The following is a 62,886-nucleotide window of genomic DNA, read 5'->3' on the forward strand; positions in this document are numbered from 1 at the left end:
TTATGCCAGGAGATTCCACTACCAACCAGCTTACTTACTTGTATGATTTTATTGCTAACGAACTTAGTCTAGATAAAGGTAAAGAAGTTAGAGCGGTTTTTTTGTGATATAAGCAAGGCTTTTGACAAGGTATGGCATAAAGGCATTTTATGTAAACTCAATTCATTTGGTATTTGCGGTAAACTTTTACAATGGTTCCAAAGTTACTTAGAAAATAGATCCCAAAAAGTAGTTATAAATGGTTATAGTTCAGACTTAAGACCTGTTATGGCTGGTGTCCCTCAGGGGTCAGTATTAGGACCACTTTTATTTATTATCTATATAAATGATATTGTCGATGAAATTGGAAGTAATATTAGACTGTTTGCAGATGATACTTCTTTATATGTAGTTGTAGACGATCCCGATACAGCAGCTAATTGTTTAAACACTGACTTAGCCAAAATTTCTATATGGGCTGAAATGTGGCAGGTTAACTTAAACCTTAGCAAAACCATATCTGTCCAGTTCTCACGTAAAATACGTCCTACTCCTAAACCAAGTTTGAAACTTAATGATACTATAATCGAGGAAGTTAACTCACATAAACATTTAGGTTTAATACTTCAACATGATTGCCTGTGGGACTATCATACTGATAGTATACTTAAGAAGGTTAGTCCAATGATTAATTGTCTTAGAAGCTTTAAATACCGCCTAAGTAGAAAGACCTTAGAAACAATGTATAAATCCTTTATCTTGCTAATCTTTGATTACTGTTGTTACATCTGGGATAAATGTACAAAGGAGCAAGCATCACTGCTTGAAAAATTAAACCTAGATGCACTAAGAACTATTTGCGGAGCCGTCCGTGGCACCAGTCACAGTAAACTATATAAGGAAACTAACCTAACATCACTAGAAGAACGACGATACATGTCGAAACTAAGTACTTTTTTATAAAATTGTAAATAAATTAGTACCGGCTTATCTTTCTGATCTTATTCCTCAAAAAGTCTCAGAAACGAGTAGGTTCAATTTGAGAAATAGTTCTAATTTGCAAACTGTTAACTGTAAAACGGTAAATTATGCTAAATCATTTATTCCTGATACTGTCCAAATTTGGAATTCGCTATCGGACGAATATATAGATGCAGATACATTGAGTACTTTCAAAAAACATATAAAGAGGACTTCAAAAAATATGATAAGTTTTGATCTAAACTACGGGTCCAGATTTTGTCAAATTGTGCACGCCCGCCTTCGACTTGGATGCAGTGATCTTAATGCAGACCGGGTCGCACGATATTTATCAGAAAATCCCGCATGTAGCTGTGGCCATCACACTGAAGATGCACTTCACTTCTTTCTCATATGCCCAAATTACAATGTTTTAAGACAGAATATGTACTATTATGTTAAGGGATATGATCTAAATTCAATTCTTTTAGGTAATCCCGAAAGGACGTCAACAATAAACTTAGAAATTCTTAAATCAGTACAAGACTACATTCAGCTATCCAATAGGTTTTGTGATTTTACATAGCATCTTAAATTTATAAGACTATTCCTTGCCGTATATTACAGTACACTATTACTACTAAAAATGAGACCTAACAGCACCAACAACGTAGTTTCAACGTAGTTTCTATAATAAGAACATGTATACAATTGTATTCCTTGACCGTACTTTTGTCATATTATGTTGTATTCTAATTCTGGAGCGGTATTCAAATAAGTTTTTGCTTGTTTACCAATCCAGTTCACAAGTTGGGAAATAAATATGTTTAAAACATTTTGTATATACCAACTGATCTGATAAATATAGAATACTAAACGAGCTCCCGTGTAATACCAATTTTATGAAACAAGTGAATAGTTGTGGTATCTGACGAGCGAAAGCGAGTCAGATACCACAACTATTCACGAGTTTCATAAAATTGGTTTTACACGGGAGGTCGTTTTGTATTTTATTTATTACTTGCCATTTATAACGTTTTTAGAATTATACTGTTGAGTGTGAATAGACTGACGCCTCCACGATCCACGGCATAGTCCAAATGAGTTTAACACACTAATACTTCAAACACGTCAAAAGTTGAAACGTATGAATTTAATACCATACAACGGCCCACCTTTAGAATTCAGGCGTCCGTTCCACACAATTATAGTAGCGTTAAGGTTATCGCAACTCACATACTTTAACTTAGACCAACGACTGTCGTGCTACAGCACGATCCCCTTGTGGAACGGGGCCTTGCAGCTCAAAGTTTACAATGACCTCACAATACCCGATGACGTAAATTGTGGAATTTTGTTGCAAGATCCTTCAGCGAAACAATGCAATATGACGTCAGCCTAGCAACAAGGTTGCTGGGGTCATCGAGTGTGCATAAGCTCCTCTCAGTGATCTATCATCTCCACACGCAATGTCGTTGAATAAGCCAAGGGATGTTGAGAGCTTTCAATATTTGTTCTAGAAACGTGTTCGGAGAGTACATAAGCACGCGTTTTGGTATTACACAATGTGTAATACAGCTGTATGTTTATTAAACGGGTGATCTCTTCACGGGCAAGTAATAAATGCTCGATTCGATTCGGGTCTGGTGAGGCGACCAAGGCAGAGTCTCAACAGCGTTGTTCTGGAGATGGCCAGTCACAGTTCGTGCTCGGTGGGGCCGGGCATTGTCGCCCATGAAGACAGGGCGTTTGGCAAGTGCATGGTTATCAAAATGGACACAACAAAACCAATATGGTGTGTGTGCAGAGGAAGAGTACGCTGTACGGGGACCGTCTCCTCACTGGCACTGGTCTTCCATACACGCTCTGATCTCGGCAAGTCCCTCAACTTAGTAGTCCCTCAAAATTAATCGCAGTAAAGACACATGAACTTTCAATCATCAAACATGAATTTGTCTACAGAGACCCCTTACGTTTGGTAGTTAAGGTGGCCAGCATTCTACAGGCAGATGATGTGTCAACACTAAATGCAACTTTTAAAAATCTCTTTATTGAAAATGAATTCACAATTACTCCTTAAAATTTGGTGGTGCGATACTTTTGATGAGATGTATATCAAACTGATATCTGCTGTGTTTACTACAGGTCGAGTACTTGTACTCTTCCTTTGCGCGCACACACACACGTATACACACGCTCATACACATACGAGGGGCGTTCAATAAGTTTTGCAACTTCAATATAAGACCAAGTCGCAGAATATCCTTTGCACTTTTATTTTTCAATAAAATCTCAATTCACCTCAATACATTTATTCCATTTGTCCCTACACACACACGTATACACACACACATACACATATACGCACACACACACGTATACACATACACGCATATACACACATACATACACATACACGCACACACACACACACACACACACACACACACACACACACACACACACACACACACACACACACACACACACACACGCTCCCTAATCGCTTGGGAAAATATTTCTTATAAGATGCGTCATCCACAGAAATTAAGGGATTCCTGGTCGGTTACAATTTTATTTTTTCTGTTTTAAATAAAGTCCATTTAAATTGTACCATGTCGACACGGTAAACATCGGTATCGACGGCCATCGAGCTTACCATGCTGCTTGTTGCTTCATCGTGATTCAATGGCTGACGATCACGTGAATGAGTATGTGTTACTACCATTATCAGACTGATATCAATTATATCTCATTATTATCAGTGACATGTGCAGTCAGTGAACCCAACATCTCCCATCTCCAACGACGTCAAAACACGGCCTACTTTAATAACACTCTAACATTTGTGGATATATTGTCCATTTTATTCCATTCATAAGTAAAAGTTATCCTCAATCGGATAGATTGGAAATTAATGTCGTAATATTGAAGAATCGTGTAGAGTGGGTTTACTGATGTGGATCATTGATCTTGTCGAGTTGCGCATGGCTCCAAATGTATAAAACATTTGGCTTTAAATAAAAAAAGAAGAAAGTTTCTGCCCCTATATATTCATTAAATACACATTTATCCATATTTTACGTTATTTGAATAAGAACTTATAATCATGTTAATAATTACAATACTTAACTCTTACATATTGTAAATATATAATTGACCAATACAGATGTGTATGACGTTTATATGTGGACTATTACTAATGTACACACATAATTGTCGCAGCTGGTGGGAGAGGGTGTGAGCCACTGAAAGCACAGCTTCGTGTGCATAGATGGAATCAGTATACATATGGTACATCTATGTAAACAACATTCAATGGAAGTTTGAATAAAATAGATTACAGTCCAGATATACTCCAGACATACAATGAACACTTTTTACAACCAGATTGTGTACCACCATTAGCTTAACGCTGTGATCCGATGGTACCCGCTCCTTGTTGGGTGCCGGGGGCATGGCAAACAAACATCGCCAGCTGTGGTCGCTGTCCGGCAGGTTATGGTCCGGGAACGCCGCATTTCAATAGCAGATAGCCCAGGGACGCCAAACACAGAATTCAAGGGATTCCGTTCGTGGTACCGCGAGCGCCACAGGGTATATAGCTATAGAAATCTGAAATCTGTTGTTTTGTTATATATATAATAATATATATAGTCCATTCGCTCACACATAAATAAATAAATAAATAAATAAATAAATAAATAAATAAATAAATAAATAAATAAATAAATAAATAAATAAATAAATAAATAAATAAATAAATAAATAAATAAACTTACTATGAAATTCCCAATATTTAGTTTTGTTATAGTACCTTTTCGTTTCAATTTCATAATAAGTCAAAAGTTGTTTTTTTAAATGAATTATATCAGGAAACTTGTCAGGAATTTTACACTTCTGCATATGAAACTTGACATACAAGAGTGTCAAGTCAAAAGTTTCATCAAATTGAAAAGTAGAACCCACAAACAAGACTAAATTGCCAAAACATTCAACTTCTCTATATTCCAAGAAAAGATGGACAATAGATTCAGGATCTGCCTTACAGAATGTACAAAGATTCCTTTCAATAAATTTATTTTTTTCAAACATGTGTTCACCGGTAAAATTATGTGTAGTAACCGGAATAGTCCTGCACCATGACCGTGGAATATATTTTTTTTTATGAAAAAATAATAATCTAAAAATGCATACAAAAGCAAGTCTAGCCAGCTCAAGCTAGCTCTATTCCACATCTGAAGTCAGCATAGGGATTTTTTTTATTTTTAGAGTCAAGAAGGATATTGTGTAATATAAGATTTCAGAGACTAAATGTTAGTCTATAACCGGAACTGCATCCATCTCAATTAAGTATTCGTCCAAGTTACCATAACTGACATTTCTTCTTCCTAATTTTCAAGAATTATACAGACACACAGACACGTGCGGGTTACACAGACACGTATAGGGCACACAGACACGTGTGGGTTACACAGACAAGTATAGGACACACAGACAAGTATGGGTTACACAGACAAGTATAGGTTACACATGTATGGGTTAGACAAACAAGTATAGGGCACACAGACACGTGTGGGTTACACAGACAAGTATAGGGCACACAGACACGTGTGGATTACACAGACACGCATGGGTTAGACAGACATGTATAGGGTACACAGACACGTATGGGTTACACAGACACGTATGGGTTAGACAGACACGTATAGGTTACACAGACACGTATGGGTAAGACAGAGACGTATGGGTTAGATAAACAAGTATAGGGCACACAGACACGTGTGGGTTACACAGACAAGTATAGGGCACACAGACACGTGTGGATTACACAGACACGTATAGGTTAGACAGACATGTAAAGGGTACACAGACACGTATAGGTTACACAGACAAGTATAGGTGACACAGACACGTATGGGTTACACAGACAAGTGTAGGTGACACAGACACATATGTTTGAGAAGTATAGGTTACACAGACACGTATGGGGTACACAGGCAAGGATGGGTTAAATAGACACGTATAGGTTACACAGACAAGTATGGATTAGACAGACAAGTATGGGTTACGCAAACAAGTATAGGTGACACAGAGAAGTATAGGGTACACAGACACGTATGGGTTACACAGACACTGGGGCAAATGTCCAGTTTAATCTGTGGTGGATCATTGCCTTCAAAGTAATGGTCGGTTACTAATTATGAACTGAAGTTTACAGGAACAAATAAAGTACAATTGTTTAATGACATACGGCTTTTTCATTGGACGAGAGGTCGGTCACGAATCTAAATTTCACTAGCATATGAAGGGCACATTTAGACGTTCATGCGTTTTTCGGGAGGCTGTATTCTTAAAATGACTTAAACACTCATGGACAGCCCCAAGGAATTCCCTAATACGACAAAATATAGAAGAATTGTTTCATTTAGACCCTTTAATCTTGAACTCAGCCATTTAGGCATACATTGGGAAAGGTCAGAGAGTTTAACTGCATGCCCGTTCACGAATATTCTCGCTACGACGCATCCTATTGAACAAAACGAAGAAATTCACATTCAAACTATCGTATTATTTATCAACTTGTTCTGTGTCGGAAGTGACAGTGACGGTCTACAGCAAACTATGCATCTGCTTCAGTATCTATATGAATACTAATTTTTCAACATTAACAACTTCGGAAATCTCCCCGTCACGTCCATCGTGTTTTGACGTCCAGTAGTTGGTGTAAATGTAATTCGTCGCTGTGACTGTGATAGTGACTAGTGAGATAGTTCTTGTCAGGTCTTTCTCATGTAAAGATGATATAATGTGTATCTATTTGTTACAACTAAAGTACAAACAATGTTACTCTTGAACAATCTGAGCATATATGCGCGTCACGTGTCACCTCTCCTTTTAAGGAACTACTTTATTCCGCGATAGAGCTGGTTGTTGGGCGACTGTCCGTGTAAACAGGAGGACACACACACTACGTGGAATGGTGTCTAGATCTACAGCCGCCGAAGTATAAAATGAAGTTTGGCCCACATTCTATGACGGTTCCTACTCTAATGAACTGACACAAAGTGAAAGTCAGTTTTGAAATATAAACTTGAGATACACCACCTTATAATGAACGTGTTTCAGTAAGTAACATGGCAGGTAAACTGATACATCGTTATCACGCTAAAGGGGATATAATCATTTTCAGTCAGGGTTTAATCTAATCTAGATCTGATAAATCTAATCACGCGTTAATTACCCAGTACGCGAAGGTCTCTGATCAAGAAATAATGGCGACCACATAACCGTTCTGTGAATGCATGACGGTAGATTTAATTGCTTATCACAGGCACGTTTTGTGTACATAATCAGTAATCAGGGCAAGGTGTTCTGCGATGTCGATTATTCGTGATGTATCATGTGACACTCTGACACTGTTTATCTGCATCACACAAAGTTTGGCGTGTTTCATTTCAGCACAGCTGTCTCGAACAACCATATGTTTCGAAATCCCCCGAGCAGTGAGGATAAACTTTACATGGTTGAAAATCACAGTTGCTATTTCTCATTTCCCAAAACTCGTATTTTTTTATCATTATTTAAAAAAAATTAAAATTATTATTATTATTGTTGTTGTTGTTGTTGTTGTTGTTGTTATTATTTTCCGATTGAAATAGAAAATAATCCAGCAAAGAGGGTTATGGTGATCCTGGCAGTCAGGCTAGTTTGGCTCATCATCAACTCAGGGCCCTTGCCCCGTCTACACGCAGCCCAGACAGTGAATGTGACTTCTCCCAGGAAGCGCTGCCTAGTCAAACCCACCCAGAACTTTTTCCAGAAGGCCTGTATTCCTGGCAGCAAACCCGGGCACTCTCCCAATGTCAGTCAACAGAGAACAATTGGGAGTCAGACAACTTGGTACTTGGGATGCAAGCGAGACATTTCGAAAACGAGGTCAGCATATTGGCCATGTTTTTCCTGAATCTTGCCAATCACATTAGTGTCAAAAGGGACAGAAAATTCAATGATATAAATGATTTCATTGTATTTATAAAAAGGACAAGATCAGGTTTGTTGGCCTGGATAGGTCTGAGGCTGTATACAGGCCTATTCCAAAACAAATATTGTCATCATCATTATTACTATTGTCAGTCATATGATTGAACAACATATAAATGGATTTTTACAGTTAAATACAGCACTTTAAAGATAGAAGGCTATATTTTATTTTTTTAGGCACGTTCGCCTGACCTAAGGTTTCTATAGTGAATGCAGTTGGGAAGCATTCTTAAACTCACCATGGCATGCCCCTTGTCAAAGCATCATTAAGCCAAAGCCATCAATCACCGGAACATCAGCGTTCTCTCTATTCTTAGCCAGCTGTTTTGGAATGATTGATATACTGGATGACAAGAACAGACGTTCTTGACACATTGGTCAACCATGTGACTATGGTGATTGATATTTATCTGAAGAACAGTTACAGATACCCATATTGCAGTCATAGGAAGTGTTATTCGCTATAACGTAATTTTTCTTGTTAGTATGCATTTGAGATACGCAATAGGACCAACATATAACACACAGCCCACAAACCTCCACCACGTCGTACAAGTGATAACATCAACTTGCTCCCTTCAGCATGACGATCTTATACCATAAAGGGAAATATTACAATGTGTACTATAGAGAAGGCGACCTCTCCCTGGTGTAGCTGCTTCAATAAGTGTATACGTTTTGTGTGCGTGCGTGCGTGTTTGTGTGTGTTTGTGTGTGTTAGTGTGTGTGTGTGTGTGTTAGTGTGTTAGTGTGTTAGTGTTAGTGTTAGTGTGTGTGTGTGTGTGTGTGTGTGTGTGTGTGTGTGTGTGTGTGTGTGTGTGTGTGTGTGTGTGTGTGTGTGTGTGTGTGTGTGTGTGTGTGTGTGTGTGTGTTAGTGTGTGCGTGTGTGTGTGTGTGTGTGTGGGGGGGGGGGAGATGTACGCGCGTGTGTGTGTACAATGTTATAGTATGATTTCATTTTAAGTATTCATTTGTCAATTGATATTACCAAGGGAGGTTTTATGTGGAATGATATACATTTGAATAGTTCAGTTGTATGTATGCATTGCAATATCATCCCTGAACAAGATATGTACCCATCAACTACGAGAATATGAATGATGATGCTCGTTCTTGCTGACACAATCAAGGTGGAATGATGACAGTTCACAATATCATCATACAAATATCAATCTCACTTCCAGCATCAGATAATCAATAGTAATTCCAAACAACCTTGCCAAATAATAACCTTGCCCACCAACAGCGGTGATCAACAATACCTCTACATTGCCTGTCGGTTTCATCCAATAATAGACCCGCCCTGGACACGAGCGGTGTGGATCAACACCGTGTAGCTGCTCGGCAGTGTAGTCGAGAGGGGCAAGTGCGACGACGCTGATGCTACAACGCTGGTGATGCCCCGGATGTTGGTACAAGGGATTACCTGCCTGACACTTCTCACTCTAGGCAAGTACATATTGTGTTATGAAGTATCATCCTATCTGCATGCAGTTACATGTTTATGGAAAGATGCATTAGGCAAATAAAAGTGGTAACATTTATGCGTGCGTTAAATGGTTTTAGCGAACACAAAGAATGGGATTTGAAAATCCCGAAATGTCACTGTGTGGTACATGACGCCCCCTTATAAAGTATATTGGCACAATTGTGTCAGTTACCAACCATATCAACCAGAAGTATGTTGATATTGCCATTTAGCGCGTACAAATATCATATAAACATGCATGTGAGTGCGTCACACGTGTTTATGAAATATTTATAGCCACTAATCTCCGCTACCATATGTACTCGAATGTCCTCAAACCTAATCTGCTGTCCGTTTGCAGAAAGAAATTATTGCTTTGTGGTATCTTTAGTCGTCTTCAGAGCCTGGTATTAGGCTGTAAGTAAGGATGTTATGACAGCCCCCTGTGTCACGATGTACCCCATGCGAACACCTGGTGTTAAAATGTATCTCATGCGAATACCCGTTGTCATGATGTTTTCCAATAAAAAAAAACTGCCGTTATAGCATATTCAATGCGACAACTTATGTCACGATGAATCCCATGCAAACAACTGTTGTTACAACATATCCCATGCAAAAACATCGGTGTTACAACATATATAGTTTGAACAGTGTCACGATGTATCCCATGCAAACACCTTACAATATATGTCACAATATATTCCATGCGAATACTTGGTGACAGAAAGTTGTTGTGATGAATAGTATATGAAATATATATATATATATATATATATATATATATATATATATATATATATATATATATATATATATATCGATTCCTTATCATGCCTTACACTACATGTATAAGTAAAAAGAAAGTTGGATGTGAAGGAATATGAACTGACATTTATGCAATATACTGTTATGTTCATAAACATGTTTATGCAAATAATAATATTTGTGTACCATATCCATCTTTATTAACCAAACTGATCATACATCTTGCGTAACAACACATGGTGACGCGACTACATCTGAATTGGTTGTGAAGCCCATTTCTGGTGTCCCCCGGCCGCCGTAATAATTCTGGCCTATTCCTGAAGCGGCGTAAAACGATACTCACTCACTCTGTATTTGCAGGCAGTATCCTTCCGACCATGATGAAGCTTCAATTTACTCACAACAACTCACACATTCAATTACAATACAGCGCCGACAGAAGAATGATGCGACTCCAGTGTATTCATTGTTTACTGATGCTGCAACAGTTCCGTGTTACTAATATAACATAACCACACAGAATGTTGAGGTCAACTGATGAGGAAATTTGCTTTTGATGACGCCTGTTTCACATACACTTATTCCATGAGATTAATGCATTTTGTTTTTAAAATATGCAGATAAGTATGATTCCTTATGTCGTCAAAAATAGTCCCATAGAAATAAATATTGGTATTTATCACCTATAACTGTAGGTCAATGTCGTTTATCGATGTTATTCCATCTTTCCATCTTACTGTTTGAATGGGTAGTCGAAAGTCAAAATATTAACATTTTCGTGATAAGATGGAAACAGGCACGGATCTTAAAACAATTTATGAAATGATGCTTTCGATGACTCTGCATAGTATGTAAGTGGTAAAACTGTTAGAAAGTATAAAGAAGGTATGACAATTTGTGAGCCGTACCCGAGATAACGTTTTCCAGAATACTATGACCTCAGTGATGTCTTAAGGTTTCCTGTAACTGCTTCTTCAAGACTCATATAGAAGCAATATCAAGCATGGCCTCCGCTGTCTTTATCTACATTTCCGTTACAGTACAGAACTCATTCCGCCTTACTTAAAAGTTGTTCTGTATAAATATTTGGTGTGAACCCTGTTATTCAGGCGCCGGTCAAGTTCCGGATTTCCAAACTTCCCTTGTGATGTATAGATGTTCCCCGGCAATCCGGACTCGCGAGGTGTCACTGCACATGTCGTGTACTGTCTTGACGTTTGTCATTGGTTAGTTCGCGTCTGAAATTGCCCGTGCATACAGCTGTAAGAATACAATTCTATTGACCTATGAATCTCCTGTATTTGCTTGATGCTTATGAAAACCACATGTCCAGCGGTTGAACATCAATCCATAATCGTCATGTCGATTCGAGATCTACATATTATAAAATATTAAAACCCTCCTAATTCTACCGCGACTGTGGAGAGCCTGAGGTGTATTCATTTTACTGAATTATTACTGGAGGATGTGCGCATATTTAAAGTGAAATACAGTTTGATCTGCAAATTTTGAAAAATATTTTACCAAACTGATATTTACTTTTCTGTACCAATATAATTATGTCAGAAATGAATACACACTCAATTGATTTACGGCCAGTGATTGTTCAGTCTACAGTTGATTACATGTCGACTTTATATAATGTACAGAAACAGATAACACTTAAACGGTACCTAAATATATTTGAAATGTATAACCTAATGAGACTGATTACTGTAACAGAACGACACTATGACTGTTGTAGAATTCCCATGGTTACACTTACACTACCTCCTCGTGTTTCCTATATGTTTCACTGTGAATCTGGTAGAAGTGTTATGCACACAAATCCGTTTAAAACAATAATAAGATGTGATTATTTATTTTTCATTGTGATTTGACATTGTTGATTGTTGAGTGGTTAAGTGGTTTGAACAAACAGTTTCAACCGATTTCACTCCATTGAACTGAACGTATGTTTCAGCACGTTCAGATGAACACCGTATTTCATCACTAAACACATAATATAACACCAGTACCTGCTTATTTAAACAAAAGTGACATTTGTGTGTGACATTGATATTATGAACTGTTCTACACTGATGCTTCTGTTGTATTTACACCGATTAGACTGTTTGAATTAGATGAATTGATACTTTCAAGATTGCTCTTAATTAGCATGTTATGTTAGTCAATGTGAGTTACGTTTCTAAACCATCTCAATTTCCGAAAATATTGAAAAGAAATATTCTTTTAGAATAAGAAATGTCATGAGAGAACATGAAAATGCAATATTTATTAACAATCACAGGAATAGAAATATTATTACAATATTAATTTCGGGTTTTGAGAACACAATTAATACTCTACAGTCTACAGTGACCCTGTTTGGGTTGTTCGCGGAGAAGATGTATGCTGTGAAAACTGATGTTAGAACAACCAACTTTTATTAGGCTTTCAATTTGATGTCCTAAATAACATATCACCTTTCTTAACCACTTTCAGGGATTGATATGTACTGATTATTTTATATTTTATTTTGTCTCATTCCACTGACACAATTACAACATGTTTTTAGTCGTGGTTTGATTACCGATGATTGAAGTTGGTTCCTTTGCATTTTCTAAATCTATTTCTTATGCAGATATTTTCATACAGCTCAGGATAATGTTATAAGTAGTCTCCAGTTAATTATTAATTCCCTATCATCAAATGGTCAGGTCAGGGGTTCAAGAAGTTATTTTTGGTTTCAATTCTGATATTTGTTTTAAGTTCAAGTTATTTTAGCTTGTTTAAAAATATGTCAACAGGTTCTTTTTTTTAGCATGCACGATGCAATATTATTCGGTTAAGTAAATAATGTTGAAAGGACAAGTAAGGTTTCATCAGTGGTTGTACAACCAAACAAAAGTTATCGGCCCTTCTTGGTTTTTGTTTTGACACACTAGTTATATACTATTTTGAATTCATTCACATGGCAAGAGTGTCTTGTGCCTAACGGACGCGAAAGTGTTGCAAGAAATGCAGTTGATTAAGATACATTGAATTGATATCATTGAATATACCATCACATTGTGTAATCATAACCTCGACAGCATATGTACGATCTATTTAAAAATTATATATAGTCGAAATTCGTAGTGTCGAACCTGGATGTGTCGAATACCCGGCTGTTTCGAACTCATTTGGGACTCCCATGTATCCAAATTAAGCACAACATTCCCCTGATGTCTCAAACCTCGGATAACCCGAGCTTTCTTCCAGACACAATGAGGTTCGACTATATCTTGACCAAACGATTAACTTTCGGGGTCCTGACAGCAAAATTCTTATGCCAGTGCATAACAAGCACATTTTTGTTGGACCTCATCATTAAATATGCAATATCGTCTACATTCGACATACAGGATGGTGACATGTGATGGTTGACATTTCCATCAGTGAAACGCAATGTCACCTCCTAGACCTCACAGTCATCGTCAACGTATGCCATTATAATTACCATGTATGTTTTACTAATAACTAATCTTCCGAATGAATCTTCCTCTAAAGTTGGTTTGATACCCAATCTCTGCCCTGGAACACTGTAATGTATAGAGTCGTGCATGGTCTAAGGTACACCATGTCTCCTCTATTACGGTAACTTAAATTTGAATATATATAACATATCCATGAACGATATAGTTGTGAGAAAAAAAAGCCATTAACACTGTACTCAGTGTCAGGCAAAACAATACAGTAGCCTTATACGACATCAACTGATCCGATAATGACCGATCGTGTACGCCGCCCATTACACCAGTGTCAGTGACAGAAAGGTAATAACTAGTGCATTCATCTCCTTGGCATAGGATCTGTTAATACATTTCTGTATTGAACGATTCAGACTATATAATAAGCATGTGTTTATGAATCGCGAAAAGGCGTTCCTGCGTATGTATGACCTGAAAGATTTTCCAACAGCCTAGAAATAAACTCCTAAGTCAAGATAACACACATACAGTCAAGTCTCGTTAATCCGACACTCGTTAATCCGACAATCGGCTTTATCCGACACTAATGATGGGAACCAATTAAATCAGTGCTATTTAGACCCGTTAATCCGACGGTCTCGCACTCCGACTCCGACACACCTAATTTGCAACGAATTACCGAAATCACTGCTTAATCAGTCTCGTTAATCCAACACAGTGATCAGCGTACTCCATGGTCACCTGCCCGCGAGTACCCATGCAGCCCTTGTTTTGATGCGAGACGAATCGGCTGGTAGCTGCATATTACAACGGCTGCAGAGATAAACTTGCTTAACAATAAACAATTGATGCTTTAAATAAAAAATAAAAAAACATGTTAAATCACATGCTAAGATTACCTCAATGATGTTAAAATCCCATGATTTGCCCTACACTGTCACACACACATATACTCTATGACTCGCCCTACACTGCCACACACACACACATGTTCCCCATGACTTGCCCTACACTGCCAAACACACACATGTTCCCCATGACTTGCCCTACACTGCTACACACACACATGTTCCCCATGACTTGCCCTACACTCCCAGACACACGCACACACATGTATCCCATGCCTCGCCCTACACTGCCACACGCACATGTATCCCATGACTCGCCCCACACTGCCACACACACACACACATGTTCCCCATGACTTGCCCTAAACTGCCACACACACACACACACACACATGTATCCCATGACTCGCCCTACACTCCCAGACACACGCACACACATGTATCCCATGACTCGCCCTACACTGCCACACACACATGTATCCCATGACTCGCCCCACAATGCCACACACACACACACATGTATCCCATGACTTGCCCTAAATTGCCACACACACACACACACATGTATCCCATGACTCGCCCTACACTCCCAGACACACACACACATGTATCCCATGACTTGCCCTACACTGCCACACACACACATGTTCCCCATGACTTGCCCTACACTGCCACACACACGCACATACATGTATCCCATGACTCGCCCTACACTGCCACACACACACACACATGTATCCCATGACTCGCCCCACACTGCCACACACACACACACATGTTCCCCATGACTTGCCCTAAACTGCCACACTCACACATGTATCCCATGACTCGCCCTACTCTCCCAGACACACACACATGTATCCCATGACTTGCCCTACACTGCCACACACACACATGTTCCCCATGACTTGCCCTACACTGCCACACACACACACATATGTATCCCATGACTCGCCCTACACTCCCAGACACACGCACATACATGTATCCCATGACTCGCCCTACACTGCCACACACACACATGTATCCCATGACGTGCCCTACACTGCCACAGACACACATGTTCCCCATGACTTGCCCTACACTGCCACAGACACATGTATCCCATGACTCTCCCTACACTCCCAGACACACACACACACACATGTATCCCATGACTTGCCTTACACTGCCACACACACATGTATCCCATGACTCTCCCTACACTCCCAGACACACGCACACACATGTATCCCATGACTGGCCCCACACTGCCACAGACACATGTATCCCAAGACGCGCCTTACACTGCCAGACACACAGACACACACACGCACGCACGAACGCACGCACGCGCGCGCGCGAGTCATGGGATACATGGGATACATGTGTGTGTTTGAAAGTGTAGGGCAAGTCATTGGGAACATGTGTGTGTGTGGCAGTGTAGGGCGAGTCATTGGATACATGTGTGTGTGGCAGTGTAAGGCAAGTCATGGGAGTGTGTGTGTGTGTGTGTGTGTGTGTGTGTGTGTGTGTGTGTGTGTGTGTGTGTGTGTGTGTGTGTGTGTGTGTGTGTGTGTGTGTGTGTGTGTGTGTGTGTGTGTATGTGTGTGTGTGTGTGTGTGTGTGTGAGTGTAGGGTGTGTCATTGGATACACGTGTGTGTTTGTGGCAGTGTAGGGCAAGTCATAGGATACATGTGTGTGTGGCAGTGTAGGGCAAGTCATGGGGAACATGTATGCATGTGGCAGTGTAGGGCGAGGCATGGGATACATGTGTGTGTGTGGCAGTGTAGGGCAAGTCATGGGGAACATGTGTGTGTAGCAGTGTAGGGCAAGTCATGGGGAACATGTGTGTGTGTGGCATTGTGGGGCAAGTCATGGGATACATGTGTGTGTGTGGCAGTGTAGGGCAAGTCATGGGGAACATGTATGCGTGTGGCAGTGTAGGGCGAGTCATGGGATACATGTGTGTGTGTGGCAGTGTAGGGCAAGTCATGGGGAACATGTGTGTGTAGCAGTGTAAGGCAAGTCATGGGGAACATGTGTGTGTGTGGCAGTGTAAGGCAAGTCATGGGGAACATGTGTGTGTGTAGCAGTGTAGGGCAAGTCATGGGGAACATGTGTGTGTGTGTGTGTTTGGCAGTGTAGGGCAAGTCATGGGGAACATGTGTGTGTTTGGCAGTGTAGGGCAAGTCATGGGGAACATGTGTGTGTGTGGCAGTGTAGGGCAAGTCATGGGGAACATGTGTGTGTGTGGCAGTGTAGGGCAAGTCATGGGGAACATGTGTGTGTAGCAGTGTAGGGCAAGTCATGGGGAACATGTGTGTGTGTGGTAGTGTAAGGCAAGTCATGGGATACATGTGTGTGTGTGGCAGTGTAGGGTAAGTCATGGGGAACATGTGTGTGTGTCAGTGTAAGGCAAGTCATGGGGAACATGTGTGTGTGGCAGTGTAGGGCGAGTCATGGGGAACATGTGTGTGTGTGTGGCAGTGTAGGGCAAGTCATGGGGAACATCCGTCAGCGGCAGTGTGGTGCTTGGTACCAAAGCACTATGTTATGATATTCCCTCCCACGTTTAGATAACATCGGTATTACATCTTATTATTGATATTATCCAATTTAGTCCACCTTTGAAAATCTGAACTCTCACTCCTCCATGAAAGCGAATGTTTTTCACGATCATTGCATGTTGAAGAATCAGTGTTTGATCTTAACAATCTTCCATGCGAGAGGAGAGACTTCCTCTTGTGCTTTGTGGAATATTTACTGTGTGAACACAGAGCAGTGTGGATGTGAAACGAAACGCTACCTCATCAATAGAAGGTGGTTCCCACCGGAGTAATTTTATTATTACAATATAAAAACTTTCAAAGTAAAATACTCTAAGACAGTGTAAAAACAATAAATCACTAGTGTTCAAACTCGGGGAAACATTTTAATGACACCCATGTGGCAAATTAGTTGCCTAGCGCAGGAATATCATCAAATTATCGTCTCCAAGCTGTGGCCATACATATGTGCAGGGTTCCACCGTGTTTATTGCAGATTGGCACTAATTAGTCTCTGTATTGCCGTTCATATAATTCATGTCATACGCGTATGTGATACATTTGCTGCAGTATTGTACATTTAGCGTTTGGCAGCGTGTCTTGTTTTTGACGCCTCCTTAAACCTTGACTTAGATACCACGGACTCGTATCCGACATTGGTATCCGAATTGCAGACAGGAAATATTCGGAACATTCGATATACGGTCGTTCCCAGTACACAGACACGATCTAAGACACAGACACAATCTAACGCCGAGTAGTTTCCGTGGACATGACCAGATAATGAACTTTCTTAATTCAGTTATAAAGCACAGCTGGAGGATCAGCGGGAGATCGCCATTTCATCACATTGAATAAATTGATATCCCAAGAAATATACAGCTGACATTTTATTTTAAAAAACACATGCTGCACGTGCGGGCCATGCGAAACGTGATAATGAGATGTGCATAAAAGATGTGCATAAGATTGAATGAGCGTGTATGGTTTCATGCCGCTTTTAGCAATATTACAGCAATATCACGGCGGGGGACACCAGAAATTGGCTTCACAGAGGTGCATAAGAGAGAATGAGTGTCGTCAGTAGATATCGCGACGGAACTGCCTACTGAAAAAATGCGTGGCGAAATATCTTGTTTTGTATTTTAAAACTCAAGTTTCCACCCTTGCCGAATAAGGCTGGATTTTCTGGGCTCGGTCGTAGCGCCACCAGTGGCTATAATGAGTCCCTTCTATGTCCATCATACTGACCAATCAGATTCCACCTCTCATCATCATCATCATCATCATCATCATCATCATCATCATCATCATCATCATCATTATATTATTATTTTTATTATTACTATTATTATTGTTATTATTATTATTATTATTATTATTATTATTATTATTATTACCAGATTAAAATAATATGTGCAGCAAAGAGGGTTTGGGTGATCCTGGCACAGTCAGGCTGGTTAGGCTCATCATCACCTCAGGGCCCTTGCACCCCTCTTCACGCACCCAAGACAGCGAATGGGACTTCTCCCAGGAAGCGCTGCCTAGTCAACCCCCGAGAACTTTTCCGAGAATGTGAAGACTCCCCAACACTGCAGCCTTCTGCATTACCCAAATTGTCAGAAGGGCTGTATTCCTGGTAGAAAACCCGGGTACTCTCCCAAAGTCAGTCAACAGATTGGGAAGTACCAAACCTAAGGCACCGAGAACAATTGAGAGTCGGACGACTTGGTACTTGGTACTCGAAAGCGAGGATACGTCTGAGGCTGTATACGAACCTATACCAAAGAATTGTGTATTTATCATTTACCATGACGCCCTCTACATATTCCGGGTCGTACCATGGATGGGCCTCTGTGTCAAAACAACAAGCAAGGCGAGGACTTCGTCATGTCGCTTGATATACCTTGTTTATGGTAAAGCTTGGCATCCACTGACAATGTGTAAATACATTGCATAATCCACATTGTGACATTTTGATACAAAATCACACATTGACGGTTTCGAGTGGGAAGTGACTGGTCCTGAGCAGCAAACAGAAAACCTTCTGTTTCACTCTTCAGGCCAGCCGACTTCATCCAATCGAAGGACTCTGCGGGTTTGCTGATCTTCTCAAAACTGTGCACATAAACTCGATGCAGTGGTCGTTCAAAGGCCTCTCCCTGAATCTGAGCCGATTTGATATGGCACTTTGCTTGGTTGACACTCATTTATGTACCGTCCAGCAGTACAGAACCGTCAACAAAATCAACACCGACATTGAGATTATGTCCGACATCCTTGGCTCGTTTACGAAAACTGTGGAATGCCTTGTTTTCATCATGAAGCCATCTTCACAAGAGGGTCATCAGACAAATAAATGTGTGCAAAAGTGCACAATACAATTCTGTCATGTTTGTTTGTTTGTTTGTTGTTTAACGCCGCACTCAGCAATGTTCCAGCTATATGACGGCGGTCTGTATATAATCGCGTCTGGACCAGACAATCCAGTGATTGACAACATGAGCATTTATCCACGCAATTGGGATCAATACTATACATCATCCAAGTCAGCGAGCCTGATCCCGAAATTCTATCAATAGCCTCCCATATTAGTATTATTATTAGTAGTAGTACTAGTACCAGTACTAGTACCAGTACTAGTAGCAGCAGCAGTAGTAGTAGTAGTAGTAGTAGTAGTAGTAGTTGTGAACTTCATGTAAAATCATTTATCACAGTTGACAGATAAAATCGATCACACTTGTGAAGAATTTCAATGAGTGAGTAAGTGAGTTGGGTTTTACGCCGCTTTTAACAGTATTCCAGTTATATCACGGCGTGTCAGCTTAATGTGGGAGGAAAGCCCGAAGTGATGCAGGTCTCAGACGTTTACCACTTCGGTGAAACCCACGAGCACAGGTATGGTGCTGACAAACCTAGAAACATAATCGGGGCGAACCGGGATTCGAACCCACAATCATAGGTTTATGGCGTGCCCAAGGGACGCAACTCTGCACAGCGAATCGCGGCGCCTTAGACGACTGGGCCACCCGTGCCCCCGAAGAATAATTTCAATGACTATCAGGTTATACCTAAGGCAATCTGTCTGAGATTTAACATTTTGGCAGTAATTTATATTATCCTTAAAGGGATGTCATGTATCAAGAATTTATCAATTTCTCCTGATAATTTGGTTGAAGTTTAAGTATAACATATTTTGGAGGAAAAGGATCTTTTGAAACAGGACTAGGGCCTTGTTTCGACAGTCTTCTGTTGGCAGTATCTGAACAAAACTCACATATTTATTCGATCCGTGTTTAGGCTCCTCAGCTGGCATATTGAGATGAATTTAAATTTTCGTATCCTCCGTGGGAAAGTCAACAATTTACGTAAAGTAGATTCCGAAAAATTACGTTCATGATGTCATTAACATGAATAGTACACTGACGTGGTACACTAACGTCGTACTCTGACGTGGTGCACTGACGTGGTACTCTGACGTGGTACTCTGACGTGGTACACTCACGTGGTACACTGACGTGGTACACTAACGTGGTACTCTGACGTGGTATACTAAGGTGCTACTCTGACGTAATACTCTGACGTGGTACACTAACGTGTTACTCTGACGTATTACTCTGACGTGGTACACTTACGTGTTACTCTGACGTGGTACACTAACTTGTTACTCTGACGTGGTACAATAACTTGATACTCTGGCGTGGTACTCTGACGTGATACTCTGACGTGTTATTCTGACGTGGTACACTAACGTGGTACTCTGACGTGTTACTCTGACGTGGTACACTAACGTGGTACTCTGACGTGGTACACTAACGTGGTACAATGACTCGGTACACTGACGTGGTACACTAACATGTTACACTGACGTGGTACACTAACATGGTACACTAACGTGGTACACTAACGTGGTACTCTGACGTGGTACACAAACGTGTTACACTGACTAGGTACTCTGATGTGGTACACTGACTTGATACACTAACGTAAACAGACGTCAAAAAGCAGAAATATTGCAGAGTGCGGCGTTAAACAACAAACAAACAGAACACACAATGGCAACAGAATACAGAGATTTCCCTGGTTATACTAGTGTTGTTGACAGTCCTCGGACCAGGCTGGGTTGTGCAAGTACAACTGTAAAACATGGATTATATGCGAAAATGCGAGTGTCAATTGTTTGCATTAACAAAGTGGGAGACTAAACGTTTTGGGAGCATTGTCCATCGTCTGACTGGACAGTATTCTCTGAATAATCCCAATGGGTTTTAAGTGAGTGCGCTGTTTATTTCACATCTCTCTGCAATTATGATGTCATTTGTGAAGATAGTATTGATAACTAAACGAATGCAACTTTGAGGAAGTGACAACAGATGGTTTGGATTGCTCCATCATAAGAACTGACATATTGGACAGTAATATTTAGTTATATAAGTTAGTTATTTTTACTAACCTTTATGCATCAGGAATGTTTCCGGAAAATTGGTCTTCGGGGATATTGTTCCTCTAGCATAAAAAGGGTGAAGTCTCAGTTACAGATAATTAGAGGGCGATTACTTTGGTGAGTATCCTTAGTTAAGTATTTTTTTCAAATTAAAAATAAGAAGCTTGTATTTTAGACAGATGCTCTTCAGAATGTCAATCCGGCTTTCGAAAGGATTATTCCAGTGTGGATAATCATTTTGTTTTAAATGCTATTGTTGAACGTCATATTTCAAGCAAAGAGGGTAAGTTTTACCTGGCTTTTATTGACTTTCTGAGGGTTTTGACACTCCACATCGGCATCTTTTGTGGAATTTATTTTATAAACATGGATTAAGTTAAAATGGGGAAGATGTTGCAGTCAAGTTATCATAATGTCAAAGCTTGTACGAGATCAAATAATAATGTGTCCAGTATTTTTATTGCTCCTTGGGCGTAATACAAGGTTGCATGCTAAGCCCTTTCCTATTTCATTTTTTTATCACTCAGTTGGTTATAGAAATGGAGACAGAACGTTCGTTTGGTTTTCAGTTACATCCTATTTGCTGATGATTTAATACCTTTAAGTAATATGGTGTTTAGCCTTCAAAAGATGCAAAGCATACTACAACAGTACTTAAATACCTGTCACAAACATATATTTTATCACAAACATATATTGTTGCTTTTAAAAAATGTAAGTTCTTTCTCGCCCTGAAACGAGGTACTATAACGGTAAGGCTGTTGACTGTTGCTGCATGTTAAATTCAATTGGGTTCGTCCTTTAGCAACGGAGTTAGTTGGTTCAGACTTAAAGAATATTGCTATTAACACGAGAAACATACATACATTGGGGCCGTATTATTCACACTTGTGTCTTAAAATATCAGATTCTAAAATAATGCCTGTACTTTTGTATTCGTCGGAGATTTGGGGATTTGGAGAAACATAAAAATCGGTAAAGATTCAAAACTTGTGTTGTCGAAAGTTCATCGATCTAATTACAATTTAAACTGGGTAATCTTTTGTATCATCCATATTGAGGTCTATCAAACAGCTTTGCTTCCACAAGTCGTTATCGTCATCATGTTTGATTTGTGATTTGCGTGTAACGCGTCTCCTAAGCCCTCAGTGATGCCACACGATTCCGTCATATAGGTCGGGACTGATTACACTTGCAATAATGTATTGAACCACGGTGATGAAAAATGTGGTGCCATTGAGTGTGAGGGGCGTATTTAGATCATGTGTCAAATGAACTTTCTCAGGAACAGCAAGAAGGGATATCTCCATGATGTTAATGAGTAACATGACACATGGATCACGCGCACGGATACAGTCAGTGAACTGCTGTAAATCCCAACTGATATATTTCAACGAACAGTATTTCTCCACATAGTTCGAAATCACACTCATGTTTAGATTATATAGATGCTGGAGAATAACATTGACTTATTATGGAAATAAAGTAAGAGTGATAGGTTAGTGGTTTTAGTTTCTATGATGTTTTCGAACAAACTGCAGTAAGTTCATCATGAACTACTGAAATAACGAGTCAATTGGGTTTCACAACATGTCACGAAGTACGTTTTCAATGGTGAAGCGTAGGAGTATGATGTCACACCGGTTTTAGCAACAGTCCAGCCTTGCCACGGTGGGGAACACCGATAATCGCCTTACTCATTGTACGAACCAAGAGAGTGAATGCTGTAACCGCTGTAACCACTAGGCTGTAACCACCGCCGTGAAACAAAATAGCACAGGTACAGTGCAAGAAGGACAATAATCGGTGCGAATCCTGACACGACCAAGGGAGAGGACTCTGTAGACCGCATTGTGGAGCATGGCCACTCGCCCATTGAAGTGTTTCTTTATCATTTGAAAGAGTACCAGATTAATACCCCTGACCCTAGGATCAGCGCGATGTAACGTTTGCTGAAGTGCGTCATGCCTGATCGAGGGCAGCCAAGACGAGCTTCAAGCCATTATTATCCCCCGCCACGAAGTGGAAGGGGGATATAGGAATGGGTGCCGTCCGTCCGTCCTTCCGTCCGTCACATTTCGTTTCCTGAGCAGATCTTGAAAACCGTACCATATTTCTTCACCAAACTTGGCACATAGATAGATCTAGTGGTGAACTGGTGCCTTTTGATAGTTTGGGATTTTTAAAAAAGTTATTTTTTGAGTTTCCATGGCAACGACTTTGATTTAGACTGAAAATGGCGGTAGTCCTCGTTTCCGGAGCAGTTCTTGAAAACCGTACCATATTTCTTCACCAAACTTGGCACATAGATAGTTCTAGTGGTGAACTGGTGCCTTTTGATAGTTTGGGATTTTAAAAAAAGTTATTTTTCGAGTTTCCATGGCAACAACTTTGATTTAGACTGAAAATGGCGGTATTCCTCGTTTCCGGAGCAGATCTTGAAAACCGTACCATATTTCTTCGTCATACTTGGCACATAGATAGGTCTAGTGGTGAACTGGTGCCTTTTGATAGTTTGGGATTTAAAAAAAATATATTTTTCGAGTTTCCATGGCAACGACTTTGATTTAGACTGAAAATGTCAGTAGTCCTCGTTTCCGGAGCAGATCTTGAAAACCGTACCATATTTCTTCGTCATACTTGGCACATAGAAAGGTCTAGTGGTGAACTGGTGCCTTTGGATAGTTTTGGAATTTTTTTCAAAGTTATTTTTCGAGTTTCCATGGCGACGACTTTGATTTAGACTGAAAATGGAGGTAGTCCTCGTTGCCGGAGCAGATCTTGAAAAACGTACTATATTTCTTTACAAAAAGCCCAGTGAACATAGTTCACAGGAGCTAATGCATTGCACACACCCGACATGTCATATTGGCGGGGGATGTGAGTATTTCATGCTTGTACAAGTTGTAAGGCATGCGAATTTATTTTCTTACCAACCCGCTTATTTTACATTTCTTCGAACAATGATACTTATCCCAACAGGCTAGGCTAAGACGCACCGTTGAACAAACTTAATTTCACAATGAAACCGCGATGAGACTTTATTCCGATTTTGCTTTTCTGTTTTACACTCAATTCATTATTTGCCACCTCAACGATGCAACCACCGTATATGTTTGTCTGCCCGTACGAAAAAGCTTTTGGCGCCTTTTCCTATTTTCAGCGATTATTTAACGATGCAAATGCTTTGAGTGCACCATCAATAATGATACGATATAAATCAAATGTATTGTAGGAAGTTAAAATGTTTTTGTCTCCTTGACAAATATCAAAACAGAAAAAAATACGAGGTAAACAGCAAATCATTTCGTTAATTTGAATTATTTCAAGTTATTTTTGTGTCAATTAAGCAATCGCTGTTCTGTTATTGTGTTATTGTACGTCAATGCAAAAGCATGAAACACATTTTGTCTTTTATTGCCCACCCATAATGATTGAAATCATTTATTGGTCTTGATGAGGGACAGTTAGAGAAATGAATTTCGTTTAAAGGAATATGGTCCGTAAAGACGAACTTTCGCTGCTACTCGCAAAGCTGCCAACAAAATTCTGACGTCGTTTGTATTCCAAGGAATCTTTTGCTGACCACGCATGGATTTATGTTCAGGCGTTGTGGTGAAAAGTGAACTATCAGTTGCAAATTGTAAATAAATCATCACTACATATCAACCTTTGACAGCAATCAATATACACTCAATTCAATAAATGTCAGAATTAATTCCTGATTTCCTTTCCTTTGAGAAGTTTGTGCACATAAGTAGAGGATGTTTATGTTGACAATTTGATGCATTAAAGAAACGCCGTTTGTGGGGAAGGAAAAAACAGTTTATGGGTTACTCGTGGAGATGAAGTTGCAAAGATCACTGACGGTGTTTGCTTATAAATTGCAATAATTAAGTTGATAATGAAGGTTCACCTGGACTTGGGTTCCGTTAATCGGCCAGTACTTCAATGTGGTTCAATACACCGACAGCGTCAGTACTATGTGTGATGTAGGGAGCATCTGAAGGTGGTGGTGGTGAGCGTGTGTGTGGTGTGTGTGTGTATGTGGAGGGGGTACCTTCCCAGCTGAGCACAATCAAACAATCTATTCATTCATATTATCAACACAAAAATATTTTGACGTTTGGGTATTTTCAAGAAAACAAAGTATTCATGCTTGTCCACTTCAGCCAACAAACTATTCATTTTGGCGTATACCTCAACAAAGTTTTCATTTAACGGTTACAACGTGTTAAGTATCATGTTTAGCGTCATAGTACCCCTACAGCGTGGATCGTTTCTCGCGATATCAACCACTGTTTTGCGTAGATTAACATGAACAATAAAATAAGACTGACAAGAAATTCATGAAAAGAGATGGTGTGCAACCATAAGACAACGGTTGGAGTTTAAAGCAGTAAAGAAAAAGAGTATTTTAATTGCATTAGTTTAGTACATTTGTGTCTTTACTTTTCGCTGTATAAAAAAGACATTTAATTAATTATCTGCAGTTGTGACGAAGCCGAGTTTGCGCTGCTTCAGTCTGGTCATTGACATACGTGAAGTGCAGTCAGCTAATGGCAGACATTTAGTCCGCAAGTCTGAAAATGTGCTTGTTTAACATGAGAACGAAAAGCTCACACGTACCTCCGTTGTGTGCAAAACGTGCACAATTATCATAACAGTTATGAGGAAAGTGTGCTGTCCGTATATCAGTTAATACACTGTGTCCATTCCGAGTCCCTGCCAACCACAAGCAATGGAAACACGGAGCAGTGGTGACTTCAAGTTCTCCAGATGAGAACCACTTTTTGTGGAGCCGTTTCAAATTGTGCACTTTGTGATAAAAACATGAAACTTGGCACAGTTGTAGGTTATGACATTCCAAATATTTTCATATATTGGGCCACCCAAAACAATCCAATATGGGCGCCAAATCGAATATGGTCTCCACGAAGAAATGAAATTCTAGTATATCTCGTTTGAGCATGACCCATAATCTTAATAAATTTATATTATGAAAAATGAACATTTTGGGATGTATTTACCGACCACTACATCTTTAAAGTAAATAATTATAGACTTTTGTTTTGATTCAGCTAATCTAAAGTGTGAAAAAATAATAGAATAAGCATTTCTTTATTTTTCGGCATATCTTTAAGACACATAATTTCAGCCAATTAACTATACCTATATGACATACTCATATGGTAAATAACAGAATATTTTAGAACAAAATATGTAGCCATTGATATATGTTTGTACATGGCTTCTGTTTGGGTTGGCTCGTGTCACTTAAATATGCCGCGGGGAGCTCCTACTTTATATATGGCTGATCGATCAGTTTGCAGTGGATTTGAAACTTGAAATGTATATTACCCAAACCTCGAGATGTAAACGGAGGTCTTGTTGCAGTGACCTTTCGTCACTATGTTGACTGATACAGCGTATGATGCGCTTTTGTCATGGCGTGAAGCTGAAATAAGTGTTTTTTGACACAGGGTCGCAAGAAGAGCTAACACAATTTTAAACGTTGCAACGATTCTCTCTACTACAGATTGTTTTCCTGTGCGTCGGACATAGTGGTCAGACATAGTGGTCAGACATAGTGGTCGGATATAGTGGTCGGATATAGTGGTCGGATATAGTGGTCAGACATAGTGGTCGGATATAGTGGTCGGATATAGTGGTCGGATATAGTGGTCAGACATAGTGGTCGGATATAGTGGTCGGATATAGTGGTCAGACATAGTGGTCGGATATAGTGGCTAGATATAGCGGTCTGACTTATTAGGGACTGACTTCGATTTTCTTTTGTTGATAAATGATAAATCCTAATATAAAAAGTACAAACACTAATATAGAAGTAAAACCCGACGGCTCCCGGTAAATGTATGTGTCCTGTACGCATTAACAAATGATATATCTGACATGCCTTGAACACATGCATAGGGCTTCTCTTTGTAAACTTGATAGACTCAAGTTGCTGTAACTTATCTGATCACAACCAGCAGAACACTGTCCAATACAAGAAAGAACGAAAGCGGCAATTCTAACGAAAAATACATTCAATTGTTGCCATTATGAAGTTTTGAAGGGTTTTTTTCAGAAACATATTTACTGGTGGTTACGTTAAATCTATTTGGTTATTACAGAGGCTAGAATAGGTCCGTCAGTGCTCAGAACTACCCTCAAGATGAACAAGTCCAATGTTGCAGTAGTGTTGGATATGGTGGTTGCCTATCTTAGGACCGCATAACCCATTATAGCCATCTGTGCATTAAACACACTACGAATACTTGAACGTAGATAGACCACCCAGGGGAAGCGCTGGTCGCTGTGCCACTGCTGCGAGAAACATCATGTACATGCAGGTTACATGCACACCAGTAGACATAATGATTAATAACCTTCGTCGGCGTCGCACGTCAGTTTAAATCACATTTGATGGGCATACTTATAGATAAAGTAGAATCACAATTCTATCTAGCGCAGAACAAATTCAAAGTTTGGAATAAGTTCTTAAAAACTTATCAGTATTTGAGATATTTTCTAACCTAGTTACGTTGACATATCTTAAAGGAGAGGAGAATATTTTAAGATGGATGGCAATACAGATATATTATATATATTATGTCTGATTGAAACCTTAGGTTAACGAAACTTTCTAATAGCCCTACAATATATTGGTTGTGTAAAGAAAAACTAAAATCAAGTTTCCATGTACAGTGTTTCGCATATCAGTGAAAGTAGTCTTATTGGTATCACTCTCTCACCTGCTTCTTTCCTCCTGCTAACTCATCTACATTCTCACTCCCTCATTTGTTTTGTCTGCCTTACCTTGCCTTACTTTCTCCCTCTTTCACAGAATTTCTCAGTAATCAACTCATCCTCCCTCCTCATTTCCTACCACGCTCACTCATTCGCTGGCATATTTCCTCCTTTCCACAAATCATTCGCTTGCTTACTCCCTCCTTCCCAACGCAATCATTCGCTGGCTTACTCCCTCCTTCCCTCCCCATGCAATCATTCGTTGGCTTACTCCCTCCTTCCCTACCCATGCAATCAATCGTTGGCTTACTCCCTCCTTCCCTACCCATGCAATCAATCGTTGGCTTACTCCCTCCTTCCCTACCCATGCAATCAATCGTTGGCTTACTCCCTCCTTCCCTACCCATGCAATCAATCGTTGGCTTACTCCCTCCTTCCCTACCCATGCAATCAATCGCTGGCTTACTCCCTCCTTCCCTACCCATGCAATCAATCGTTGGCTTACTCCCTCCTTCCCTACCCATGCAATCATTCGCTGGCTTACTCCCTCCTTCCCTACCCATGCAATCAATCGTTGGCTTACTCCCTCCTTCCCTACCCATGCAATCAATCGTTGGCTTACTCCCTCCTTCCCTCCCCATGCAATCATTCGTTGGCTTACTCCCTCCTTCCCTACCCATGCAATCATTCGCTGGCTTACTCCCTCCTTCCCTCCCCATGCAATCATTCGCTGGCTTACTCCCTCCTTCCCTCCCCATGCAATCATTCGCTGGCTTACTCCCTCCTTCCCTCCCCATGCAATCATTCGCTGGCTTACTCCCTCCTTCACTCCCCATGCAATCAATCGCTGGCTTACTCCCTCCTTCCCTACCCATGCAATCAATCGCTGGCTTACTCCCTCCTTCCCTCCCCATGCAATCATTCGCTGGCTTACTCCCTCCTTCCCTACCCATGCAATCATTCGCTGGCTTACTCCCTCCTTCACTCCCCATGCAATCAATCGCTGGCTTACTCCCTCCTTCCCTACCCATGCAATCAATCGCTGGCTTACTCCCTCCTTCCCTACCCATGCAATCAATCGCTGGCTTACTCCCTCCTTCCCTCCCCATGCAATCATTCGCTGGCTTACTCCCTCCTTCCCTACCCATGCAATCAATCGCTGGCTTACTCCCTCCTTCCCTACCCATGCAATCAATCGCTGGCTTACTCCCTCCTTCCCTACCCATGCAATCAATCGCTGGCTTACTCCCTCCTTCCCTCCCCATGCAATCATTCGCTGGCTTACTCCCTCCTTCCATCCCCATGCAATCAATCGTTGGCTTACTCCCTCCTTCCCTACCCATGCAATCAATCGCTGGCTTACTCCCTCCTTCCCTACCCATGCAATCAATCGCTGGCTTACTCCCTCCTTCCCTACCCATGCAATCAATCGCTGGCTTACTCCCTCCTTCCCTCCCCATGCAATCATTCGCTGGCTTACTCCCTCCTTCCATCCCCATGCAATCAATCGTTGGCTTACTCCCTCCTTCCCTACCCATGCAATCAATCGCTGGCTTACTCCCTCCTTCCCAAAGCACTCATTCGCTGGCTTACTCCCTCCTTCCCTCCCCATGCAATCATTCGCTTGCTTACTCCCTCCTTCCCAAAGCAATCATTCGTTGGCTTACTCCCTCCTTCCATCCCCATGCAATCAATCGTTGGCTTACTCCCTCCTTCCCTCCCCATGCAATCATTCGCTGGCTTACTCCCTCCTTCCCTACCCATGCAATCATTCGTTGGCTTACTCCCTCCTTCCCTCCCCATGCAATCAATCGCTGGCTTACTCCCTCCTTCCCAAAGCAATCATTCGTTGGCTTACTCCCTCCTTCCCTCCCCATGCAATCATTCGCTTGCTTACTCCCTCCTTCCCAAAGCACTCATTCGCTGGCTTACTCCCTCCTTCCATCCCCATGCAATCAATCGTTGGCTTACTCCCTCCTTCCCTCCCCATGCAATCAATCGCTGGCTTACTCCCTCCTTCCCAAAGCACTCATTCGCTGGCTTACTCCCTCCTTCCCTCCCCATGCAATCATTCGCTTGCTTACTCCCTCCTTCCCAAAGCAATCATTCGTTGGCTTACTCCCTCCTTCCATCCCCATGCAATCAATCGTTGGCTTACTCCCTCCTTCCCTCCCCATGCAATCATTCGCTGGCTTACTCCCTCCTTCCCAAAGCACTCATTCGCTGGCTTACTCCCTCCTTCCCTCCCCATGCAATCATTCGCTGGCTTACTCCCTCCTTCCCTCCCCATGCAATCATTCGTTGGCTTACTCCCTCCTTCCCTCCCCATGCAATCAATCGCTGGCTTACTCCCTCCTTTCCAAAGCACTCATTCGCTGGCTTACTCCCTCCTTCCCTCCCCATGCAATCATTCGTTGGCTTACTCCCTCCTTCCCTCCCCATGCAATCAATCGCTGGCTTACTCCCTCCTTTCCAAAGCACTCATTCGCTGGCTTACTCCCTCCTTCCCTCCCCATGCAATCAATCGCTGGCTTACTCCCTCCTTCCCTCCCCATGCAATCAATCGCTGGCTTACTCCCTCCTTCCCTCCCCATGCAATCAATCGCTGGCTTACTCCCTCCTTCCCTCCCCATGCAATCAATCGCTGGCTTACTCCCTCCTTCCCAAAGCAATCATTCGTTGGCTTACTCCCTCCTTCGATCCCCATGCAATCAATCGTTGGCTTACTCCCTCCTTCCCTCCCCATGCAATCATTCGTTGGCTTACTCCCTCCTTCCCTCCCCATGCAATCATTCGTTGGCTTACTCCCTCCTTCCCTCCCCATGCAATCATTCGCTGGCTTACTCCCTCCTTCCCAAAGCACTCATTCGCTGGCTTACTCCCTCCTTCCCTCCCCATGCAATCATTCGCTGGCTTACTCCCTCCTTCCCTCCCCATGCAATCATTCGTTGGCTTACTCCCTCCTTCCCTCCCCATGCAATCAATCGCTGGCTTACTCCCTCCTTCCCAAAGCAATCATTCGTTGGCTTACTCCCTCCTTCCATCCCCATGCAATCAATCGTTGGCTTACTCCCTCCTTCCCTCCCCATGCAATCAATCGCTGGCTTACTCCCTCCTTCCCAAAGCAATCATTCGCTGGCTTACTCCCTCCTTCCCAAAGCAATCATTCGCTGGCTTACTCCCTCATTCCATCCCCATGCAATCATTCGCTTGCTTACTCCCTCCTTCAATCCCCATGCAATCATTCGCCTGCTTACTCCCTCTTTCCCTCGACATGCAATCATTCGTTGGCTTACACCCTCCTACCCTCCCCGTGCAATCATTCGCTTAACTTCATGCCTTCCCACGTTGTCCCTCATTCTGTCGATCACAGGCTTGTCGATCACACACACACACACCTCAACCACTTAGTCACTCCCTTATCCCAATCTGCCGCATTCACCCGCTTCATAACCTCCCTTCATAATTTCTCTTCTCCCTGCCGTCACCAGTCCTTGCCTCGTCCGCACTCACGCTCTCCTCCTTCGCACACGTGCTACCTCCCTTGTTTAACTTGTCTCCCTAATCGCCACCTTCTTCCTCCGTCACAAACATGCTTTGTGCGCACACGTGTGCTGCTTGATGCTATAGACTCTATGTCGTCGTGCCATTTTATTGGTTTATAATTTGGTGAATAATTAAATATACAGACTGAGGTATCTGCCGTTGTGTGAAGAAAGCCTGCATTACGTCAAGTCGTCCAAATTTGTTTTCTCATACACCGTCAGTCTCGTCTTGAAACTGTTGATGGACCGGCTACTTCCACCCCGCCTATATCGTCATGAACTCATTCACCAGCCTTGGGCTGTACTAGCCAATATATATGTATATCATCTATTTACAATTTTCACGGTACCCTGACAAAAGGTCAACTCGATATTCAGCCGTTTGGTTATGTGTTTCGTTTTGCTGTACTGATTATTAAGATGACTAAATAAGCATTGATGACATGAGACTCATAAATGGAAACTTGTTTTCATTCAATTGTATGTTTGCGGGCAGGGGAGGGGAGGACAGGGGGTTGGCATAAAATGTATAATGGTTACTTTTTGCATGAATTATTTCAAATGATGTTTCCTTTAAATGAACTTAAATGAGTATGAGAAAAGTATTCATACTATATTGTGATACATGGGAATACACGAAGTTTACACGATATACGGCTTTTCCATTGGACGAGAGGTCGGTCACATGACCGCGAAATTGACGTGCATAAGTGTATGAACGACACAATTTGACGTTCATACGTTTTTCACGAGATCGTGTTCTTGAAATGACGTGAACACTGACGGACTACTTCCACATTCCTGGGGAAACCCCTGGGAATTCCCTGGCACGAAAACATACATAAGCGTTCTTTCTGATCATTTAGAACCTTTATTCTTGATCTCAGCGTTTCAATATACATTGAGACATGTCAGAGAGCGTGACTGCATGATTGTTCACGAATATCCTCGATGCTTCCTATCCTAATGAACAAACGAAGAAATGCACATATAAACTATCGTAGTATCGACTTAATCCGTGCCTAGGCTGACATTGACCGTCTCCAGCAATCTATGAATTTACCTTAGTGTCTGTTTGACGCATCTTTATTCACCTTTCAATAATCGGCCAGTTGATCAATGATGATTAACACATGTAACCGCCACAGGTTCATTAACAACTAAACATTAACAACTCCCGTCACGTTTATAGTGTCGGCCATTATGACGTCTTGTACTTGATGTGAATGTATTACGACGCGCTGTCATTGTGACTGACTTACTGAGGTAGTTCTTTAGAGACCTTTCTCATCTAACGAAGATATAATTTGAACACATGTGCTGCGTAAGATGTTTCTGAAGAGCAAGTTGTGCATCCATACGCCCATGCCACCTCTCTTTTTGAAGAACTTTTTTACTCCGCGATATAGCTGGTTGTTGTATGGCTGTCAGAGTAAACATGAAGTCACACGTACTAAATAAAATTGTGTTTAGATCTTGGCCTACATCCTTTGAGGTAAGAAATTGTGGTAAAAAATTATAAGAATTGACTTTCACTTTGTGTGAGTTCATTGGAGTATGAGGTCCAAAAGTGAGGTCCAAACATTGTATGGACGTTGTCGCAAGCTCCGACGTTCATGCAGTTTGGCCCTCACTCTAAGAAGGTTCATACTCCAATGAACTCACACAAAGTGAAGGTCAATTCTTAATTTAAAAGCACTCGTTTCTATCATTAATGACAAAGGTGCTAAAAGACTCGGAGTTCAAGATATGATAACAAAACGGTAGCACTAGTCCACAAGTATTGATCTTCCAAATTTTAAAATTTACAACATTTGCATGCTAACTCAGTTAGAGCTTTCTGATATCAGGTTAATATGAGGGAGAAACATAATAATACCAACACTTCTGCTAACAGCTACCCATCTTTACAGAACATCAATGCCGTGATTGTGTTGGGACAATACGCAAGGAAGGCTCAGTGATTTAGAGGTCCTTTGTTCGCGGTGATGGTTTTAAATTCGCCTCGACGATGGTCATCGGTAACCTTACTTGAAGCAAGGTCTCACCAAGCGCTCAATGTAGTACCCCTTCTTCCCAATTGGTCCTCCCTCCCCCATCATTAAACTAACCTATATATAAAACTGAAAACTTTGCAAAGCGACGTTAAATCAACGCATTCACAGTATGTTATAATTATACAATATGAAACTATAATGTTTTGAAATCATTAATCTGTTATTCCCGTGTGTGCCTACCAACGTACAGCTGCCACCCTTAACCCTCTGCCTAAATGATAACATCGTGTCATACGTTTTCCGTTTAGGAGCTGCGATCAAGTGTTACAAGTGTCATAACAGCAACTCCGATGCGTGTGGCGAGATCTTCAAGTCCTACCAATTCTCAACGTACGACTGTGCGACTGAGAACATCAAGTGCGGCAAGCAAACACAACCACCAATTACTCACAATGGTCGAGGTAAGTATGATTGTGTAACAGGTCTATCATTCAACATCTTTTCAGAAGTATTTCCATCATAACGTTAGAGATCGTTCAGTATCTGTTGACCAGTATATTTTCATGATGATTGCTGACATACAGAACTTTTTTGTTTGTCGTGCAATCTAGGTTTCTCCTGAAATGTACGTTTTGCTTCACAGAGTTTACCTCGTTTAACTCATCATAGATAACCATGGTGTATGCTGTTTACCATAGGTTTATGATTTTTATAAGATTTTTAACTGAATGTTTTACGAGACAAAAAGTAAGTTGGTAAATTTGTCTACAACATCATGGATTACATATTTGGCATTATCATAAATGAGTAGAGGAAAAACTCTAATTCCTCTCTTGCCTTGGTCATGTTCAACCTTCTGACTTTTGGAGCGCTTACATGCTTGTTGTCTCGGTGATTATTTCTCTGGTTTTGCTTATGTACAGATGTAAACGGGAATATATCTGAGCACGCAATGACATAATCACCCCTGCTTGTCCTTTTGCCCTTGGCTTTTGGGAAACGATCATCTTGCCCTACTGTCCAATTTACAGTGATTTATCGTCACGTTCAACATTATTGAACTTTTATGGCAATTTGTGTGTGCTTGTACTTCAACCGCAGAATTATACATCAATCAATGACTTATACTTTAAACACAGAAGATTACTTCAATCGATTAATTATACTTCAATCAGAGACGTGTACATCAATCAGAGAAATAGACCTCAATCAGACAGTAATGGCTCAAAGAGAGACGTATACTTCAATCACAGAATTATACATGAAACAGAGAAACATACTTCAATCAATTACTTATACTTCAAACACAGAATTATACTTCAATCACAGAAGTTTATTTCAATCAATTAATTATACTCCAATCAGAGAATGACACTTCAATCAGACAATTATACCTCAATCAGACAGTAATGGCTCAAAGAGAGACGTATAGGTCAATCAATAAATTACACTTCAATCAGAGAATTAAACTTCAACCAGAGAATTATACTTCAATCAGAGAATTATACTACAATCAGAGAGGTATACTTCAATCAAAGAAGTATCCTTCAATCAGAGAGATGAACTTTTTTTATGTCAGAACAGCTATATCAGATATAATATTAAACAATTCTCTCACCTTTGAATTGAGCAAAAATAAAACTATGAGTTCTGTGGTATCGTGATATAATTCTTCTCATGACAACTTATATTTACAAAATACACAGATCGGTGAAACATTCAGCTGATATGATTTTTCGACCCAATGGTCTATTCATATATTCATAGAATTATCACACTATATTTACTAGCTCATTCAAGTATGTTGACATCCGCGAAATTGACGTATTAATATGTATTTAAAGTCATCCCAAGGGCTTTGCTGTTCTCATATATGTGTGCCCTTGATCATGTTGATAATTGAGATCATGTGATCAGCGTTGTGAATAACGTGTTTTATGCACCACAGTTGTAACTTGACTCTGTGGTTCACTTTACTCACTCTTCCGTTGAACAACTAGATGATGGGAGGCACATTAGGAATCAATTTAGCATTCAATATGTTTCCGCTATTTTCTAAAATGCATACATGATGTATTCTGGATGTCTGAGAGCTAGAAACTTTATTTTTTAGGTTGTATCCTTTTTGGTAGAACGGCGATACCCGTGTTAGCCGTGTCAGTCGTGTACCATATCACAGCAACCAATGATCACGTGCATGCTGCTGAGACATCTAGCACCATGTCAGGGTGCAGCTTGGGTGTGTAGAGTGACAGACTACGCAGTGGTAGGAACTTGACTTAGATTAGAATAATGAGGGCACACGAAAAGGAATGCCTTGCATACTTGGCATAACCTTTCTTCGCAGACAATGCCTTCCTGCATCTATTCTCAAACTGAGTTCAGACTCATTGATCTTACTGAAAACACACACACGCAAGAATACACCCACCCCACACACATACACACACACATAAGCCCAACATAACATATCAAATATGGTGGGAAGACCCTGATGTTTCATTTATCATCCTTGTTCAACATCATCCTAGAAACTGGATATATCCCTGCAGCCTGGTGGGAAAGCATAATCGTCCCTCTGTTCAAAGGTGGGAATAAATCAAAGAAGGATCCGAACTCCTATCGGGGTATATCCCTGTCGCCTGTACTGAGCAAGGTCTTTGAAATGCTGCTATTACCAAGGTTGAAAGGTTTAGATCAATCTGACAAATTTCCCGACCCTCAACAAATGGCGTACCAGATCGGATTGTCTGCCCTTCACACATTATTCAACTTACAAGAGACCATCCATCATCTATCTATCATGAGCAGAATGAAGATGTCCATGTTGCCTTCTTAGATACGTGTAAGGCATTTGATACGGTGTGACATGGTGGTCTTAAGTACAAGATATTCGAGTTCGGAATCAAGGGGTCTCTATGGCTAGTGCTTGACAACATGTACACAGAGATGGTTAGCCGTGTGTGTGGGGACTCAATGTGCTCTAGACCCGTATCCATGAAACAGGGAATAAGACAAGGTGGTGTGTTGTCGGGGAAGTTGTACCTCTTGTACATTGACGCCCTCCTCCAGAAACTATCGAAGTCGAGACTTGGTGCTGTGGTTATGGATTTGAATACCTGTTCTCCGACGCAAGCCGACGATGTAGCCCTTGTTTCATCGAGAGTGTCAGCATTGAAATTAATGTTGAAAACGGCCGAGGACTACAGCTGTGACTGGCGATACATATTGTCATCTTCCAAAAGTGAGATTGTATCATTCCCCTGCCGCAAGGGGACTCAACACAGATCTGAACTGAAGCTGTACAGTGAACCCTTTCCATGGACGAACACCATCAGACATGTTGGTTTGGTACTCTCTGGCAACATGTCATCCCTTGAACATGTTACTCAAGCTTCAGTCAACCTGAGGTCAGGGGTAAGAACGCTGATTTCACGAGGTTTTCATCCTAGGTTCCTGAATCCTATAACCAGCTTGATTGTGGTAAGTAATATGTACCTCCCAAAGACTCTGTATGGATCAGAACTGTGGTCAAATCTATCAAAGGTAGAATTGCTGATGCTGGAGAGGTCGTTCAGATATGTCATAAAATCTATCCAAGACCTGCCGCGACTGACCCGTACTGATGTCTGCTTGAGTCTTCTTGGTGTTCTACCCATTGAATACCATATAGATCAAAGAAAGTTGTATTTCCTGGAGCGCATCATCAACATGAACCCGAAGTTCCTGCCTCATCAGCTGTTCATGACCAGACTGATGTGTTACATTCACCAACTGACAACCTCATCATCAGGATTTGTTCCAGACGTCATCAGATTGTTATCCAAATACAATCTCATGGATCCTCTGCTGTCGTTCCTGCGGAATGGGATCTTCATAGGGAAACAGAGATGGAAACGATTAGTGAGTAAAGCACTAGGAGGCAGAGACTTGCTGCTGATCCAGAACTCCAGATGTTTAGTCGAATCCATCGACTATATGATGTCCATCCGGCCTGGCAGATCTCCGTAGACGACCCAACTCTGAGACTGAACTCTAACTTTGTGATAAGGACGTGTGCCACCGCAAAGGACATGTGTGATACAGGACTGTGCCACAAATGTGGTCTTGTGTATCGTGATCCAGTGACACATGCAGTTGTTGAGTGTGAATGTACGTGTGATATTCGGGATCAGCTCTGGATGGAGTTGATCAATATCGGTGATGTTGACTTTAGCTGCTACCTGCATGGTATGGACTCAGCAAAGCTCACTGAATGCCTGTTGTCTTGTAGAACAGATTACAGACTATGTGACAAAGATGCTGATGACTTTGCACGAGTGTGTGTTAAATATGTCAAGCCAATGTTTAAAATGGTGTTCAACTAACTCTCAATACATCAGCATTACTGTTCTGCATATTTTATGCAAAATAATATGTTGTTCTGATAAATGTTCATCTATTATTTTCTGCTTTTTTTGTACTCTTCTTTATGGAGGAATAAAAGGTTATATATATATATACACCACACGCACACACACTCACACCACACACACACTCACATAACCCCACACACACACCACACACTCACACACACACTACACACATACCATGCACTCTTACCACACACACACACGCATATACACACACATACACCACACACACACGCACACGCACACAGATACACCACACACACACTCACGCCACACACAAACGAACATACACACACACACCACACACACACGCTCATACACACATGAAATCTCCATGTGTATGCATTACCCAAGACATGTTCCCAATGACATGTCAACAAGTGATCACTCTCACCGGCCTGATGAGTAAGAGCATATTTGGCACGTTCCCGTCATGGTGATTGTCGGACATTAACTGTAATACGAGTTCCATGTGTCAATAGCGGCGGGCAAGGGAGCAGGGTGGCATTGTACACCATCATGTATCATTACGGCGTTTTTACCTGTTGCAGAGATAGATGTTCCGTGAAAGGATGTTGTGTGATAATATAGAATATATACTGTGACCGCCAGCTTATTCTCAGTGTGCAATTTCATCTTCATCTTCAGCGCCAACATCTTCATCACACCATATTTTATGATGACTTTTAATACAATGTTAATTCTACAGGACATTTCGGATTGTCAATATAATTTTATTAAATCAGTCGGGAAAACGTTGCGTAATTCTTGATCGAGCTTCTAAAATGTTCACTTGTATGTATTCCAAACGAGGCATGCATGTACATGAACGTTGTATGCACAAACATTCTGTTCAAATAGTTCTTCTTTTCCATAAAGAAAGATTGCATGACATTCATTTGATGTTGTTAGATTTATGTTTCCTTTGAGAGCTTCGAGGCTCAACAAATATCACGCTGTCCCCCTTAGACGTTTTGTTGGGGAGAAAAGTGGGACTATATTTCCTCGTTAACTGTTTTATTGATGTTCGATTCATACATCTCGCAGAATATAATGTGACATGTCGAAGGAAATATTTTCTTTTCTGCTTAAAGGTTGTCGTAATCAGGATCCCAGAAGTGTTAGGACATCATACTAATAACGTGATGAATATTTTGTATGTCGTTTGAAGGTCAAGGTGAAGATCAAACCTTGGATTTGTTTCAAATAGAACAAAAGATCAATCTCAAAGACGATTCAGTGTCCACCTCAGCCTGAATTCATAGTTACTATAACATAGCTGTAACAGGTTACATCTACTGCATATATCTTCACCAACTTTTTGAAGTGTTGTTCTATTATCTCTACTTCTAATTACGACGTACATACGGCATACCAGGACGTACAGCTTAAGTGTGGTTATGTTCGCGGTCTTACGTCTGTTTCGTCGTCATAATATTTAACTGCAACTTGGACGAGTCCCAAGACACTAACAAACAGGCGAATCTTCTTTCCCTTCACTGGATTCCCCTAGATTACCCTCTGACAACACACTTGTGATAGCCGACAGTAAAATAGTCCAAACGCCAAATTGAACTTTCATTGTATTCCCCTTGACTTTGTTCACGTTACGTGGTTCACTGAATTAATTTTGATCCATATTATGACTTCAAAGAGATGGTTTGAAGATAACATGTGATATTCTTTACAACGACCATTCTCTGTGTGTTAGTGTGTGTGTGTTAGTGTGTGTGTGTTAGTGTGTGTGTGTTAGTGTGTGTGTGTTAGTGTGTGTGTGTTAGTGTGTGTGTTAGTGTGTGTGTTAGTGTTAGTGTGTTAGTGTGTGTGTGTTAGTGTTAGTGTGTTAGTGTGAGTGTGTTAGTATGTGTGTTAGTGTGTGTGTGTTAGTGTGTGTGTGTTAGTGTGTGTGTTAGTGTGTGTGTGTTAGTGTGTGTGTGTTAGTGTGTGTGAGAGAGAGAGAGAGAGAGAGAGAGAGAGAGACATAGAGAGAGACATAGAGGGGGGGGGGGGGGGGGGGGGCTACGTTCTGAATCCCATTGGCCATGCCGTTATTGCTTTCCCGTAATAATTTCGTCTACGCTCGTATTTCTTCACCTCTCCTAAATTAGAAGCAATCTCGGTAACTTCTTACATCTTTCTGAATCAGATGTCACACCGAGAACCAATCCCCATTTCCTAAATAAGAGGTCATCTAGAGAAAGCTAGGGGAGAAATCGGCTTTGACATTCATCCAACTCAAGTGCCTGTCACGTGATAAAACACTAAAACTAACAACCGTGATCCTGGTGTAAATGTTAAGGTGAATCCGTAGCTTTTTTAAAATTAGACCTGACAAATACATGAATTGCGTCCGTCTGTTGGTCGGTCAGTGTGCTTCTGTCTGTTACTCATCTTTCGCCAGCTACTCAGACAGAATGAGTGAACCTGAAGTTTTATGAGCGGATGTTCTGCACCTTAATATGGTCTGTTAAAGACCAGAAGGTCTAAAATGTTGACACTTCGGTACAGTTCGAAAAAACACAACGATAGAATATAATAAAACCTTCTCGAGGAAGTAAAATTTTCAGCTTTATCAAACAGACCACATTACGCAATGATTATAACAAAACAGTTGCACTTTCATGTAAGTAGTGATGACACTACTTCAACTCACCCTTAATACGCCACTCCTGGCCACAACATACACTGAGTAGCAACAAAAAGTCACACCTCATATTTGATTGTATTATATATTTCATTTTCAATTGAAAATATCTAAAGCTAGCGATATTAATGACTACTTCAATGAATCCTTCTACAAGGTTCTATTTTTCTAAAAACAATTTGACTTTAAAATTAATTTAAATATAGGTTATACACAACTGATGTTGGGTACCATAGACTTCTTATCTTTGAAAATAAATAAATTTGCTTTTTTCGCCACAAATTAACATTTTCGAACAGGGGCCATGGTAGGGGTCAAAATCAAATTTAACGGCTCTTTCAATTTTCAATTACATGAAAAAACAAACTAGGATACATACTTTTGTCCTTCAGTGTATGTACTCAATATAATTTACTGTAGAATTTCGAAATACATGTCAGGCATAAATTAAAAACTCACATATACAATGAAGCGAACCTCAAACGCTGTGAGTGCACACAATTACATCCGTCAGAGAACATGGCCATACAAATTAAAATGACGGATGAGAGAGAGTATAATACATAGTGTCCGGTTGAACCTCGGCCATATACAGTAGACTCTCTTGAGGTGGCATAAATAAGGTACTAAGCCAAACGTATCTGCTTATCCGTGTATGTACTATGTGTTGTAAAGATGTACAGTGTAACACGGTTTTAATTACATGTATATGTATAGTTACACCGATGCTGCTGGCACCGATCATAGGAAAGACAAACGTGCATCTATGTGTACGCATGTATTCATGCATGTAGAAAGATGACTGCAATTATCATATTAATGTTTTGCTTGTCGTTTTCAGAGAACTGGGTCGGCGTTATCAGAACGTGTTATCCTATGGGGTCCCTCCCTGGCATCAACGAGACTGATGGATGCCACTACTGGACAAACCCTTCCGACAACTTCACGGCAGAATACTGCTTCTGCAGCACAGACGGTTGCAACCTAGCATCCCGTCTTTATAACAACGGCAATGCTATTGTTCTGACAGTGGCCTTATGTGCAATTATGCATTGTATGCAAACTATGTTATAATAATGTTTTTTTAAATATCGTGTGTACTTTGTTGACGAAGCAATGTTTTACGAGGACGTAGAACTCCTCCGATTACTGTTACTGCATAGTGCATTTCACAGCTATATTGTATCGGGTTAGGGTAGTGCCGAGAGTGTTCTCTCGTCACGCCAAAGGCTTTGGTTCCATTCCACTACCTTGGCACACAAAGTAAAGCCAATTTCTGTTATCACTGGAATATGTTACTTGAATATTGCGCATGGCGGCGTACAACTAAGCGCTCTTAATGGTATTAACATGAGTTCCTTCAGTAAATGTCATGTCAGGTCAAGTCAAGTTTATACATGTCATTCATATAGGATATGTACACATATACAGACATATGTTCAGTGAGAATGCGTTGATAATAATGATAATCAATTTCATTGATGCATTGATATAACTGGACAAGTTTAGAAAGATAGGCTTATATTGTATAGACGTTAGTGGTATATATCTTTCAATTGAAGGATATTGGCTGTAGTAGTTTGGAAGATGTCGATTTCTGGAGACATTTAAGTTAGGGCAATACAAACTTAAATGTAAATCGTCACCTGTTCCAAGATTACATCATGTACTGTTGACTATATTCCCTATGTATACTGTACCATCGACCAGTTTCTATTGGGAGATGATTGCCTAATCTATATAGAACTAAACATAATCTGAGGTTTACAGGCAGTGATCATATGTATGGTTAAATTATATGTAACTGCTCAAACATAGAATAATAAAAACCTTTTGAGGAGGAGATCAACTCTCGTATCCAATCTTGATAATACTGATCTATCAGAGTTGTTTTAACTTTATACTTCAACCATAAAATGTTTGAAGACGACTGAGATAAGCATACGTAATTAAACCCCGTGCTCTCCAGTATAGTTCTATTACAGAGAAGAAGAGGGAAGCTATAGTTACTGTTACATTGATGCATCTTACACACAAGCCCATATACTGCGTGCACCAGCTGATTTGGTGATAGTCAAACTTTCCTCCAATATAAAATAATTCTAGTTTGTATGATAATTTCTAGTGGGTATTTTCCAAGTTCTCCATAAACCATAAAGCCTGGAGTTGATTGCTTCAGTGTAAGTACACGAACAATGAACACTACACACGCTTAACCAGGCCAATGGTTTCTCAGCTCACCTCGTATCTCGTCACCGTCCTCTGTCATCGTCACTGATGGCGTTGGTTCAAAAACAACTGATAATTAACAACACAGTGTATATCAATGAAGTGTTATTGATTAGCCTAAAAAGGCTTCATTATCTATTTATACACATCACAGGTATGTCTTTTGTTGCATTTGCAACTTGTTTTGGAACTTGTTGTTTTTCATCACAGCAATACACTTGGCTATTTCATGCAGCAGTATTTTCATATATAATCATATCATTCATGTAACTTTACTTTAAGAACGTCTACGTAAAAACAAATGACATCTTTCTCAATTGATGTTGTTATTTGAATAATCTTATATCGTTACAGTGATGTACTGATGACTTGTTTTCGGCAATTATATGTAGCTGTAAATATGAATATTTACACATGCGATTTTCCGTGAGGAACTCTGCTCTGTACAATGCGTAGGTAGACGTAGACGTATTACAATTACCTTTCGAGTGTATAATGTTATGTGTGTTTCCGATGTCTATTACTTCGGAGCATGTACATGCCTCCAACATGATTACATTCTGCTCACCAAAAGTAGCCGATATTGATAACTAAAATAACAATTTCTGAAAACTATGAACAGTTTGAATACAGGAAAGTTTTCGGGAAACACTGGTGAATAGAATACGTCCTTGAGGACATGAAAGCAATCGGTCAAGTAATCTCCACAGGACAAGATCGGTCACATAAGATCAATATCGAGTTTTTCCTCCCAACAGGCATCGCATCCCATAAGATAGTTGATCACCAGTTAGGGGATATGTTGCCATGTTGGAGAGCCAGTCCTGTTCTTGAAGGTCTCAGCATATACAATACCTGTTCTGTGGGGGAGAGATCGTTAGACATCACTGACTGCAACATCTGTGTCTGGATCCTCTGCACGCGGTCCAGGTCTGTGTACGCAGAGTAAGCCTTGTCATCCCAGGGTACAAAAGCACTGCCATGGAGCAGAGAAGATGTTGTCATGTAGGCACTGAGTCTGGCTGATGTTGATATCAACCAGCCCCAAACCATAAATGATGTCCTGCCATGACAACCATAAGGCATCGTCAAAGCTGACTGTTTCACATTTCACCACTTGTCAATGGTCCATCACTGGTGGAACCAGTCGAGACCAATCTCTCACGGATCATATCACATATGGCTACCGTGCTTACAAAGAGACCGCATAAAGTCAATTACTGTCTGTGTACAGGCCTTGAATCATGACGTTTAGCGTTCTGCTTGCTGTCCCGGAAGACGAGTGACGCGACGAGTCGGTCTTATTGACGGTCAGTGCGTCACAGAAGGCCACTGGGATTCCTTGACTTGACCTGTCCTCGGGCATCGCTACCACAACTGGTTGTACCACTGTGGCATAGTCAGTTCCTGCGCGAGTGAGCTCAAGCTGTTTCGGCCCGGATCATCCCAGTGACACTCAAATGTTGTTTCCCTTAACCGCCCCATTGTTTGCCACTGCTGTTATGAGTGCATAAGGCATTTCTAGACACCTACACCCATTAAGGCAAGTGTGGCACATTCACACGTGTTACCACTGAGTGCATGTGAGGACAACTGCCAATGCTTCTGGAGGCGAGCATCCGACTCTACTTCTATACAAGCGATTTTTCAGTGATAGGTCATCGTCTCCGTTGACTGAAGACTGGTGTATTTGTTTCCATATCCCTTACTTTACGTGAGCAGTTTACTTTTTGGGCTTATGATTTTAATGAAGTTATAAAACATACTTTTCAACACGACGAATTTTTCACCCGTCACGGATCGTTGAAACAACAATGACCGATTGCCCTTGGAAATGTTATTTGTCTCACTAAAATAATAAAAACAACGACTAGAACTCGCATACTATGTTACACGTGATGTTCTGTGAAATAAAGAGGAAATGATACATAGGATGTCTTTTTGTCTGTATATTTATTTCACAAGGCTTCGGAGAATAGTTATATATTTTAATAAGATATTAAGTTAATTGGTTGGGGCGGCTATCCCTACCGCTGTAAAAGAAACTTTCTTGTATGGGATTTCATGTTTCATGAACTGCCTTTGTGATATATGTGTTACTCCTGACAGTTACTGAATCGTACTATGTATGAGTGATGAGCATCAACACAGTTGTATGACAGCAGCCTGCAAAGTACTGTCGCCTTTCCAGCTGGTGGTGAATGGTGGGAACAAAGAAGTAGGTCGTCGAGAGCTGCTTTTAGCGAGTATCTACTCGTCTATATGGATCTATCTACTCGTCTAAATCGCTGGACCAGCTCGTCTATGTGAATGTATCTACTCGTCTATATGGATCCATCTACTCGTCTATATGGATATATCTACTCGTCTATATGGATGTATCTACCCGCCCATATCACTGTATCTACTCGTCTATATCGCTGTATCTACTCGTCTATTTGGATGTATCTACTCATCTATATCGCTGTACCTACTCGTCTATATGGAATTATATACCCGCCTATATCGATGTACCTACTCGTCTTAATGGATGTATCTACTCGTCTATATGGATATATCTACTCGTCTATATGGATATATCTACCCGCCCATATCACTGTATCTACTCGTCTATATCGCTGTATCTACTCGTCTTTTTGGATGTATCTACTCATCTATATCGCTGTACCTACACGTCTTTATGGATTTATATACCCGCCTATATCGATGTACCTACTCGTCTATATGGATGTATCTACTCGTCTATATGAATCTATCTACTCGTCTTTATGGATCTACATCTACTCGTCTATATGGATGTATCTATACGCCCATATCACTCTATCTACTCGTCTATATGTACCTTCTCGGCTACATCACTGTATCTACTAGGCTATATCAATATATATCTACTCGTCTATATCGCTGTATCTACTCGGCTATACCACTGTACTTACTCGTCTATATGGATGTATCTACTCGGCTATATCACTGTAACTACTCGGCTATATGGATGTATCTACTCGTTTATATCGATATATCTACCCACCTACATCACTGTATCTACTCGTCTATATGGATGTATCTACTCGTCTATATAGCTGTATCTACTCGGCTATATCACTGTACCTACTCGTCTATATGGATGTATCTTCTCGGCTATATCACTGTATCTACTCGGCTATATGGATGTATCTACTCGTTTATATCGATATATCTACCAACCTATATCACTGTATCTACTCGTCTATATGGATGTATCTACTCGTCTATATAGCTGTATCTACTCGGCTATATCAGTGTACCTACTCGTCTATATGGATGTATCTTCTCGGCTATATCACTGTATCTACTCGGCTTTATGGATGTATCTACTCGTTTATATCGATATATCTACCCGCCTATATGACTGTAAATACTCGTCTATATGGATTTATCTACTCGGCTATATCACTGTATCTACTTGGTAATATGGACGTATGTACTCGTCTATATCACTGTATCTACTGGTCTATATGGACGTATGTACTCGTCTATATCACTGTCTCTGCTCGGCTATATCGATGTACCTACTCGGTTATATAACTGTGTCTACTCGGCTATATCGATGTATCTACTCGTCGATATGTATGTATCTATTCGTCTATATCGCTGTATGTACTCGTCAGTATGGATGTATCTATTCGTCTATATCTCTGTATCTAGTCGTCAATATGAATGTATCTATTCGTCTTTATCACTGTATCTACTCGGCTTTATCGCTGTATCTACTCGTCTATATCGCTGTAACTACTCGGCTATATCGCTGTATCTACTCGGCTATATCGCTGTATCTACTCGTCTATATTGTTGTATCTATTCGTCTATATCGCTGTATCTAATCGTCAATATGGATGTATCTATTCGTCTTTATCACTGTATCTACTCGGCTTTATCGCTGTATCTACTCGTCTTTATCGATGTATCTACTCGTCTATATCGCTGTACCTACTCGTCTATGCGGATGTATCTACTCGTCTTTATGGATCTATCTTCTCGTCTGTATCACTGGACCTACTCGTCTTTCAGGGTGTATCTACTCGTCTATATCATTGTATCTAGTCGTCTATATTGATCTATCTACTCGTCTATATGGATTTATATACCCGAAGATATCGATTTACCTTCTCGTCTATATGGATGTATCTACTCGGCTATATTACTGTATTTACTCGGCTATATCGATCTATCTACTCGTCGATACGGATGTATCTACTCGGTTATATCTCAGTATCTACTCATCTATATCGCTGTGTCTAATCGGCTATATGGATGTATCTACTCGGCTTTATCACTGTATCTACTCGGCTATATCGATGTATCTACTCGTCGATATGGATGTATCTATTCGTCTATATCGCTGTTTCTAATCGTCTATATCGCTGTATCTACTCGTCTATGCGGATGTATCTACTCGTCTATATGGCTGTATCTACTCGTCAAAATGGATGCATATATTCGTCTATATCACTGTATCTACTAGTCCATATCGATTTATATACACACCTATATCGATGTACCTACTCGTCTATATAGAAGTATCTACTCGTCTATATGGATATATCTACTCGTCTATATGGATGTATCTACACGCCCATATCACTGTATCAACTCGTCTATATCGCTGTATCTACTCGTCTATTTGGATGTATCTACCCATCTATATCGCTGTACCTACACGTCTATATGCATTTATATACCTGCCTATATCGATGTACCTACTCGTCTTTATGGATGTATCTACTCGTCTATGTGGATGTATCTACTCGTCTTTATGGATCTATCTTCTCGTCTATATCGCTGTACCTACTCGTCTATGTGGATGTATCTACTCGTCTATATAATTGTATCTAGTCGTCTATATGGATCTATCTACTCGTCTATATGGATCTATCTACTCATCTGCTGTACCGGCAAAAACCAGGGTATAATACATAGTAACGTTGCTGACTTCCTGTACCGGCAACACCAGGGTATCACAAATAGTAACGTTGCTAACCTGTTGTACCGACAACACCAGGGTATCACACAAAGTAACGTTGCTGACCTGCTGTACCGGCAACACCAGGGTATCACAGATTGTATCGTTAATGACCTGCTGTACCGGCAACACCAGGGTATCACCAATAGAAACGTTGCTGACCTGCTGTACCGGCAACACCAGGGTATCACACATTGTACCGTTACTGACCTGCTGTACCGGCAACACCAGGGTATCACAGGTAGTAACGTTGCTGACCTGCTCTACCGGCAACACCAGGGCATCACAGGTAGTAACGTTGCTGACCTGCTCTACCGGCAACACCAGGGTATTACACGTAGTAACGTTGCTGACCTGCTGAACCGGCAACACCAGGGTATTATACATAGTAACGTTGCTGACTGCTAAACCGGCAACACCAGGGTATCACACAAAGTAACGTTGCTGACCTGCTGTACCGACAACACCAGGGTATCACACAAAGTAACGTTGCTGACCTGCTCTACCGGAACACAAGTGTATCATAAATATTAACGTTGCTGACCTGCTGTACTGGCAACACCAGGGTATTACAAATAGTAACGTTGCTGACCTACTGTACCGGCAACACCAGGGTATCACAAATAGTAACGTTGCTGACCTGCTGTACCGGCAGCACAAGGGTATCACACATAGTAACGTTCCTGACCTGCTGTACATGCAGCACCAGGGTATCACACATAGTAACGTTGCTGACCTGATGTACCGGCAACACCAGGGTATTACACATAGTAACGTTGCTGACCTTCTGTACCGGCAACACCAGGGTATCACACATAGTAACGTTGCTGATCTGCTGAACCGGCAACACCAGGGTATCACAGGTAGTAACGTTGCTGACTTCCTGTACCGGCAACACCTGGTTATCACCAATAGTAATATTACTGACCTGCTGTACCGGCAACACCTGGTTATCACCAATAGAAACGTTGCTGACCTACTGTACCGGCAACACCAGGGTATCACACATAGTAACGTTGCGTACTTCCTGTACCGGCAACACCTGGTTATCACCAATAGAAACGTTGCTGACCTGCTGTACCGGCAACACCAGGGTATCACACATTGTACCGTTACTGACCTGCTGTACCGGCAACACCAGGGTATCACAGGTAGTAACGTTGCTGACCTGCTCTACCGGCAACACCAGGGCATCACAGGTAGTAACGTTGCTGACCTGCTCTACCGGCAACACCAGGGTATTACACGTAGTAACGTTGCTGACCTGCTGAACCGGCAACACCAGGGTATTATACATAGTAACGTTGCTGACTGCTAAACCGGCAACACCAGGGTATCACACAAAGTAACGTTGCTGACCTGCTGTACCGACAACACCAGGGTATCACACAAAGTAACGTTGCTGACCTGCTCTACCGGAACACAAGTGTATCATAAATATTAACGTTGCTGACCTGCTGTACCGGCAACACCAGGGTATTACAAATAGTAACGTTGCTGACCTACTGTACCGGCAACACCAGGGTATCACAAATAGTCACGTTGCTGACCTGCTGTACCGGCAGCACAAGGGTATCACACATAGTAACGTTCCTGACCTGCTGTACATGCAGCACCAGGGTATCACACATAGTAACGTTGCTGACCTGATGTACCGGCAACACCAGGGTATTACACATAGTAACGTTGCTGACCTTCTGTACCGGCAACACCAGGGTATCACACATAGTAACGTTGCTGATCTGCTGAACCGGCAACACCAGGGTATCACAGGTAGTAACGTTGCTGACTTCCTGTACCGGCAACACCTGGTTATCACCAATAGTAATATTACTGACCTGCTGTACCGGCAACACCTGGTTATCACCAATAGAAACGTTGCTGACCTACTGTACCGGCAACACCAGGGTATCACACATAGTAACGTTGCGTACTTCCTGTACCGGCAACACCTGGTTATCACCAATAGTAACGTTACTGACCTGCTGAACCGGCAACACCACGGTATCACAAATAGGAACGTTGCTGACCTGCTGTACCGGCAACACCAGGGTATTAAAAATAGTAACGTTGCTGACCTGCTGTTCCGGCAACACCAGGGTATCACACATAGTAACGTTGCGGACCTGCTGAACCGGCAACACCAGGGTATTATACATAGTACCGTTCCTGACCTGCTTTACCGGCAACACCAGGGTACTACGCATAGTCACGTTGCTGACCTGCTGTACCGGCAACACCAGGGTATTACAAATAGTAACGTTGCTGACCTGCTCTACCGGCAACACCAGGGTATCAAAAATAGTAACGTTCCTGACCTGCTGTACCGGCAACACCAGGGTATCACAAATAGTAACGTTGCTGACCTGCTGTACATGCAGCACCAGGGTTTCACAAATAGTAACGTTGCTGACCTGCTGTACCGGCAACACAAGGGTATCACACATTGTACCGTTACTGACCTGCTGTACCGGCAACACAAGGGTATCGCAAATAGTAACGTTTCTGACCTGCTGTACAGGCAACACCAGGGTATCACAAATAGTAATTATAACGTTGCTGACCAGCTGTACCGGCAGCACAAGGGTATCACAAATAGTAACGTTGCTGACCTGCTGTACATGCAGCACCAGGGTTTCACAAATAGTAACGTTGCTGACCTGCTGTACCGGCAACACAAGGGTATCACACATTGTACCGTTACTGACCTGCTGTACCGGCAACACAAGGGTATCGCACATAGTAACGTTTCTGATCTGCTGTACCGGCAACACCAGGGTATCACAAATAGTAACGTTGCTGACCTGCTGTACCGGCAACACCGGGGTATTTCACATAGTAACGTTGCTGACCAGCTGTACCGGCAACACAAGGGTATCGCACATAGTAACGTTTTTGACCTGCTGTACCGGCAACACCAGGGTATCACAAATAGTAACGTTGCTGACCTGCTGTACCGGCAACACCGGGGTATTTCACATAGTAACGTTGCTGACCTTCTGTACCTGCAACACCAGGGTATCACACGTAGTAACGTTGCTGACCTGCTGAACCGGCAACACCAGGGCATCACACATAGTACCGTTGCTCACCTGCTGTACCGGCAATACCAGGGTTTCACACATAGTCACGTTGCTGACCTGCTGTACCGGCAACACCAGGGTATCACAAATAGTAACGTTGCTGACCTGCTGTACCGGCAACACCAGGGTATCACAAATAGTAACGTTGCTTGCCTGCTGTACCGGCAACACCAGGGTATTACACATTGTATCGTTCCTGACCTTCTGTACCGGCAACACCAGGGTATCACACATTGTATCGTTGCTGACCTGCTGTACCGGCAATACCAGGGTATCACAAATAGTAACGTTGCTGACTTCCTGTACCGGCAACACCAGGGTATCACACATTGTATCGTTGCTGACCTGCTGTACTGGCAATACCAGGGTATCACAAATAGTAACGTTGCTGACTTGCTGTACCGGCAACACCAGGGTATCACACATTGTATCGTTGCTGACCTGCTGTGACGGCAACACCAGGGTATCACAAATAGTAACGTTGCTGACCTGCTGTACCGGCAACACCAGGGTATCACACATTGTATCGTTGCTGACCTGCTGTACCGGCAACACCAGGTATCACAAATAGTACCGTTGCTGACCTGCTGTACCGGCAACACCAGGGTATCACAAATAGGAACGTGGCTGGCCTGCTGTACCAGTAACACCAGGGTATCACAAATAGTACCGTTGCTGACCTGCTGTACCGGCAACACAAGGGTATCACAAATAGGAACGTGGCTAGCCTGCTGTACCGGCAACACCAGGGTATCAAAAATAGTAACGTTGCTGACCTGCAGTACGGGCAACACAAGGCTAGGGTATCACAAATAGTAACGTTGCTGACCTGCTGTACCATCAAAACCAATGTATCACCAATAGAAACGTTGCTCACCTGCTGTACAGGCAACATCAGGGTATTACACATAGTAACGTTGCTGACCTGCTGTACTGGCAACACCAGGGTATTACACATAGTAACGTTGCTGACTGCCAAACCGGCAACACCAGGGTATCACAAATAGTCACGTTGCTGACCTGCTGTACCGGCAACACCAGGGTATCACAAATAGTAACGTTGCTGACCTGCTGTACTGGCAACACCAGGGTATTACAAGTAGTAACGTTGCTGAGCTACTGTACAGGCAACACCAGGGTATCACACATAGTAACGTTGCTGACCTGCTGTACCGGCGGCACAAGGGTATCACAAATAGTAACGTTGCTGACCTGCTGTACCGGCGGCACAAGGGTATCGCACATAGTAACGTTGCTGACCTTCTGTACTGGCAACACCAGGGTATCACACATAGTAACGTTGCTGACCTTCTGTACCGGCAAGACCAGGGTATCACACATAGTAACGTTGCTGACCTGCTGAACCGGCAACACCAGGGCATCACACATAGTACCGTTGCTCACCTGCTGTACCGGCAATACCAGGGTATCACAAATAGTAACGTTACTGACCTGCTGTACCGGCAACACCTGGTTATCACCAATTGAAACGTTGCTGACCTGCTGTACCGGCAACACCAGGGTATCACAAATAGTAACGTTGCTGACCTGCTGTACCGGCAACACCAGGGTATCACAAATAGGAACGTTGCTGACCTGCTGTACCGGCAACACCAGGGTATCACAAATAGGAACGTTGCTGACTGCTGTACCGGCAACACCAGGGTATCACACATTGTATCGTTGCTGACCTACTGTAACGAAGGTGTCACGCGCTGGGAAGGAGCTTGTGGTTTAATAGTGCAAGGGAAGCTACTCTTCCTGGTTTAATAGTGCATGGCACCTTATCAGTGTATTATTCAGGAATTGTTCTTCACATGCTCTAAACAAAGGGACGTAACCCTTGTTGCAGATGAATTTAGTTGCTACATCCTCTTTTCATCCACACAACCACACCGGTAACACGTTTTTTCCCTCCCATCCCGCCCATTACTTCTCATTTCAAACGTATATATCTGTATAACATTTCCTTAGTTGATAGTAAATCTAATTGCAAGTATTTGTATGTATCAGGAACATTTACTGCTGCTTGTTTTCTAGACTCACATCTAGTCTCTGAAATGAACATATCGTAACAAAAATATAATAAAAAGGAGCCCAGTGACTCTCTTCATTTTCAGATACTGCAGTGATCTAGACTTGCCAAACATTATAGACTTGCATGAGCTGTATTTGATATATATTTGTATCAGGGTCTGTAAGACAGACTACTTGTTTTCCTTTACATTGAAGTTGTGGCAAGTTTTGGACAACTCAGTATATGCCAGGCAAGAGGTGTCCTGGCATAAACATGCGTCGAACAAGTCACAGGGGTTTGTATGTGCACAACAGGTGAAGATCCTGGACTAGCACATTCTACACATTACATCGCACGACAATTGGTTTGTATCATCGCGTAACACTTTTGGGCTGGGAGTAGTGATTTTGGTGTTTTGGGGGTCTTTGAGGTCTTTGAGGCATACCCTCTAGGCCCTATTGTATAATGGTGGTTGTAGAGCCTACAGCAGACCCCCTATGCGCTTTTCCCTGGGGGGTCCCATCATTTGGCTCCGTATGGTTTGTACCCTCGGAGCCGCGTTTGCTGTTCTGTCCGGGCACCTTCAGCCGTGTTTAGCGGTTCCCAGCCCAGGAGTGTTCTCCAGTCCTTGTACTTTTCTGTATATAAACCTGTGGCCTTACATCCAACTCAAGTCTTTGTGTTTTTTCTTGCAATGGTGCAGCATCTACTTCTGCTAAAGCATTATCCTAAAATAACAACGTTACTGACTGTTGTACCGGCAACACCAGGGTATCACACATTGTATCGTTGCTGACCTGCTGTGACGGCAACACCAGGGTTTCACAAATAGTAACGTTGCTGACCTGCTGTACCGGCAACACCAGGGTATTACACATAGTAACGTTGCTGTACCGGCAGCACAAGGGTATCGCACATAGTAACGTTTCTGACCTGCTCTACCGGCAACACCAGGGTATCACACATAGTAACGTTGCTGACCTGCTGTACCGGCAGCACAAGGGTATCGCACATAGTAACGTTTCTGACCTGCTGTACCGGCAACACCAGGGTATCACAAATAGTAACGTTGCTGACTTGCTGTACCGGCAGCACAAGGGTATCGTACATAGTAACGTTGCTCACCTGCTGTACCGGCAACACCATGGTATTTCACATAGTAACGTTGCTGACCTTCTGTACCGGCAACACCAGGGTATCACACATAGTAACGTTGCTGACCTGCTGAACCGGCAACACCAGGGCATCACACATAGTACCGTTGCTCACCTGCTGTACCGGCAATACCAGGGTATCACAAAAAGTAACGTTGGTGACCTGCTGTACCGGCAACACCAGGGTATTACAAATAGTAACGTTGCTGACCTGCTGTACCGGCAACACCAAGGTATCATAAATAGTAACGTTGCTTGCCTGCTGTACCGGGCAACACCAGGGTATCACAAATAGTAACGTTGCTTGCCTGCTGTACCGGCAACACCAGGGTATTACACATTGTATCGTTGCTGACCTTCTGTACCGGCAACACCAGGGTATCACACATTGTATCGTTGCTGACCTGCTGTACTGGCAATACCAGGGTATCACAAATAGTAACGTTGCTGACTTGCTGTACCGGCAACACCAGGGTATCACACATTGTATCGTTGCTGACCTGCTGTACCGGCAACACCAGGGTATCACAAATAGTAACGTTGCTGACTTGCTGTGACGGCAACACCAGGGTATCACACATTGTATCGTTGCTGACTTGCTGTGACGGCAACACCAGGGTTTCACAAATAGTAACGTTGCTGACCTGCTGTACCGGCAACACCAGGGTATCACAAATAGTAACGTTACTGACCTGCTGTACCGGCACACCAGGGTATCACAAATAGTAATATTGCTGACCTGCTGTACCGGCAACACCAGGGTATCACAAATAGTAATATTGCTGACCTGCTGTACCGGCAACACCAGGGTATCACAAATAATAATATTGCTGACCTGCTGTACCGGCAACACCAGTGTATCACAAATAGTAATATTGCTGACCTGCTGTACCGGCAACACCAGGGTATCACAAATATTAATATTGCTGACCTGCTGTGACGGCAACACCAGGGTATCACAAATAGTAATATTGCTGACCTGCTGTACCGGCAACACCAGTGTATCACAAATAGTAACGTTGCTGACCTGCTGTACCGGCAACACCAGTGTATCACAAATAGTAATATTGCTGACCTGCTGTACCGGCAACACCAGGGTATTACAAATAGTAATATTGCTGACCTGCTGTACCGGCAACACCAGGGTATCACAAATAGTAATATTGCTGACCTGCTGTACCGGCAACACCAGGGTATTACAAATAGTAATATTGCTGACCTGCTGTACCGGCAACACCAGGGTATTACGTATAACAACGATGCTGACTTCCTGTACCAGGAACATGCCTGCACCAAGCAGGGGTAACTATTGTGACTTTCTGCAACACATGACTGTACGCCCTTGCTTGTTCTCCTGTGTTGTCAAACTATCTTCCACAACGATAGTTTTACACCAATTACATCCACATAACCGCCGAAAAGATCAAATACTCGTGATGTTTCCGTACGCGAGAAATAGGATAAGATTTACTTGTATTTCATACATTTATTACCAATTTGATGTTCAATCATTTGTTCAATTTTAAACAGACTAGACATGTCATGCTTCCTCTTTTTCCTTCTCTGTTACAAGAGCTTCGAAATTGACATGATTTGGATAATCCATGGCACCGACATTAGGTTTTAGTGATTCCTAAACGAAAGCATCTCTTTCCACTCCGGGGGCATATCTACCCTACTAGCAGTCTGTCCAACAGCTCTACGATCACTTTTATGTCATGGAAATATATGTTTTTCTCTTTTTGAACTTTGCGATCATGTAACAGTCTATATAATTATTTTTATCCACGTTTAATGATAATGTTCACTGTTTTCAATCAGAAAAAGTTATATTATCTTATCCTATGCATGATGACCAATTTAACATTTCCAAATACATTAATAGCGAAGTTACTTTTTGTTTTTACAAACTGTGCAATTATTTTTTAAATTGGCGTAGGTGAAACTGTACCATTAATGTCAAGCCTATATTCTCTTGGATAGCCACATTTTCTATCTCGGTGGTTTATGTAATCTTCCTGGAATAAGGCAATCTCAATGCCCATCTTAAACAATCATCATCGTTAGTTGTAACATTAATGATGGCTTGTTTGTTTTTTCGTATTTAATATTTCTTATCTAATATAGGTGCAAATCATATATAGAGAATACTACACTCATTCTCGTTAGATACCATAGAAAGTTCACGAGTTTCGTAAAAATGGTATCTAACGAGAATGAGTGTGGTATTTTATTTATTACCCACGTCAAATAGATATTTAAGTGTAAATACATAGCAACTTTCTTTCGTTGACAGACCAAACTGAAACCGGTTGCAAAATCTGGTTGCGCATGAATATTGATATATGCCCAAATATGGGAATTGGTGACATTTCTATGCATATATACGCATTAACAACATGCGCCTGCAGTTGTGTTTGCAAACATAACAGCACCGACGCTCAAGATGCTTTTGGAAGAATTTATTCAACTTATCGCAATTCTAGCGGCATGTTGTTAGTACGCAGGACATCTATAAGAAAATTTGAAAAGTCACTTTAGCGCCGCGCTTTGGTCACTCGCACTGCCGGGGTCCCGGCTTGTGCAATCAAAATGGTTCGCTTTCCTTGATCGATCAGCTGAATTTATATCATGTCCGTACCTTTTTGGAAGAGGGAAATCATTCACGTTAAGGAGAATGTTATTGTTCACATTTGGGATATTTTGGGCCACATAATCAGAAATCAGGCACATTTCTACGGAGTTTTCGAATTTGTATCGGAAATGTTCACTTTGAGTGATCTGGTAGTGAAATCGTGAACAAACAATTCAACTCCCGAAACAGTGCCACTAAATACGCTTCGAAGGGACCACTGATGGCACAACCGGATCATCCTAAGTAAGTCTAGATATCAGTCCAAATAGTTTAAACTGACTTCATTGCACCACGCTTATCTTTTTATGTTAAATCAAATTGAAAGTTGCGAAATAGGTCGGATGCGTCACGCTCATGGGGACCCTCGATCTATTGCAATAGAAAGCAAACCGAATTGACGCGTGTGACTATCTTGTTTACAACTCTAATAAAGTGTTTGTAAATATCTCTCGCTCTCGTGAGATTGTTTCAGTTCTGCCTTGTAGTTGCAAAATGAATGACGTCTCGCGATGTTTTATGAACGAAAAATGTAGTTCCGGTGTGACAGAGGTCACGATTATCCATTCAAAACGAATAAAACAAGGTCGACCTTGTATGTCACACGTGTGATGTACGGATTTAGTATCTTACCACCTGTATCTTCACCACGTGGGTAATAATATTTGCTATATCTAGGTATAACGTTTCCACTCCATTGCTTCAAAGTTTCTTGTATTGGTTGACATGATGCATCTTAAGGTGATCTTATACTACTTGATTTAGTTATGACTTCTTTCTTATGTCTTAAATATGGATCAGTGAATGTATTACTTCATTCTGAGTTACTTATAATTAAACTTAATCTGAACTTAAAGAAACAGCTGATATTTCACACCCTTCAGTGTATACACTTTCTCTTTTATTTTGTTAGATATCATGGGTTTAACAACATTCAGGAATAATCATAATCATTTACATACATTTCCCTCCTCTTAGAAATGTATCGATAACATTAAGTGTGGGGAGAAATCTTAACTCGGGAATGGAATTCAACTCCTATTCAACAATAGGTTGATTAAGAAAATCAATCATTTTAGCCTTTCTCATTCTTGAATACCTTTACAGGCTACGATCTTTTGCCATGACTATGAGATCTTTCGCCATGCCTTTGAGATCTTTTGCCATGGCTTTGAGATCTTTTGCTAATATTTTGATAATGCAATTTATCTAAATGGATATTTTTCCTTAATAAAAGAGCTATCTTCATTGATCCTGCTCAACCTCCTAAGATAACTATCATACAATACCCTCTTCTCGTTGGAAGGTGTGATTTTAAATTTATCCTCACCATAACTTTTACAAATACAATACTCAGCTTTCACATCAATCTCACATGCAGAGCATATATAATTAATGTGACCCTTTCTTATAGCAATAGAATTGTGCCACAATATTCACCAACGCAGCTTCTGCTACAAGATTGATGCCCATTTACTCTGGTTCTTCCTAACCATCGTCTACACGTAACTATTAGACTCTCCGAATGATCATTTGATACGGTAGCCAGGTCATAACTCATAAAGACAACAACGATTATATCGCGTCCTTTCTACTCGCCTGACGTGTTGGAGCATACGGGGACCGTTGCTTTTGGGTCAGTTTGAGCTGGTGTTTTACCTGTAAACATTGCCGTGAATGGTTTGCACAGAAGGATTCCGTCTATGTAGGTTATCATTTATCCATTTGATAACTAATTTACCCAATATTGGGAACCCTATTACCAGCCCGCTGACAACTGCTAAACTATATCTGCATTTACCAACACCTTTCCATCTGCGCGACTAGTCATAAGCACATTTCATGAGGATGTATCTCCAACTGAGTTAGTTTCTCTAAAAGTGCTGGAGTTTGATCCTTTTATAAAGCATAGTGCTGTGATCGATAGACCACTTGCAGCTACATACTGCAGCCAATTTAGTCTTGGGTTTTCAACTCATGGTGGTGGTTCTAAATTGTGGTTGACATGTGTTAAATATTTGTGTTCATTAGCATTTGTAACTCTAATAGTTAATAGCAATACCAGGACCGAACTATACTTCTATTGCTGCAGACTAGCCATGTACAATGATACTGAAATACATGTCGGCCACTCCCTCCTTTCCACTTAATGGTGTCAGACTGGTCACTGAGCAAAGGGAGATAACTCCTGTAAATTTACAGCGCCAAATGTTCGCATTGCCTCAATCGGATATGCAAGACGCGCCCAATATGCTCTCCTTTCCTCCATCGTAGTATTATGCTGGCACACTGTGATACATGGTTATTGTCTGTTGAATGATGTTATGTGAATCTAATTAATCAGTATATCTACATATTTGTAATCAATAATCTGACGATTTGTCTATTTCTTAAGAATTGTGACAAGATTCAAAATATCTAGCATAAGCGTGAAAGCTAGAGTGCAGAAAATTCGATTTTCAGTGTTGATTGGTCAACTGAAGAGATGCCATGTCCCGTTGCTTCAATGGTCAGAACAATATGATTTCAACCTCTGTTCAATGACGTGACGAACTGGTATTTCACACCAAGTGAAAAATATGTTGACTGAGTAACATTTAATAATATACAACCGGAATGCCGGAGTAACATTAGTCTAACCAGCATCAGCGGCGTGCTTGGGACATAGTCTAACCCGACTCACCATTGGGTAGACATTCAAAGGAAACACATTGTTTGTTCACGAATGTCTTCCTGTAAAGACTGGAGGTACGTCCACTTCTGTGTGTGCCTGCATTAACACCTACATTGAAACAACGCTGATCACGCAGTGCCGCTCAGATTATCAAATATCCAGATTTACAATAATCATTCTTGCAAGGTATTAGATTTAAATGTACTCGAAATTGTACCAGTTGATATATTCACTCGTCCCATTATGAAATTGAGAAGTTGCATTTAAAGGTGACTATAATTAGGATCGATTGGACATTCTTGTGTGGGCAGGTGATGGGTTGTTGACCACTGTCACTGTGGATCAAACTGAAGCTAAATCATTATTCGCTCATAGAAATCCTATGCACCTTGAAATATGTAGTAGAATAGGTGCAGCAAGTAGACCACGTTAACATTCACTCGTCATATTGATCAAGGCTACGTGTGATTAGGTTTTATCTGCAAGAATAACCAGCGTAACGTCTAACCTGGTATTTCCCCTGCACTTTCTTCGAGAATAGTGACACACTGTGTGGGCGACTCTGACTGTCACTTTCTGGGGAAAACACTTAAACAGAAAAAACCTGTCCGAAAGGTATCCTGTACTGCCTGGCAATATCAGCTATCCGGTATAAGTACGCTGGGAGGATAAGTTCGAATAGTATATGACTCAGGTAACGAAATACTTAACAATGTTGAATTATGTTGTGATAGAGTTAATTTGCCTCTTCAAAAAAGTTGGAATCGAAGAAGTTTAATTGTAATACAAATACCGATCGATATTTTGAATGGAGGTGCACATCTTCCTGAAGCGGTGGCAGTCGATATACTGTATGCAGGAACACGTTTTCCTGAAGCGGGGGCAGTAGATATACTTTATGCAGGTACACGTCTTCCTGAAGCGGGGGCAGTAGATATACTGTATGCAGGTAGACGTCTTCCTGAAGCGGGGGCAGTCGATATACTGTATGCAGGTACACGTTTTCCTGAAGCGGGGGCAGTAGATATACTGTATGCAGGTACACGTCTTCCTGAAGCGGGGGCAGTAGATATACTGTATGCAGGTACACGTCTTCCTGAAGCGGGGGCGGTCGATATACTGTATGCAGGTACACGTCTTCCTGAAGCGGTGGCAGTCGATATACTGTATGCAGGTACACGTTTTCCTGAAGCGGGGGCAGTAGATATACTGTATGCAGGTACACGTCTTCCTAAAGCGGGACCGGTCGATATAATGTATATAGGTACACGTCTTCCTGAAGCGGGTGCAGTAGATATACTGTATGCAGGTACACGTCTTCCTGAAGCGGGACCGGTCGATATAATGTATATAGGTACACGTCTCCCTGAAGCGGGTGCAGTAGATATACTGTATGCAGGTACACGTCTTCCTGAAGCGGGGGCAGTAGATATACTGTGTGCAGGTACACGTCTTCCTGAAGCGGGGGCAGGTGATATACTGTATGCAGGTACACGTCTTCCTGAAGCGGGTGCAGTAGATATACTTTATGCAGGTACACGTCTTCCTAAAACCGGTGCAGGTGATATACTGTATGCAGGTACACGTCTTCCTGAAGCGGGTGCAGTAGATATACTGTATGCAGGTACACGTCTTCCTGAGGCGGGTGCAGTAGATATACTGTATGCAGGTACACGTCTTCCTGAAGCGGGGGCGGTCGATATACTGTATTCAGGTACACGTCTTCCTGAAGCGGGTGCAGTAGATATACTGTATGCAGGTACACGTCTTCCTGAAGCGGGGGCGGTCGATATACTGTATCCAGGTACATGTCTTCCTGAAGCGGGGGCAGTAGATATACTGTATACAGGTACACGTCTTCCTGAAGCGGGGGCGGTCGATATACTGTATATAGGTACACGTCTTCCTGAAGCGGGGGCAGTAGATATACTGTATGCAGGTACACGTCTTCCTGAAGCGGGGGCAGTCGATATACTGTATGCAGGTACACGTTTTCCTGAAGCGGGGGCAGGTGATATACTGTATGCAGGTACACGTCTTCCTGAAGCGGGGGCAGTAGATATACTGTATGCAGGTACACGTCTTCCTGAAGCGGGTGCAGTAGATATACTGTATTCAGGTATAAGTCTTCCTGAAGCGGATGCAGTAGATATACTGTATGCAGGTACACGTCTTCCTGAAGCGGGGGCAGTAGATATACTGTATGCAGGTACACGTCTTCCTAAAAGCGGTGTAGGTGATATACTGTATGCAGGTACACGTCTTCCTGAAGCGAGGAGGGTCGATATACTGTATGCAGGTACACGTCTTCCTGAAGCGGGGCAGTAGATATACTGTATCCAGGTACACGTCTTCCTGAAGCGGGGGCAGTAGATATACTGTATGCAGGTACACGTCTTCCTGAAGTGGTGGCAGGTGATATACTGTATGCAGGTACACGTCTTCCTGAAGCGGGGGCGGTCGATTTACTGTATGCAGGTACACGTCTTCCTGAAGCGGGTGCAGTAGATATACTGTATGCAGGTACACGTCTTCCTGAAGCGGGGGCAGTAGATATACTGTATGCAGGTACACGTTTTCCTGAAGCGGGGGCAGGTGACATACTGTATGCAGGTACACGTCTTCCTGAAGCGGGGGCGGTCGATATACTGTATGCAGGTACACGTCTTCCTGAAGCGGGGGCAGTAGATATACTTTATGCAGGTACACGTCTTCCTGAAGCGGGGGCAGTAGATATACTTTATGCAGGAACACGTCTTCCTGAAGCGGGGGCAGGTGATATACTGTATGCAGGTACACGTCTTCCTGAAGCGGGGGCGGTCGATATAATGTATGCAGGTACACGTCTTCCTGAAGCGGGGGCAGTAGATATACTGTATGCAGGTACACGTCTTCCTGAAGCGGGTGCAGTCGATATACTGTATGGAGGTAAACGTTTTCCTGAAGGGGGGCAGGTGATATACTGTATGTAGGTACACGTCTTCCTGAAGCGGGTGCAGTAGATATACTGTATGCAGGTACACGTCTTCCTGAAGCGGGGGCAGGTGATATACTGTATGCAGGTACACGTCTTCCTGAAGCGGGGGCGGTCAATATACTGTATGCAGGTATAAGTCTTCCTGAAGCAGGGGCGGTAGATATACTGTATGCAGTTATAAGTCTTCCTGAAGCGGGGCAGTAGATTTACTGTATGCAGGTATAAGTCTGCCTGAAGCGGGGGCAATAGATATTCTGTATGCAGGTATAAGTCTTCCT

At 41.7% G+C, this 62,886-nt stretch overlaps 1 protein-coding gene across 1 annotated transcript; it reads left to right on the plus strand.

Moving 5' to 3' along the window:
• Positions 1 to 9,297: 9,297 nt before the first annotated feature.
• LOC124115549 lies at positions 9,298 to 45,006 on the plus strand. The gene is made up of 3 exons (XM_048386368.1): positions 9,298 to 9,432; positions 34,096 to 34,248; positions 41,685 to 45,006. The coding sequence occupies exons 1-3, from the start codon at positions 9,381 to 9,383 to the stop codon at positions 41,915 to 41,917; spliced, it is 438 nt and encodes a 145-aa protein (XP_048242325.1). The 5' UTR covers positions 9,298 to 9,380; the 3' UTR covers positions 41,918 to 45,006.
• The last annotated feature ends 17,880 nt before the right edge of the window (positions 45,007 to 62,886 follow it).

The sequence above is a fragment of the Haliotis rufescens genome, unplaced genomic scaffold, assembly GCF_023055435.1.
Source record: "Haliotis rufescens isolate VD_foot unplaced genomic scaffold, xgHalRufe1.0.p SCAF_6, whole genome shotgun sequence".
NCBI lineage: Eukaryota > Metazoa > Mollusca > Gastropoda > Lepetellida > Haliotidae > Haliotis > Haliotis rufescens.

Coding starts and splice junctions, on each gene's coding strand:
- LOC124115549 (XM_048386368.1), top strand. CDS start 9,381: ATGCCCCGGATGTTGGTACAAGGGATTACCTGCCTGACACTTCTCACT. Junction 9,433..34,095: donor CCTGACACTTCTCACTCTAG/GCAAGTACATAT, acceptor TTTTCCGTTTAG/GAGCTGCGATCAAGTGTTAC. Junction 34,249..41,684: donor AATTACTCACAATGGTCGAG/GTAAGTATGATT, acceptor TGTCGTTTTCAG/AGAACTGGGTCGGCGTTATC.